The following is a 72,089-nucleotide window of genomic DNA, read 5'->3' on the forward strand; positions in this document are numbered from 1 at the left end:
CCTCAAGAAGTTAGTCTCTCTGTCCCCTTTGTCTTGGAAGGAGCATCCATGAGGCTCCAACCCCAAGCATGGAATACTAGCTTATGCCATACATGAGAGCCAGCTTTTAAGAGCGCTTCTAACCAAGTGTAGGTCACCTTCTTATAGCTATCTTATTTTCTATCCTAAGATGGATTTCTTGAGAAAATATCTATAGGTTTTTCATTTTTATCTTACAAGAGCATCCAGAGTAATTTTTCCTGTTTCTACTACAAGTTCACGTTGCACTAGCTCTACTGCATTCAGCTTAATATAAATACTAAATATTCCTATACACTTCTTGAATTTTCTTGATTTTTCTCTGAAAGAAAATAATTGCTTCAGATAATTAGTAGCAAGAATTCAATTTTGGGGGATTTTTTTCCCCCTACAGGATCATTGCCAGATCAAACAGTTGAAATTGCAGAGTGGAGTGATCATGTCTTAAAGAAGGCGTAGCCCTAATATACCAAGGAGATTTTCAGCCCTGCATGGACTAATGCACAGTTTCCTGCTTGATGAATGACTGCTGAGTTGGAAAATTTATCATCATCTGAGTTGGTCACTACAATGATCAAACTGGGCAAGTCTTGCAAACATTTTGGTGTTCAGTGGGATTGTCTTGAGCCATGCTTTGACATTGCACTGAGGGTGGCTGGTTAACTTGAGGTTCATCCAATTTAAACAAACAATTTGCAAACTTTTGCTGTAGATTAAAGGCAAATCCCCCCTGGAAATTCATCCTTTGCAAAGTCAAACATTAAACAACAATTGTGCAACTAACAGAAACTGATGCTATTACTCAACTGTCATCCATTCAAGCAGGATTGATCCTTGAGGGGGTATAGTTTTGCTGTGGACTGTGCCAGGAATCTTCGATGTGAAATAGAAAGCATAATTTAAAATAATAATAATATATTTTCATGCTGAGAAAGAACATAGTGTTGATTTGGAGGGATATGCAGTGCCAGTTGTGGAGTAATGGTACTGAACAGTGTTAGAGTTCCCACCATAGCCAGAGTTTAGAAATGAACTAGCAGCTACTTTAGACATATGGACAATAATCTTAAACCCCATAACCTTCCCTCTATTTCTCTCTAAAGTTTAGGGGTTACAGCCAATGTCACATGTGTAGACTCTATTTGATTGATGAGATTTCCCCCTTCCTTTCCTACCACCATTCAGAATAACTTGAGTGGCCACATGGCAGCCACAGAGGAAATCCCATCTGTAGACATTCTGGCAATAGTGTCCATTCTCCTAGCAGACAAGCATCAATGGATACAACCCTCATGAACAGAAGATGTGGAAGAGATGTCACGTGGTATCACTGTGCTTTGACTTATTCGGTTCTTGTAAGGAGCCTTCAATAACATATTTTGGGGGGAATTAAGTTGGTGTTCTCAAGTATCTTTGTTGCAGTTCCAGCTGTACTAAAAGATATTATGTACTCTATGTGTGTTTGACAGTATTCCATTCCCTAGTATTAGTTCGCTGATTCCTGAGCTCAGCCCTGACATTAAACCCACATACACACACGAGAGAGAGAGAGAGAGAGAGAGAGAGAGAGAGAGAGAGAGGACAAAAGGGGGGGGGGGGAATAAATGTTGTTGTTTTTAAAAAACCTGCTGCTAACTCAGAAATATTTGCAAAAGAGGTGTGAAAACTCTCCAAATTCAAATGATCTCTGGAACTCTGTATCAGGAGATATACATAAAGCACGTAACTACATCTCCATAGTGATATCTTGCAATGTTACCCCCTCAGAGCCCACATTTTAAGCCTCACAGCCTCCACAATGCAGCTATAATTCACTACAACTGAACATACTGTGACAGGTCCTCAGAAGGATGTCTTTGCAGTCAGATTACCTCCTTGCAGCAGATCAAGCTACAGAAATATAGCTAGACGCATTTCCACTGATCACTCTACAACATTTGTACAATTTCTTTTTTCACTGAGTCAGTCAGCCCTGGTATTGTATTGAAATGGGTGCAGATTCGTACCAGTGGGAAGACATCACACATATAAAAATGAAAAGGAGGAAGGGATGGGGAGAGGAGAAATAAGGAATGTAACAGCACATTTAAGACTAGCTGTTTATTTATTTTATTTTAACATGAGCATTCATGGATGTAAACCCACTGAATTCTATAACATTCTATCCCACTCCAACAATTGTGTAAATATGCTTTATATCCTGGGACCTGGATATCACTCTGCATTGCATCTGAAGAAGTGGATGTATATCCACAAAACCCATGCCAAAATAAAAACCACTGAGACTGCATCCACACTGCAGAAATAATCCAAGCTGACACCACTTTAACTGCCATGGCTCAATGCTATGAAATTTTGGGAATTGTATTCTCTGTCAGAGAGCTCTGGTACCACAATGAACAACAATTCCCAGAATTCCTTAGCACTGGGCCATGGTAGTTAAAGTGGTGTCAACCTTGATTATTTCTTCAGTGAAGATGCACAGAGACGTAGCTAGGATTTTAGGAAGGGAGGGGTCCAGACTAAGTGCCACCATTATAATGGGGCTTGAGTGTGGTGGCGCAGCAGCACACACCATTCATTTTTCTAATGGAAGGGGGGGTCCGGACCCCAAGACCCCCCCCCCCTTGGCTACGTCCCTGAGATACAGCCTTAGCTTTAAAAGTTCTGCCACATTCCTTATTTTTCCTCTTTCTCTTTATTTGCTCCTTTTTATTCTGTAAGAGACTAACATGGCTGCTTTGAAAACTGTAAAAATGAAACACTTCCTTGCTCTAGCACTGCTCATCCTGAGATTTGCTCTCTGTCTGAAAACCCAGGGAAGCACTGCAATTTCTGGAGACAGATGGCACCCTGAAACCTGGCAACCCACTGGCTAAACTAGGTAGGGCTAATGAGAGTTGTAGTCCAATGGCTTCTGGAGTGCTGGAAATTGCCTTCAGTGCTTTATAGACTGTCAATGAGTAGGTCATCTAAATTGCACCAATAATCCAAAAGAGCTAGTAAAGGAACACATTTTTCTGCTATCAGCATTCCCCTTTGTAAAGATTATTTGCTTTAAAATGAAAATTCTAGGCTTGGAAGTGATAGGTATACTCTGGAGGTTTGCATCTTCCATGCAATAAAGATCTAAATATAACACTGTTTCATTTAGGCTGTTCATTAATGAATTAGCTTCAGAGATTCCAGTATAATTGTGCATGGCCAATATGCGGTACACAATCCAATGAATATGAAAGAGGCACATTTTATCTAACATAAAATTTATGAGGATGTAATTGTTTCTGATAAGAGACTAGAAAAAAGAAAAGGGGGAAAGGGCATAAAGAAAGTGGTAAACAATTTATGGGATTTCATTAAAAACATGTCCTTCACTCTTCTGTTCCTGGAAATATAAAAGGTTAGCCTTCCCAGTAATGCCACCTGTGACATAGTGGGATGACTAGCTCCTTCTTCCTCCTGGGAACCCAAAACATTCATTCTTGCCATAATGAACAAGATGACTGATGGATGTCATCTTTCATCCGCCTGACATCTTTATCTCACTCTGTATTTCAGTCATAGGCCAGACCTCCCTCTTACCAAGTGGTGTGTGAGTGATCCATCCATCATTTCATTCTACAACTCTCCTCCCTACCTCCATTCAGTACATAATGCCTATTGGCAGCAACCAATATGTCTGTCTGTCAGTGGCTCTGTAATGAGCCCAGTTTACCAAATTACATTATTCTGTCTCTGAGAAGATGGAGGAGCATGAGAGGGGGCTGGATTTGGAGGCCCCCAGAATCTACACAATGAATTCAGATTTCATCAAGTTTGTAAATGACTCTGGGAGGTCATACTTTTCCCAAGACATGTGTTAATTTAAGAACTTATATCTGGAGGAAGTCTTCAATAGCAGAGCCATTTAAGGTTAAACTTAAAACTTACTTAGCATAGGTTTTCTTTTAATAGAAGGACAAATAAAGATGGAATCACTGACTTGTAAGGACTTCATCCTGTTCTGCATTTGTGACCTCATACTTAAAGCTACAGTTGGTGGGATTAAATTAGGCATCCTTATAAAAGAAACTTCTGTTTTTGATAATTTACCTATTATAATTTATATACAGTTTTTATAACATGATAGATTGACCAAAGTAATTATCAATAAAACAAAAGACATAGCAGTGTTAGTATGGCTCAGTACCCAGAGTAACTGAGAGAAAAAAGGTGGTAGCATAAGCTTCTGCAGACTTAAGTCTACTACATCAGATGCATTCAATGAAGCGCCTAGGAATAAACTTTTATAGCTATGAATGAGGTGGTTATATGTGTGAATATATGTAAAAACGCAACACATGTGCGTATGGTGATGAGTTGACAAGATCAGTTTTAACTATGATTGTTGGGGGGCAAAGACAGAAGGAAAGCTGTTGCCTAAAGCAACATGGTTTCTTGGCACACTACACATATAACACTGGTGAACACCCCAGCCTCATGAGAGCTCTCTTGGCCAGTTAACATATCTCCTTTCTTGTTTTAGCCATCATCACACTAGATTCCAATAACTTCCTCCATCATTCATAAGGTTGTCTGTTAACCTTGGCTTTAAGCAACATCTTTCCTCTTGCCTTTGTCTCCCAACAACCATCCTTAAAACTGATCTTGTCACCTCATCACCATACCCACAAATATGATATGACTTAACTGAGGTCATTGTACTTCAGATGCAACATGGCTCATTGTAAAAGACTATGCTGAGGAAAGTGGAAGGCAGTAGGAAAAGAGAGAGACCACATTACAAATGAATTAATTCAATAAAAGAAAGGGTCATTTTGCAAAACCTATGCAGGGCTCTTCATGACTGGTGCTCTTGGGGGTCTTATTGATAGGGTCACAACAGGTTGAAGTGAACTTGGTAACAAATAACGAGAAAAACAATGAAGTTCGGCAATCAGAAGTAAATGCAAAAGAATTGTAGGTGTTCCTGGAGCCATGGAACTTAAAATACAAGGCAGTCCACATTGATGGGTTTAAATGGACATCCACATTCCAAACCTTTAACCACTTTGGTTGTAATGATCCCTATTTTGCTCCTGGTTTAGGGAATCCCAGTCTCCAGTAACCAGACAGCAGCCACTGCAATCATCTGTTCCCCTGTCATTAGGGAAATTGTTGGATGATGATGTTCAGCACAAAAGGGCACAGAAATCATTCACAGGAAGGACTGGGAACATCAGCTAGCTGCTTCCTGAGTAACAGGGGAATGGACCCACACAGATTCTGATGGCTGCTGCCCAGTAACTGGGCACTGTGAGGGCTGTTTGACAGTGGAACAAACTCCCTCGGAGTGTAGTGGAGTCTCCCTCCTTGGAGGTCTTTAAGCAGAGGCTGAATGGCCATCTGTCAGGGATGCTTTGATTGAGAGTTCTTGCATGGCAGGGGGTTGGACTGGAGTGTCTAATGCTTTGGTATATTATGCCAGTTTTTTATTTATTAATTGAGCAGTTTGAAAGTCTTGGAAAATATGCACATTTTCTGCTACAGATGGTGGCAGTAAAATTGTCAGCTCTACCCAACTCCCAGCTAATATTTGGCAGAAAATAACACACACACACACACACACACACACACAGAGAGAGAGAGAGAGAGAGAGAGAGAGAGAGAGAGAGAGAGAGAGAGAGAGCAGGGCAATTCAGAAGGCAAGCCAGAAAAGAAAGATTGGCAGCAGCTAATTTAAATTTTTATGGTCAAGTACATCAATTTACTCAGTTAATGACCATAATTTTGTTCACCTAATAAACCCTGAGTGAACATGGAAAATACTATAAAAGACCATTTCTCTTTTAAAGTTGTGATAGTTCTGCTATAAAACAACAAATTCCCTTCCTAGTCTGTTACACTCAGATTTTTGTTGCTTTAGCCAAATACTTTCTTTTTATGCTCAATGTTCTTTTTCATCAAAACAGCAATCACTAAAATTGATATATATGTGTATTCTCAGTTCTGTAGACATGAGGCAGAGTGAATCTGATTGTTCCATGCCTGGGGCTGATATGTATCATTCATAGCAGAGACAGTCTCTCTCTCTCTCTCTCTCTCTCTCTCTCTCTCTCTCTCTCTCTCTATCTCTATCTTTTTTTTTTTTTTTTTTGCACTATAGCTTCCAGAATCCTCCAACCAGGGACCAGGGAGTTGTAGTTTCTTTTAAAAAAAGGAGCTCTTCAAGCTCAGCCACTTTATGGCTTATCATAAGGCCAAAAATGACATTTTTGTCACTGCTTCCTCTTTTTCATTTCTGGTGGCTTCTACCTACATCAAAGATGGGCAACTGTGGAAGGCTAGGGGGTCATATTAGCTCCCCAAGGTAAACTTGGAGAGCTGAAGCTCCACTTTCACATCATCATCATCATCATCATCATCATCATCATCATCATCATCATCATCATCATCATCCTACTTCAAAGGCCCTCTAGGAAATGGGGGAGGGGGCATTTTTACCATTTTAGGCCCAGGTGAGACCTTTAGCATTAGGAATCCTGGGTCTAAGTTGGTCCAATGGAGTGTAAAATGGGTGGAAATGACCCCCACATCCATACAAGATATTCTGAGTTTCTTAAAAAAAGAATTTTGGAAAAAAATTAATTTCTTCTACCTGTGTTGGGCCCAGGGGGCCTTGAAACATGAGAGAAATGCCCTGCACACACCTTACAATGCATTTTGTTGAGAAAACAAAAGTTTTGCAATAAAATAAAATAAAAATAAAAATGCTCAGGGGCACATGTGGTCTGTGGGCTGCCCTTTGCCCACTCCTGCCTTACAGCCCAAAATGTTCCCTTTGTAACGTAGGACCCTGCACAAGCAGGCCTGGGAAAAGTCAAACCATCACTGATTTCCTTGTTACACTATACCCCTCTTTTTGCAGATATAATATTACACATTGCCAGGGAAGAGACCAGATTGTGGCTGTGCATTCAGTTCTGATTCCTCCACCACACCCCAGCTCCTCCCATTTTTGTCACTTACACATGCAATGGACAACAGCTGTTGTGGTTCCACCAATGCTAAGATATGCCAGTGCCACTCTGGTGTAACACCTACATAGCTTTCCTGTACTATCTCTCTGCTGGAATAAAAGGACTTAGAGGTGATCCAATTGATTTCCAGGAGGGTTATCTCAGGAATAGGTTCGTGTTGCAATAGCCTTTTCAAATGGTGTGAATTATTTATGGACTTACCTTTCTCACTGAAATCAAATGGTGCTCTCAGCTTTGGATGGGTTGCAGCCAACAGCATTAGAAGTTGGGTGAGCCAGCAGTTATAGTACAGATCTGTATTTGGGTAATAAAATAGCAGTTGCATGCAATAAAAAATTGATGGCATTTAGGAAGGCAAATAAGAAAGATATGGATGAAGTTACAAGATATGTTTCTCATTATGTCATACACAAATTAAGGTTGCCACTAATCCAAAACCAACCCATTTTACAGATTATAGAAGATTTTACATGGTTATGTCTATATCTCCCTATATTATAAAGAAGTCTGGATTCCTAATCTTTGCATTTCAGTATTACATTAGCCTGCATAATAACTACAGAATTAGTCATGTCTGATGGGGCACCCAGTACCAGATGTCTTCCCCTCCTCCCTGCATCGACAGCCCTTCCTGCTTTTTGGCACCTAAAAGTTTTCATCTGTGTGCAATTTGCATGATAACAACAGCAAATCAGTGTGTATTAACTATATTTTGCTTTTCTCTTGCTCGCTCGCCTTTCTTTCTTTCTTTCTTTCTTTCTTTCTTTCTTTCTTTCTTTCCATCCATCCTTTGGTGAGGCAGTGTTACATCTAAGGGTGTGAAGTCGAAGGCTTTCATGGCCAGTATCTATAGATTTTTGTGGGTTTTTTCGGGCTATGTGGCCATGTTCTAGAAGATTTTCTTCCTGACGTTTTGCCAGCATCTGTGGCTGGCATCTTCTAGAACATGGCCACACACAAAACTTTACATCTAAGGCTTTTTAAAGCTGATTAACTGAAAAAAGTCCTTCATCAGGCTATTCTTCTTGTTAGGAGATGACAAATGCCATTGCTATTTTTCTGGTGTTTAAAGGGCAGCATAAAATGGTGACGTAGGGGCTGTGTACACTGGCCATGCGTCATGGTGCACAGCAGGAAAAGGACCAGTGCCTCTGTCCCTTCCCTGCCAGGCTTGACTGTCAAGCCTGGAAGGAAGGGAGGGAAAAGAGCCAGTGTTCCATTCCTACTCTGCGAGGCTTGACTGTCAAGCCTGGCAGGGAAGGGAGTGAAAAGGGCCAGCATCCCCATCCCTGCCTAGCATGGCTTTACTTTAGAGTAAAGCAACAAGGATCAGGGATGGAGGTGTTGGGCCCTCTCCCTCTTTGCCCTGAACAGCTTTACTCTAAAGTCAAGCCATGCACAATAATGCATAAATGCATAATAAAGCTCTGCCCCCCCCCCCCAACTGGGTGACACCTTGGTGTGGGACACTACTGCTTTTGTTGTGTGTGCATTCCTGAATGACAGGGGGTTGGCCTGGATGGCCCTTGTGGTCTTTTACATATCCATGATTCTATTATTCTAACTACCCAACAGAATTACTGCCTATGATGGCTAAAAAATATTTACTTTGTAGTTCAATATTCAGTTATGAAACACATTAAACTCAATGGGTGTTTACTTTTATATTGAAACCAAATCACATTCATATCAGTGAGTTTTAGTTCTGAACAGACATGTGCCTAGGATTGTACTGGGATGTAAGATGGTCTTATCATAGTAAACCATCTGAATATACTTTGAATGGAATTACAAATCCATTGTACCAAGATGAGAGTGTTTAGGGCACTTTCCTGTAATCCGTGTCAACAGTAGTAATCCATGGAGTTTACTTCTGAATAGACATGGGTAGTACTTCAGCAAAAATCTCATTGAATGAATTGAGCACAGCTTTAATTACCTGCCACTAAAATCAAGGGGATTTAAATTAAAGGTTGAATTTTGAATCCTAGTTGAATTTTGTCAGATTCTCTGCTTTCTTTTTTTCTCAAAAGAAAAATCTGATGAAAATAGGACTGTACATAGACAGTTAAAGAAAAACAAAACCTGCGGATACCATTGCTGTTTTACTTTGGGTTATTTTTTCCCTTTTAGTTCTGTATAAATGAACATTAATTATCTCATTTAAATTTCCACAGAGAAGAATAAATGTGCATAAGGAAGTAGTTGTTTTTTGTGTTTGTGTCCTGCTGCAGAAGTGGCATCTAAATGTTATTCATTTGCTTCTGACTTCCTTATCTGATCCCTATAAAATGACCAAGAGAAAAAATTCACAATACTAGTTGAAGCATCCACCACTGTTTGAGCTGAGGTGATGACATTCAAAGTCCTAAATGGCTTGAGAACTTGATATCTGAAGGAGTGCTTTTCTCTATATATAAAAAGGTAAAGGTAAAAGTTTTCTCTTGAAAAGACTGTCTAGTCATGTCCAACTCTAGGGAGTCATCTCCATTACAGCTCTGTGATCTTGTGGCCAGCATAATTGCACAGAGTGCTGTTACTGCTAGGTCGGCAGAAGCTGGGACTAGTGATGGGAGCTCACTCCATCATGTGGCACTTGGGCCTCAAACTGTCAGTCTTGTGTCCCTTCTTTACTTTTCTCTATATACGTATACTTGCTATATATTCCTGCCCACTAACTGAGATATACTGGTGGGGTCCTTTTCCATGTCCCACTAGTGGGAGCGATTTAACATATGGAGACATAGGAGAGGGCCTTCTCAGCTGTGGTACTTTGTGTATGTAATGTCCACCCCTCTGAGGTCTGGTTGGCATCAGTATTGGTTTATTTTAGGTAACAAGTTAAAATATGTCTATTTATTAAAGCTTTTAAGACTAGATCTTTTTTTTTAAAGTGCACATGTACAAAATTTTAACTGTGTTCATCATTTCTGGTATATAACATGCTTTTAACCTATTTAAATTATTTTGTTGTTTTATCCATAATTGTTTTAAATTGTTTATATTGTTTTAATTGTAAGGTGCTCAGGACAGAAATAGTTAGTTAGTTAGTTAAATAAATAAATAAATAAATAAATAAGATGAAGCTCATAATGAACCCATGTCTACTACAGTTGTCCCTCTGTATCCATGCATTCTGCATTCATGGATTCAACCATCTACAGCTTGACAATGGTATTTTTTTAATCCCAAAAGCAAATCCTGATTTTGCCATTTTATATAAGGTAAACAATTTTACTACCTTACTGTATATAATGGGGCTTGAGCACTCACAGATTTTGGTATCCACGCCAGGTGTGTGTGTGTGTCCTGAAACCAAACTTCAGCAAAAGCCAAGGACCCACTGGATAAGAATACAGGTTAAGATCCTGTTCAGTCTTGGGAGATGCAGACAGCTATGCTGTGTGTGTGTGTGCGTGCGTGTGTGTACATACTATGGGTGGTATGCATATTGTAATGCACAGCACTAGTTGCACTGAAATATTATTTGGAGGTCATTGAAATCACAGTCCTGCAAAACAAATCATCTTCAACCTTATTATGGATATCTAAGTTAAAAGCAGAAAGGCAACCATGCAAATAAGGATTTATTCATAGCTTCAATGTGGTTTGGTAAAAATTCAGCAGTTAAGTTATTATTCTAACATCATTCAAGCATTTTTGAGGCAGAAAATCAGACTGAAGAACTGACAGTGTGAAATTCCAGGGTCTTAAGAGACAGCATTTTTTCCTTATCTTTCTGGTCAATTCCCGTTCCAAACACAATTCTCTGATTGCGACAGCCAAATCCTGGATTCAGGAGATTCTGTCTCTTCAGGAGCTCCAAGAGTTTATCAGCATTACACAGTTACAGCAGTTCAACAGTACTTTATGGTTCTGTCTTACAAAAATCCTAGGATATGTAGTTTGATGAGGATTTTGTACTTCATTGTAGAAGTCTGCTTCACTGTAAATAAACTAGATCACTCTATAGTAGAAAATTCTAAGCACCCTAACTTAACTACAGATCCAGGTTCTGTAGGATGGAGCCAAGACAGTTAAGGTGATATGAAACTGACATTATCATCTAAAGAAGTTCTCCAAGACAAGATAAATTACAGCAAACTCACACCTCTGATGTCACAATAGTTCTTCCTATAATGGAACTATCATGGATCTAATTAATAATATCTGTATGTGCCTTTAAATCACCTATCGACATATGGTGACCCCACGAATTTCATAGGATTTTCTTAGGCAATGAATACTCAGAGATGGTTTTGCCAGCTCCTTTCTCTGAAATCTAGCCTACAGCACCAGGTCTTCATTGGTGGTCTCCCATCCAAGTACTAACCAGGGTAGATTCTGCTTTGCTTCCAAGATCACACAGGATCTGGTGCCTTTAATATTTTTTTTTCAAAAAAGCTGGCATCCTGTTCAGTATTTACAAGGTCATAAGCTGGACCTATGATCTTGTAACTGCTGGGGATTCATGTTTATGTTTGGTAATCACCAAAGGTGACACCCCCCCAACCTACCTTTTCAGCCTGACAGAGACCCATCTGAAGGGTTACTGGGGCACTGAAGATTGAGGTGTTGGGAAATGACATCTGCAGTACTCTCCTGGGTCATGGGGTTCATTGAGACAAGGACGTGCAGCAGGATATGTCTCTCCAGCTGCCTGTTCTTGGAAACCCTTCTGTTGGGGCACTACCAGGCTGCAAAAGTAGTTTTTTGGGAGGTGGCATTGTCAGATGTAGAACTCCATCACTGTAGTTATACCTGATCTTTGAGGATCTCAGCTCACTATTTCAATTAGCACAGGAGGTTGTAGGGTTGATGCCAATGCTCCTTGACATAAAAAGGGGCTTCAGAGGACTAGATTCCTCTATGAAAGCCTTCCCATACTCCTTCACTTTCTTTATATTTCTTTGCATTGCTAATTGGCTTTTGCCCTTGTAACAGTGATGTCATCATGTAGCCCTTCAGCTCTGGCTCCTTCACAATGGTATAGAGGACAAGCAAAATGAATTCACAGTCAATGGGAAGTCAGTCCGAGCACAATCATGAGGTTTAACGTTATTGCGTGATAGACTACCACACGCAATTTCGGGCAATAGGAAGTCAGTCCAAATGCAATCATGGGGTTTCACGTTATTGCGTGAGAGGTGATCACACGCAATTTCAGGCAATGGGAAGCTATTTTTGGACAATGGGAAGTCAGTTCGAACACAATCTGAATTCACCTAAATTCGCTGAACTAGCGAATTCACGTGAATGTGTTCTGGCCCCACTTTCTTTTCATTTGAAATTAAGAGAAATTCCTCCAGTGTGATAACGTCCTGGGACATTTTCCCCTGAAAATACATTTATACAAAATGTACTGTTATATGAAGGGGGGAAATTGTGCAGACATCAAGTTTTTGTGCAGATAGATTGCTTCAATAAAGTGTCAAATTACAAGAGATAGAGAGATGTGCAAAAACTCTGAGAGACAACATGCAAAAATGAAATAAGCAAATATTTACATCTATTATTCATAGCAAGTGGAAGAATAAAAAATAATTTTGCCATCATTCACAATATCATGTAGCCATATTTTCACACAGCACCATGTCACTACCCCATAGGGGGAACTGATATGAAAGAAGAAATAGAATCAAAATGTTGGCTGTTGGTGAGTGCAATGAAGATCCACAGAGGAACATCTACCACTGTGGCTTTTTGGATTCCAGAGACTGTGAAGGAGAGTGTTGCTTAAATGTCTGTAAAGGCAAGGGATAAAAATACGAAGGCTTTCATTCAAGTGAAAAGGGGAAACAATTTCTTCTGGGAAGTGACAATATTTCTGGAAAACCTCAGTTTCAACACCACCCTGATGAATTAGAAGCAACAGTAAACTTCAGAATATGTATTACATTTTTCCTGTGTTGTAGAATTGATTGTTTCCTTTTTCTGGCCAAAACAGGGTTTTGTATATCACAGAATTTAGATGGATGGCAAAAGGGCTGGGGTGGGAATCAAGATATATACATTCCCAGAGATCCTTTCAACTGCTAAGTTATTTAGGCAGTAGGTGAACAATACTAACTTGCTCATTTTCAACACAAAATAAAATGTGTGTGTGAAAGAAGATGAGAGGAGAAGAGAGGGGGTACTCAATGCCCTCAAAGACTTTGTCCCTAATTCTTTAGGTGGATAGGATGTGGCCATTCATGAGGTGAAATTTGCTTGGCATGTGCAAAGACATCTTGATTATTAACATGACCATGAGGGCCTTTTCACACTACATAGTTATAATACTATAATTCCACTTTAACCGTTAGGGCTCCATCCTGCGGGATGCTGGAATTTACAGAGGAATATTTAGAATTCTCAGTCTACTCTACTGTCTCAGCAAACTACAAATCCCAGGATTCTGTAGGTGCTATCACAGCAATTAAAGTGGAAGTGGAATCAATTAAAGTGGAAGCTATCACACTGCTATATAGTGTTGCCCATAGTGGAATCAGAATGTGATAATTGTGTCGTGTGAAATGCCCCCTGGTAATGACATCAGGTTCAGATTGCACTCTAACATTTTAAAGACCTGTGTAGTTTTGCCATTTGGATTACCTATTGACAAAACCTGGCCACCATGTCAACCAGAATTGAAACCCCAGGAGGGATGAGTGATTCTCTTATGAGCTAAGCTGCATCTACACTGCAGAATTAATGCAGTTTGACACCACTTAAATTGCCATGGCTCAATGCTATGGAATTCTGAAAACTGCAGGTTTGTGAGATAATTAACCTTCTGTGTCAGAGAACTCTGGTGCCACAACAAACTACACATCTCAGGTATTCCATAAGATGGAGGTGTAACAGTTAAAAAAACTGTGTGAAACTGCATTAATTCTGTAGTATGGTTGCTTTCAGCAGGCTGGTAGGTGCATTTTCCCAGAATCACCTGTATACTGCATAGCCAGTAAGCCCCTCCATCTCTTGCCAGGGCTGGAACTCTGGGAAGAAAAGATGGACAGGCTGCTACTGTGAATCTGTGCCTGATGAAGTTTATAGCAGGGGAGATCTTTGCAACTTGAGTGTTGAATGCAACACAACATCCCTTTGCATGTTAAGCAAAGATTTAAATTTACAGCAACGGTGATGGAATTTAGTTTGGAAAGGGTGACATTCTGTGTACCATCCCAGACAGGAAAACATTTCTGTAAGAGTAAAGTGGCCTGCTGTAGTTCAGTTACTCAAACTGGAATAGATTTCATTTGGAATATTAAGCAAAACATTGGCTAATGATACCAGGCAAGCATATGAAGTTGGGCATTCCCTGCCATTTTATTTACCTTTGCTCCTGGCATGGATCTGGAAAGTTAGGAAGCGTAGAAAGATAACTGGCTAGTGGCTTTTGGAAAGAGGAGTTTTGGTGAATTCTGTTTGTGTCCTGCCTCCTACTGTATCGAGAATACAAGCTGTGCACCTGTTTCTCAGTTATGTGAAAGGAGACATTCCAGACATGAGGGGGAGAGCGCCTTGTTTCATGAAGTGAATTATTCTTTTGCAGTATTTTTTCTCCCAGGAATGACAACTTTTGTGGAGATCTTTGGAATTGTGGTTCAAGGTCCACCAGGATAGTTATTGGAGGAACTTGGAATACCCTTCCTCCCATTGGTTTGTATTTGTGTATTTGATTTTGAAACTATTTTGAAACTGTATTCATATTTAAACTCTTTGTTTCAAGAGAAAGGCATATTCTCCATGTTTCATGGATGGCAATTAGGGTACTGCTGAACTTTTAGCACCTCTTCATATGTGAATGTTCATTTCAGGGCATTAAAATGTTACTGTTTTGTACTACAGCTACCAAAATCTCCCATCCAGGCTGGATTCAATGTCTGCAGCTCTGATAATAATATCCATTTCCCTGCTCCTGGATGTTGTATTGCTTTTATCTGAAATGGTCTGCCCTAGGTGTCGTTCACCAAACACAAGCATAGTACTTGGATCACACACATGACACAAATGTCATGACACTATTCTATGGAATCTTGGGATTTGCAGTTTAGGGAGGAGTATCTAGATTTCTTAGCCAGAGAGCTCTAGTGACTCATTAAATTACAATCCCCAGGATCCCACAGGTTGCAGCCATGGGCGTTAAAGTTATATAATGGTACCGTGTGAAAAACATCCTGCTCTGCTAAGCAGGATATATTAGTGGGATGGGTTGCAAGGAGTAAGAGACACCTTTCACAAAAAGTGTGTGTGAGAGAGAGAGAGAAGGGGGGGGGGGGGGAGAGAGAGAGAGAGAGAGAGAGAGAAGCAGCATCCCTGTTTGGTGCCCTTTCCAGCAAACTTCCATGTGCAGAGGTAATACTCTTAACTCTTAACTACAGCCAGAAATCATGCCAGTGCCTTGTGCTGGCATAAAACACCCTTATACAAGTGCTTCTGTTTTGTGAGATGTTGCAGAAGGGCAACAAATAGTTATGCCAGTCAAGGTCACCTGAGTGCTGTTACAATGAGATCACTGTTAGCTGCACTGTGGGATCCCTCAAGTAGGAAGCAGTAGTCCTGTATTTTTTGTATGGCATCCAAACAGCTGCTAGTTAAGCAGTAAACAGGCAGCAATGAGCAGTGAAAAATGTAAGCAAGGTACTGGTAGTGGGGGGAAATCTGAAAATAAACATTTTTGTTCTGAAAATTTTCTCATGAGAAGATTTGCCACAGCCCTAAAAGGTTTTACTTTCTTAAAGAAAATGAGCATGTTTAAACAGACAAAGTTTAATTTCAGGGTGGTTTTGTTACACTTATGGTGGAAAAGCTACAGCTCAAACACGCTCAGTAGCATTTGCTAGCTAGATAGATGGGAAGGAAAGTGGAGTTAATGAAAGGGAAGCAGCATTTGGATTTTTTAATATGTACAGGCACATTTATATACATTAGTGTTATATGCATCCCTGTCTCTCCACCACCACACACTACCACACACACTTCAGGCATTTAACTTCTAGTGGTAAGATGCACCATCATGTCTGTGGACTTATCTCATATTTTGGGACTTTTTCTCCATGTCTACAATCCCTCTTTCCATCTTCTTTGTAGAGTCCCCCACAAAACTCTTCATAAAAGATTTGGGGATTGTGTAAGGAGGTCTTTAAATGGTTTGAATGGGCATCTTTCAGAAATATGTTATTTCTGTTTTACAGGGCAAGTGGTTGGACTAGAGGCGAGCCTGTGATGGTGTCAGGACCTAATCTAAGTCTGGACCTAAGCTATAGAGGGTTTTATAGGTCATGACGACTAGCACTTTTAATTGTGCACAGACATGAACCTGTAGATAGTAAAGTCATTTTAACAAGAGATTTATGTGCTCCCTATAACTTAATTCTAATTTTAATTTTAATTCTAGAAAAAATGTTTGGTTATGGGCCTGCCCATCAGCCTGTCCATTGCCAATCTAAATACACCTGACACTGTGTCAGTTTGACCCTCAGCAGACAAAAGGCAGCCCATCTATGCTTTAGAAAATAGGACAAATGGGGCATATGGGGAAGGAGGGGACATTTTTCCTGTACCCATTTTCTTTTGCCAGTATAAGTTGGCTGGTGACTGGTGTGGGCTTGTTCTTTGCAGCTCTACTTGATTATATAATAAGGAACATATGAGGCAATTCTAGTTTATTAGTTCTCCAGTTGCCAATGTAGCTTTCTTGCAGCTAATAAAATAAAATAAAAAATCCTCACATGTCCTTTATTGTGGAATAAAAATTTAAAATGCCCTTGGTATCTTAAAAACAAAAAGTTGAGCTCACACCACTTGCCAGCCAAAACAGCATACACTGAGATATCTTGATGCTTCTGATTTCAATAGAAAGCAAGAAACACATTTGTTTCATGACAACTTAGTGGCATTAGAGGCTGAGATAAGTAAGTCATGGTGCAAGGGCTAACCTTCAGTACTTGTTTCAATAGTATTTTTGGTATGGGTTGTGTATTTTAAGTGTTATAATTCTTAATGCCTTAAACGTTTTAACTGGATGTTTAATTGGATGTATAATTCAAGGCTTATTAAAAAATCATTTATACTCCATAATGTTTTAGATATTCTGTTTCAATATATATTGCAAGCCACCTTGAAGGAAAAAAGAGGGATACAAGTACATTTATTTATTTTTATTTATTTATTTCCCGCTTTTCCCTCAAAAAATGGAAGTCAAAGGAGCTCACAATTTAATAGAACAATACAATTAAAAACATACAAAACGAGAACATTAAAACTGACTGAACATAGTACAGTATTAAAACAAATCACACAGTGAAATAATGAAATACAATTTTAAAAGATTAAAGCTCTTAAAAACAGTTCAGTTAAAACAATAAAGCACCCCCAGCCCATTCTTTAAAAACATTCTGTATTAAAAGCCTGTTGAAATAAAAAGGGGTTTTGATGGAAGGACACCAAGGAAGGGGAAGTGATTAACTTGGAAGGCTTGAGTCCTACAGCAGTATCACAGCTAGGGATGCTGCAAATAAGTTGGAGAGGAATGGATGCAATGAAAACAGGATTTTTCTTTAAAAAAAACAAGAACAGGAGACTTGTAACAGTTAAACTTATCAGCTCTAACCTTATTTTCTGTGCACTGGCTATTATGTTGGAGGCAGGTAGGTCTAATGACTGGATTTTTCACAGAGAATAGAATTTCTCTAAGGGCAAAAGAACCAGTGCTTGGAAAATTTGTGGGTTTTGATGACAATTTTCAGAATTCCCTAACAAGCTTGACAGGGGCCATACTGACCACAGGATTTGGGAGAGCTGTAGAAGATAGTTTATTGTTGTTGTGTGCCTTCAAGTAATTTCCAACATGTGACCCTAAGGCAAACTTATGGGGTTTTCTTAGCAAGATTTGTTTAGAGGGAAGTTGCCATTGCCTTTTTCTGAAGCTGAGAGAGTGTGACTCAACACCAAGGTAGATAGAAAAGGTCACTAAAAGAACCCCCCAAGCCCTTCATTTTCAGCCCAGCTGATTCATTATTTATCTCCCATCAGCTCATTCTTTGGTGGGTTAACTTGAATGATTGTTTATATGGGAAAATTCCCTCTTTATTGGGACATTTTATCATAAGTAAAATGAAACGAATGCCTCAGGGGGCAGATCTTGTAGACTAAGAATAGGTAGCATGATGAAGTAAAACTAGTATGTAGAAATAAGAATCAACTGCCTTACTGGTCAGCTTCTGCACACGAATGAAAAAACATGAAAAGCACCATCTCATCGTGTTTCAGGCCTTTGGGCTGGCTCTGCTTCTTTGTAAATATTTTGGTAAAACCCATTCAACTTTAAACACACATATCTCTCTAGCATTCATTGCCAACAGGCATGAACAACAGGCATGAACAGTACCAGCTAGAGTAAATCAATTTAATTAATTGTTGAATGGTGAGTTAATGCATGATATATGACAGCAAGTATTGTGTAGTAGTTTGAAAGTTTCACTAGGGCTCTCAGAAATCCCCATCCAGTCATGGAAAAACCACTGGGTGAACTTAACCAAGTCATTCTTTCTCAGCCTTAGAAGAAGGCATTGACAGACCTCCTCTGAATAAATCTTGTCACAAAACCCGTATGGGAGGGATAGAACTGACTTGATGGCACATGTTGAGCTAACACGTAGGTTGTGGTTGTTGTGTGCCTTCAAGTCATATTCGACTTATAGCAACTAAAACAAACCTATCATGGGTTTTTCTTGGCCAAATTTGTTCAGAGAGGGTTTGTATTTGCCTTCCTCTGAGGCTCGGAGAGTGTGACTTGCTCAAGGTCACCCAGCAGGTTTTCATAGGTGAACAAGGATTTAAACCCTGATCTCCAGTTGTAGTCCAGTGCTTGAATTGCTACATCACATTGTCTCACTAACATATAGGTAAACCCTGTATATTCAGTGGGTTTGCTCTAGTTGGCACTAACACTGGGATTTAGACGTGAGACCAAAAAAAGGCAGAGCTCAGTAAAATTACTTTTGGGGCTAGAATCCCTCGAATCACCCTGTCAAAAGTAACTTTCCAACCTCTGCCAAAAGAATTATGTGGTCTCCCTGTTCATTAATAACAAACTGCTTGATCCCATCAGTCTGGATTGCCTGCTCCATGGGTGAATGCCAGTGCTGAACATAGCCTTCAAAAGATTAATATTGAATAGACAGGTCATCAAAGTTGCACTTTGGTGAAGTCCTATAATTACAAATGTTTCCATTCCCCATAAACTGTTGAACCCCACAGGTGCCCGCCACAGTGGCTCCTTCCCATTGGGAGGGGGATAATTTTTGTCTTCTCTGTTCTGGTTTGTGGCAATAATCAAATATCAAATGGCAACAGACTTGGTGACACTGGTGAGGTCTAAAATGAAAGGAAATTCCATGGACAATAACAGTACGTTTTCTACAGCTAGCATGGGCACCATCTCTTTGTCTCAGATTTCCATAAAAGCTCGAGTTTGGCGGGAAAGAACATTATATACCAATGTGAGTTCAACTCACTACTAAAAAGTATTTAGATTAGCCTACCCCAACATGTTACCTTCCAAGTATGTGCAACAGAGCTTGGGAAAGTTACTTTTTTGTAACTTTTCAGCACCCAGAAGCTCTTGGCCACCATGGTCATTGAGGTTATAGGAGCTGCGGTCCAAACCACCCCCACCCCCCCAGCTCCCCTCATACTCAGCCCCTCTGACACAAAAATAAGGAGCATAGTGCTTACTATTTGCTTGTCTTGAATGCTTAAAGGGAGATTATGCATGTTTACTTCATCTATTTACTACATTCTGGTCTGAGCTTTTGAAGATGTTGCTGGCAAGGGGGGGGGGGGAATGTGGCAATGAAGATATAGTACAGGAAGAGCCAGCAAGCCAGGGGTGGGATTCTGGAAATCAGTAGAAGTGGGACCAAGATCAAGAGCCAGAAGCCAAGGAGAGGAAATAGTGGAGTGCCTAAATCTTCAAACTGGTTTAGCAGAAATGAAACACCTCAAACCATTTATTTTAAAAAGTGTTTGTTGCAATCATACGATGATATAATATGTGAAAAACTCTGTTTTGTATATAAAGACATCTGTCAGAAGATGCTTGAAGCAAAGAAAGTGACTGATGATGATGCACCTATCCAGGCTCCCAGGTGAATAATCGCTGAAAACTGGCACAATGTGTGAGACCACAGATCATCAAATCTGCAGCAAAGCCACAGTTAACTTCCTGTTTCAAAGAACAACCTACACAATTCTTTGGATGAATGTGAATATTGCCATCTTGGCTTAAAACCAAGAACATGGGACATATAAGTGCCCTTTCACACTGCATAATTATAGCATTATGATTCCACTTCAATTGCCATGGCTCCATCCTATTTAATCCTGGAATTTGTAATTTAGGGAGGGATTCCTAGATATCCTAAAGGCACCAGATCCCATCTGATTTTGGAGCATCAGCCCTGGTCAGTACTTGGATGAGGATTGCCAATGAATTCCAGGTGCTGTAGGCTGTATTTCAGAAAAAGGAACTGGCAAAACCACCACCAAGACTGATACAACCATTAGACAGAGTAACGGCAACAAATGGCAAAATAAACATTACATGATATTGCTTACAGGCAGGCAATATCATTTAATGCCTGTTTTGCCATTTGTTGCTGTTATTTGCTGTCTAGTTAGCCATGGCTACCCTATGAATGAGAGGCCTCCAAAATACTCTGTCATTAACAGCCCTGCTAATGTCCTGCAAACTCAGAGCCTTGTTGCATTGCAAAAGGAAGCCAAGATGAAGCGACAGGGAAGCAGCTTTCTGTTTACCTCTCCATATGCCCTCAAAACATTTCCATTCTATTCCTGAGGGAAATGGTCATAAAAGTGTGCCTTTTGTCATATTGGAAAAGCCCATTTGGCAAAAGGTAGGCTTTTATGACTGCCTCCTACTGGAGAGAGAATGGAAGTGCCATGACATCATGTAGGGGAAAGTAAGCAGAAAACTGCTTCTATCTCACTGCCTCTCATTTAACTTTTGTAATGTTATAAGGCTCTCAGAGCTGTGGCTTCCTTGATGGAGTCTATCTTATTATTATTATTATTATTATTATTTATATTCCGTCTTTTTTCGAAGGAATCAAGGCAGATTACAATAAGACAATATCTACCTTTAGTGTCACTGTTCTCTTTTCCAACTGCCTTCCACTTTGTCTTACATTATCTTCTTTTCTAATGAGCCATGTCATCCTATGATATATCTAGTGGTGTCCCACACCAAGGTGTCACCCAGTGCAGGGGATGGGGCTTGGGGGCAGAGCCAAAAGAGCCTGCTCATAACTCCCTGCCCCGCATGGCTTTACTTCAGAGTAAAACCATGCAGGGCAGGAACAAAGGGGGAGCTGGCCCCCCTTCCTCCCTGTTCTCCATGGCTTTATTCTGAGGTAAAATTGTGCAGGACAAGGGCTGGGGGGAGCCAGGCCCTCTTCCTCCCTGCTGAGTGCTGTGGCATGTGGCAGGGAGGTGGGTGCACTTACTGGGTGTCACCCCTATTCTGTGGTGTCACTCCCTTCAATGGTTTCATCCAGTGCGGTCAGCACCCCCCCACACACACTCCCCTAGTGATGCTACTGGATATATCCACAGTACAAAATAAATAAATAATAAAAATAAAATTTTTATTTATATACCGCTTTTCTAAAAATCAAAGCGGTTAACAACATGTGCAAATACAATCTAAAACCATCAAAATACAAAACATCATATAAAACATCAGAACACCAACTACAGCAATAAAACCACATCTCGTGCCAGCTCAACAGTGCTGACGAGGGGGGGGGAGCACATCGAGAGTCAGGAGTCAGGGGTATGCCTGCTCGAACAGGTGTGTTTTTAACCCCTTCTTAAATTGGTTCAGTGAGGTGGCAGAGCGGAGCTCATCGGGAAGCGAGTTTCAGAGATTGGGGGCCGAGATAGAGAAGGCCCTTCTGGTGGTAGTAACTAATCTGACCTCCAGAACTCTTAATAATTGCTTCCCGGTTGATCTGAGTGTGCGGGGCGGATTGTACGGAGAGAGGCGGTCCTCCAAGTACCCTGGGCCCAAGCCATTTAGGGCTTTATAGGTAATAACCAACACCTTGTATTGCGCCCAGAAGCGAATAGGCAGCCAGTGAAGGTCTTTAAGGACCGGTGTTATGTGGCTGGTCCTAGGTGTATTAGTGACCAGTCTTGCTGCCATATTCTGCACCAGTTGCAGCTTCTGGGTATGGTACAAAGGTTGCCCCATGTAGAGTGCATTGCAGAAATCCAATCGAGAGGTTACCAGAGCATGTACTACCGTTTCAAGGTCCCCCCGGCCCAGGTAGGGTCGCAGCTGGCGTATCAGCCTAAGCTGATAACAGGTGCTCCTGACCGTTGCATCCACCTGAGATGTAAGGTGGAGCGACGAATCAAGGAGCACCCCCAGACTGTGTACTGAGTCCTTCACGGGAAGCGTGATCCCGTTCAGAACAGGTGGAACTACCACCATCCCCGGGCCAGGGGAACCTATCACGAGTACTTCCGTTTTCTCTGGACTCAGGCTGAGTCTGTTTTCCCTCATCCAGCCCATTACTGACTCCAGACAGGCAACGAGAGGAGAGATGCCATCCTTGGTCACTGAATCAGTCGGAGACATAGAGAAGACTATTTGGGTGTCATCAGCGTACTGATAACCCCGCGCCCCATGCCTCCGGATGATCTCATCCAGCGGTTTCATGTAAATGTTAAAAAGCATGGGGGACAGAATGGCTCCTTGAGGGACCCCAGATGTAAGAGCCCTCTTGTCGGAGCACACGTCCCACAGCTGCACCATCTGGAACCTCCCAGAGAGATAGGATCGGAACCACTGGAGCGATTCCCAGCTCCACTAGGCGCTCCAGAAGGATACCATGGTCAGTGGTATCGAAAGCCGCTGAGATGTCCAAGAGCACTAACAGGGACACGCTACCCCTGTCCATGCCCAGACGGAGATCATCGACCAGGGAGACCATAGCAGTCTCACCCCCGTAACCCACCCGAAAGCCGGTTTGAAATGGGTCTAGATAATCCATTCGAGGGTGGACCATTCTAATGGGTCCGCCACCCCCGGGAGGGATCTGGGTAAATGCCTTGATTTTTGCCTCCACCAGGAAATGATCCGTCCATGACAGGGCGGAAATATTGATTATTTCCGCCCACAGAATTTCCATGTCCGTACAAAAAAACCATATCAAGTGTATTACCCACCGAATGCGTAGGCCCCAAGACCAGTTGTGACAGGCCCATGGCTGTCATGGTATCCATGAATTCCCGAGCCGCACCAGATGGAATCCAGCACTAGCTCCAAGACCAACTGTGTCAGCTTGTTAAGGGAGTCTGTTAGCGCACGGGGTGGCCGATAGACCAACATAATCCCTAGACTGTCACTGGCCTTCAGGGTCAGGTAAATACACTTAATATAGGAAGTTTGACGGACATGGTTCCTGGATAGGGACAAGGTGTTTTTATGAATCAAACCAACACCCCCGCCGCCGCCCACCTAACCTGGTCTGGTCCTTCACTGAGTACCCGGCAGGTAGGGCCTGAGCCCACACAGCTTCCCCTTCAGGCCCAAGCCAGGTCTCAGTAATGCAAGCCAGGTCACAGTTGTTATCTTCAAGCAGGTCATGAATAATGTGGGTCTTGTTCTTAATAGACCTGGCATTGCACAGGAGCAGAGACAGGGTTTGTGGAATGGTTGGGATGACCCTCAGATCTCTTTGGTTAGAAGAGGGATAGGAAGGGGAGATAGGTATTAAGCATCGATCTCGCCTTCCCCTGTAACGCTGATCCACTCTCCTACCGCCATACCTCCCCCTGCCCCACACTACTCCAATAGGTGCCCCGCTCATGCCGAGGGAATTACCCTCTGCCTCCCCAACCAAAACACTCTCCACGTCCATACCCTCCCCCTCCCCCCACAAGCCTCAGTTTAGTCATTAATTTGCTATTAAATTGATTAAATTTGTTCTTATTGTATAGCTTTTGTTAGATACAGACTGCTTGGAGCTTGTCTGCACTACACATATATCCCCCTGGCTGACTGTGTGCTATTTTCACAATGTAGTCCCTAAACCCTGAATCAGGTCCAGACTGTTTACCCAGTGCCTGGACCTGATTTGCCTACCCATTCTCCCACATCAAAAAGGCTTAACTTTTGTTCTGGGTTTTCCAGAAAACCTGGTGCAAAACACAGTGTTGATGGGTGCTGCTTTCCCACGCAGACCTTGTGAGCATCTCTGCTGAGTTGCTTTGCAAGTGCACTTGTAGGGACCCCATGAAACGGCAGTCACATGTTGTTGCCACATTTGGCTAATGCAAGTAAGGGGGGATTCGGGGCCCGAATACTCTGGGTGTAATCTGGAGCATCGTGGCAAATGTAGACAAGCTCTTGGTTTTCTTTTTTCTGGGTTAAAATAGTATGGTTAGTTCTGGGTACTATACATTATGCCTTTTGCCTCTAGAGTTCCATTTGATATTCTGTTTCAGGCAGCAAAATATCTTGAGACAGGCATTTTCTTTGCATATTTGTGTGTATTTGTGACTGTATTATATTTCCTACCTTGGAAATAGAAGATATATGAAGAGATATTGTGAAGACACACCCAACTAAAGGTGGTGGCAGGTTTGGGTGTGCAACGCCGGTACCCTGGTGAGATCAAACTCTTCTACCCAAAAAAGGCTCTGAAGCTGAATGTAAAGTTCAAAGGGGGGGAAATTTAATTTAAAGGACAAAATAAAGAGTTTTTTCCTCCCCAGCTCTAAACAAAAGGTACTTTACAGTTTCAGCAATCTTCCAGATGTCATCTTTCTGGGTCTGATGTTAGTTTGCTCTCCTCACTCAATGGAGCTGGTGCAGGGTCTTTCAGCTCCTGAACTCCTTTATTTTCTTGCTGATGGTAACTAATTTGGCTGAGGCCTGGTAACTGAAATGGCTAACGTTGGTAACTAAAATGGCTAACTTGTAAGAAATGCCCTTTCCGGCTGTCTGGGCCTGTTTGCCACCAAAAGACAGCTCTCTGCTTGCTCACAGCAAAGACTGCTCCAAACTAAAGGCTTCCAGCTACAACAGAGCATGCTGGGAAAGGGCAAACCAAACCTGGAAATAATGCAGGGGAATCCTACAGCTCCTCCCACAACTAATACAAAGAACTTTTCTATACTAAACATACTATGGCCTGAACCAATGTGAAAGAAAATGCAGGGGGAAATTCAATCAGTCCTGGCAGGACATCACAGATATATTAGAGCTTGGCAGTGGTAGCTTTTTATGCCAATATACTGAAGTTAATGGTGATTATTATTAATTTTGCTTTAGTCAAAATTATAAAATCAGTTCATTACATTAATAACATGTTATTACTTTTAACAAAGGCCTTCCTTCATCAATTAACCCTCAGAGAAAAAATCAAAATAATACAAAATATTAATATTGTCATTATATTATTTACACAATTACTTTTAGAATCACTGCTGAAAATTGTAACAACTTATATAGCAAAAGATTAATTTCTAACCAATTATGCCCAAACTCTGAGATGAATGCACTCATATCTCAATAATGCTTACTTTCTTGAATACAGTCATATTCCAGCAATTCTGTCACCCTTTAAAAGCTTGTTTCATTTGTTGTTGTTTTTCTTCTCACCTGGAAAAATAAAATAAAAGTACCTGTTATCAACTATACAGCTTCTTCAGTTGTCAGAAGATTATGCTGAAGTATATAATGTATCACTCTGACTGAAATACAAACAGTGTATTCTTTTCAACAAGGCTCTCTTGTGGTATTTAACTTATGTGGTTGATTTTAAATAGCTTCTGTGAAGCAACATTTAACTTGACAGAAATGTAAACAAGCAATCTGGAAGAAGGAAAGGTGAATATATTGAGTCTGTAGTTGTACTGAGCGATGTCTAGCACTGCCAATATGATTGCAATTAGAGCATGTAACTCAGGTTTCATTTGTCCACGGAGGCACTTGAGGACTTGTCAGCTAGACACATACTAGAAATTGGCTTGCATAGATTTTTTTTTTTTTACTGTGTTAAGGTTGTTGCAAGTGTCAGATGAAATAAAAATAGAAAATAATTCAGGCACATTGATTAAAATTGTTTTCAAGATGTGCCTTGGGGTTTATGTTTTGTCTTTCAGAGTGGCTAGAGCATATATAAAGAAAGAAGTAAATATTTTTCTTGTTGGGCTCCAAAATGAACTAAATAATCTTTTGCCTGTCTTCATACTTTTCAGAGCTATGGTTTGCTTTTAAACCAGAACTGTATGCAGTATCCCAAAGGTAGCCAAAATGTGCCCCCCACCCCCCGTAAAGATTCAGTTTTATTTTCTTTGATGATCTATCTTTGATGAGCCCTGGGACTGCATGTGATATTTCTGTGAATCATAGAGTTGGAAGAGATCACAAGGGCCATCCAGTCTAACCCCCCTGCCATGCAGGAACTCTCAATCAAAGCATCCCGACATATGGCCATCTAAGGAAGGAGACTCCACCACTCTCCAAGGCAGCATATTCCACCTTAGAACAGCTCTTACAATCAGAAAGTTCTTCTTAATGTTTAATGGGGATCTCTTTCCCTGTAGTTTGAATCCATTCCTCCATAGCCTACTTTCTGGAGCTTCAGAAATCAAATTTGCTCCATCTTCAGTATGACACACTTTCAAACATGGCCCTCACCTCCAGGTACTATAGCTATGATGGTGAACCTATGGCACATGTGCCAGAGATGAAATGTGATGCCTGTTCCTCCTCCTCCCAGACCTTTCCTAGCCTCCGGGAAGGTGTGCAGGAGGGGGGAGTATCACTCTGGAAGTTCTGCCCCAGAGGGCTGGATTGGATGGCCCATGATGCCCCTTCTATGATTTTATTATTTCTTGACAATGGAGCTTGCCAGATCTGAAAAGAAGATGGATGGAGCATTGTGGCTGCTGGCATTGCAGGAGCAGATTAAAATGCCACAAGTTTTCACACAGGCATATCCTGTGCTTCCCCCGGAGGATGGAAGTCCCACTCCTGGAGGACAAAAGTCCCGCCCCCAGCACCTCACTCCCAGATTCTATAGCTATGATGGTGAACCTATGGCACATGTGCCAGAGATGCCACATGATGCCATTTGGCCCAGCACCTGGCAGAGAGAAGGTATAGCAAACGTGTGTGCCTGTTTCTCCTCCTCCTAGACCTTTCCCAGCCTCCAGCTGCCGCTCTAAAGACAGCTGGAGGCCGGGGACGGCAGGGGGAGAAGTCCCACCCTGGAAGTCTTGCCCCCGGAAGGTGGAAGCCCCATCCCTGGAGGGTGGAAGCCTCACACCAGAAAAACGTTTAGTTGCGGCACTTAGCCCTGAAAGGTTTTGTGATCACTGTTCTATAGCATTGAATTTGCCTTCTTCCTTCCCATAGCATCATCTTTATAGTATTGTTTCCATTAGGAATGTAAAACTTTGAATATTAAGTCCTTACATGTGAGAATGAATAATTTTCATAGCATTCTACCTTCTTCAAGGTACTTTCTTCCCTGCAGTTTTCACAAAAAATCCTCTGCACAAAAATGCATGTGGATTTTTTTAAAAGCACAAAAACACTAAACAGTGTGGACCAAGATCCTAGATCAGTTTCTCTGGTCCTAAATCAGCCTTTCTGCTCTGACTCCTCCCAACCCCACATCTTGCTTTACTAGGCTACAGCTGCTCTGAGCAATAGAGATCTGTTCTCCTGTCACATGAAGTACAGTTGTCCCTCCATATTCGCTAGAGTTAGGGGAACAAGACCCCCGTGAATATGGAAAAACGGCAAATAACAAAAACACTGTTTTTACCTGAGAGGACACCTCTCTAGGAATCTCTAGGTCCTCCAGTGCAACTCTGTGGTCAATGTCCAACATACACTGACCATAGAATGGCACTGGAGTAGCTACAAATGGTCTTTCAGTGCAACTTTTAGTTAAAGTTGACCACAGAGTTGCACTGGAGGACCTAGATAGTCCTAGAGAGAACATACTAATGAAATCTATGAATAATCAAATCCGCAAATATCAAAGCCGCAAATATGGAGGAATGACTGTATAGCATACTGATTCTACTACCGCTTTCTAGTGAGTTCTAGTGTGACGAACAGAAGCAGGAGCCCTGTTACATTTCACATCAGAGATTGTTAGCAGGAAGAAGTTGGGAAAGTCACTATGTTGTACATCATTTGATAGGTGAACAAACCTCAGTTGTTCGCAGTGGCTGCTGGCTGGAAGTGGCTACTACCTGGATTGCAGGACTTTGATGATCATGATAATAGAGCCATGACTGTAAACACATAGGGACTATTAATATGAATTATTTATGGAGGCATAACTCTAGTTTACTGCATCCATAACTTTTACAGTGAATTCCACCCATGTTTTTGGAAACAGTGTGCAGTTTTTTGAAGAAAACTCCACCATTTTGCAGGAAACCTGTTTCTAGAAACACATAAGGGGGCTACACAACAAACACCACCTTTACACACACACACACACACACACACACACACACACACACACGTATTTTGGAAGCAGTTTGGGTTTTTATATTTTATTTAGTAAAACCATTCTTTTAGCAACAACAAACAAATCAAAAGTGCCACATGTATTTCTATGCATAATAATTTTCAAAAACTTGTTCTGGCTTTAGCATTGGGCCAGGGCTACCAAAGGAAAAAAAAAAGGGGGTGGGTGGGTTTGCTGATATACTACATTGGCTATATGGGGTCAAGTAGATGGGGCAGAAAAGCAGCCAGAGGTTCAGAATGTTTGAATACTGGGCAAAAACTGCAAATATTTCATTCATTCCCAACCAGATTTTCAGACTTGATTAAGAAATCAAGGTGAGGAACTCAGCCGGCATTCGCTGTTGCAGTTAGAGATCCATAACATAGTGTTATAGATCCATAACTGCTCTCTGCTGCCCCAGCCCACTTTTAGAGCCAGCCGCTGGGTTGGACAAAGGAGGTCCATTTAGCTTTGGATCAGAGTACAAGGAGGAGAATGTGTAGATCATCTCCCATCAGTGAAGGAACTGTGACAATTAGAAGCAGAACTGCTATCTCAAGTCCATGTCACAGCCTTGGACACTGGCAGGAGTATGATGAAAATGTTATCATTCTTGTACCCTTAGTGGCAGCTGAATGGAGTCCTTTTCCCATACTGCTGCCAGCTCTGCTGGCCTGGGAGGGTCAGAGCAGGAGACATTACTTAGTTACACGTGCATAAATAATAATAATAATAATAATAATAATAATAATAATAATTTGTTTTATTTATATACCGCTATTCCAAAGATCATAGTGGTGAACAGCAAGTAAGCTAATTAGCAAGTAAGCTAATTTGCCCCCAACAGTCTGGGTACTCATTTTAGCGACCTCGGAAGGATGCAAGCCTGAATCGAGCTTGGGCCCTTTTGCTAGTCTTGAACTCGCAACCTTGTGGTTTCGAGTGAATGGCTGCAGTACAGGCATTTAACCACTGCACCACCAGGGCTCCATAAGGCCTCAGAAGGCACAAAAGGGGCAGGACGTGTGCATGACACACAACCATAGATCATGGAGAGAACGTGCCAGGGCTGGCCACCTAATATGACCCAATACTGGCCACAAAAGGAGCAATTTCTTACTGCTCCTTTTCACGGCCCATTCAGGACTGTGGCAGCAAGTGCCCTCAGGACATCATGGTCCCATCAGGTTGCCATGGTCTCACAGCAGTCCTGCCACAGTCCCACAGCAATGGAAGCAGGAGAGGCCTCTGGCTGCTTTTCTGCCCCATCTACTCGACCCCATATAGCTAATGTAGTATACCAGCACACACACATCCCTTTTTTGGGGGGTAGCTCTGGCCCCAATGCTAAAGCCAGAACAAGTTTTACTAAGTTCAAAGACAATTGCCTGGAAGTCATGACTGGAATAGATGGTTTCCATATGAATCTGCTCTTGGTTTTGCTCTTTTCCCCAAAATACCTTAAACATTCAGGGGGAAATGATTTTTAGAAAGCATAATGAAAGCCAAGCCATTTTGCCACATTTTACAGGTTTTTTTTACATCTATCAAATCCATCTTTCAACCAGGAAGCAAACCAAATCCAACCTGATTGAAATGTCAACTTGATTGAGAAGTCAGCTTGATTGGAAAATAAACAACAACAACCAAAAACATCCTTTACACCTAAATTAACCGAAGTCCCATGAAAACATGCACAAAAATAGGAGGGAAGAAAATCTGATTGTAGTTGTATGTTTGATTTTATAATTTTATAGTGTATGTTTTAAATTAATAAACTTTATAATAAAAAAATAGAAGGGAATAAAATACAAATTAAAGAACAATCTATATTTGAATTCTTTTTATCAAAGAAACAGAAGGAAACACTATGGTGACATTCTCCAATAGAAGATAATGTGCTGGTGAAAAAAACATTAGCTAATAGTGAATTTTTTATTTTCTGTTCATGTTCCAAATAACTGAAGGATATATTTTCTGAGTTAGGGTTGTAAATCTTCATAGATTTCATTCTTGTAGACAAATCTTATAATAATCCATCCATTGCAAGAAAGTTTTTGAAGACTAATTGCAGTTCGGGATTTAGATTATCACATTAGGGCTTACCATCTGTCAATCGTCCCTGGATCGTTGGGAAAGCGCACGTGTATGAACGCCTGGTGCACTTCCTCAGCATCATGGAATCATCAGCTCACTCTAGCATCCTGGAATCTTTAAGGGAGAGTGAATTTCCGCTTAACAGAAACTTTGTATTAAGGGAAAATTCACTCTCCCTGAATGATTCCATGATGCTAGAGGGAGCTGATGATTCCATCATGCTGAGGAAGCGTGCCAGGTGTTCATATATGCGCACTTCCCCAATGATCCAGGGACAATTGATGGTAAGCCCTAGTGTGATAATCTTCATGTTCTGAAAACATATATTTGTGCAGAAATTTGACTTTTCTGTGTTGAAACATGATTTTCTCCATAGAAAATTTGTTATGTGCAATTTTTTTGTAGAATAAGGGGATATACAGACCGCAGCTGCCCCTTTACAACAACAACAGCATCCAGCGTGCTGACACTGCGTCTTAACTCTGCCCACAGGCCAGCACAAAGGGTTGGTCTGTATAGGGCCTAAGTCCTGACCTGTGAAGATTTCCTGATACTCTGGAATCCCATTTTTCATCTATTATTCAAATATTTTGAACGTTTTTTCCATCCCTGTTGTTCTGCATTGAAAAGAAACAGGAAAGATACCCATGCTGAATGATTATTTAATGCAAACCTGTTTGCTTCTCAAAATTATATACTCCACAATCTTTAGGATGACATTTTAAAAAATATTCAAGGATTCTGGCCCTTTTTTATTTATTTATGGAACGTGGATGCCAGTGCCAAAGTTTAGAGAATTTACTTTTCAACCCTGTCGATCAATGGGGTGACAGATGTCACAGCCAGATTGCCCTCACATCCTTGTAAAACACATAAAATTTATATTTTTATTTCAAACTATTTCAATCATTGTAAATGGAATTCCTTTCGAACAGTGAGACAAAGCCTTGTCTAAGTATATTTGGGATGGGAAGTACAGTATGTAATAAAGAATATAATTTGGAAAGAACAAATTGTATCTGTTTATAGTATATAGAAGTTATTAGCTGGTTTGTAATTGTGGCTGGGTTGTTGATGTATTTTTGTAAATGTTATTGTGTTGTTGATGTATTTTTGTTGTAAAGATTACTTTTTAAAAAACTAATTTTATATATATATATATATATATATATATATATATATATATATAAAAACTTTTCCAGACATGCTTGTTGGGGGATTCTAGGAATTGCAGTCCAAAACCTAACAACTGTCTCAAATACTATCCAATGTCACCTGATGAGTTTCTGGAGCTAGATTTTAAGCATTGTCCATTAGAGTCATACCATTTTGTGAAAGTGTTAATGGCAGCTGAAGCAGTTCTGATTTTAAAATAATTGACTTGCTTGAAACCAAATCTGCCTGGAGATCAGGGTCACTGAAATGTCTGTCTTTGAGCACAGGATTCACCTTTGAAGCTCAGGAACTTTCACTGACCATGACGCGGATGTGTGTTCTGGCTGAAATACACTTAGATTGATCTGCCAATACTCTTGTATTGGAAGGCCTCTGGTTTCCCTTTGTTTACAACATGGACTGAAAGGCCTTTTCCAGTTCACAGAACCTGTGCCTGATTAATATAATGTGAATTCTGAAGAACTATAGACCGATGTCACAACTTTCCTGTGTTATTTTCCAGACCTCTTTTCTCAATTATTTACTAAAAATGCCATACAAAAAACAAAACAAACAAAAAAAAAACCCAGCCTTCTGGAAGTACTATTTCCACTGAAAACAATGGTGAGCATGGAATGTGCACCTTGTTTACAAATCTTTTACCGTTTCTGAGAGGCTTTCTAGAATACAATATCAGGGAAGGTATGAGTGCATAGCTTGCTTTCAGTTAACAAAGGAGAAGTAAAGGTTAGTTTTTATCACCATATCATTATATTTGAGAAGAAAGCCACATCCCACTAAGTTCTTGGGAAAAATTATAGTGACAAGTTCTTGTTGTTTTTAAAAAGTAACAATGCAAAAAGCAATTTATCAAAGTGTGAATTCTTAAACTTATATTTGGTTGTGGGGGGGACTTCATGGCAAAAGGACTGATAGTTATGCTTTCATTATTTTTCAAATGTTTATCCTTTCTCTGCCATCTCCAGCTGATATGAATTCTTTCTTCTTTGCTTTGTGCAAATGTTTTACAGAGCAGGAGAGAGCATGGGCTGTGCAATCGCCTTCAGTTTCATTCTCTCAGCACAGCCTTCCGCTATGTGGACAGTATTACCAAGGATTGGCCCAGGGGAAACTAGCCTTCATGTCTCCTCCTTATATTATTCATCGTGGACTCCTGTGCCAGTTTTGGGCCCCACGGTCTTTTCAGTTTACATTCCTTGTCCACAGAAGTGCCAAGAACCAGAAGAAGGCATTTATTAAATCAGACAGGGAGACATTACAAAAGAAGAAGGGAGCTGGAGGAGTGACCATTTATCTTCAAGGCAACCCACCCACCCTGAAGGAACAGAAGAACAGCCTGCAAGTCTACTGGAGGGTGTCAGATTTTCTTGTACATTTAAGGTTCTTGTTTCATTTCTCCCATCTGAAAACTTTGTATGACAAAATGTGTGAGAGCTCATGTTGACGTACACACAAAGGAAAGTTTTGTTTTCTTAGTAAATCCAGAAACAGACTAACTAACAAGTGTAATGGCTCCACACTTACAACCATGCTCACATAAGACAAAGTGAGGCAGGTTCCTCAGGAATCCAGTGAAAAAGGTTGGCAATGGCAAGTGAGTAGCACTAGAGTGTTAGAAGAAAGAGTTAAAAGACAAGTTAGCCCAGGGGTGGGAAAATATATAAAATATTCCTAAAATGATCAAAAAGCATTATTCTTAAGTGCCAGGAAACCCTGAAAAGGACAATCATGGACTGGCAAGAATCTTTGCATCTGAAAAATTCACACATGGGAGATTTGCACAGAAAATACTTCTGCCCATATATGTAATTTTCTGAGCTGATGTTTCCTGTATAGAAAATTTTGTTTTCTGTTCAAAGAAAAAAAAATTACTTGCATTTTTATGTCCAGGAAACAGCATTTTCTGTACAAAAATATTATTTGATGAGCATAAAATGTGTTTCTTGCATTTAAAACATGCCAATTTTGCACAAAGTACTGAACTATGAATGTGCAAAGGGATCTTATACTACCTTTGAGACTAACAGAAAGACAGATTTTGCAACATAAGCTTTCACAGTCTTTGTCTACTTCCTCAGATCCAATAAATTATAAACAGTCTTCAAAAATTGCACAGTTTTCAAATAGACTTTCAAGCAGTGGAAAGAAAATGGCCAAAACTGTTGTTTCTATCCCACTTTCCTCCTAAAAATGGAACTCAAGGCAGCCTACAGTTATAAAAAACAACACTGCACACCTAAAAACATACCAAAGGTATACATCAAAATTCGGTTAAACTATTGACAATGTTAAAATGGTTTAAAACCATTCTTAAAATAAAATACAATTAAAGATAAAAACAAGAAAAACAGTTCAGCCTTTTAAAAGTACAGGATCCTCAGCCCATTCTTTCATATTTTTCTGCTTTAAATGCCTGTCAGAATAAAAAGATCTTTGTTTGCCAATGGAAGGACAGCATGGAAGGGCCATTTTGACTTCCTGGGAAGGAAGTACCAGAATTGAGAGGCAGCCACTGAGAAAACCTTTGTCACATCCCCACCAACTGTGCTTGTGATGCTGGTGGGCCTGAAAGAAAGGCCTCTCCTGATGATTTCAGGGCCCAGGCAAGCTCATATAGGGAAATACAGTGGACCCTTTTTATATGCTGGGGTTTGATTCCAATATTCCCTGTGTATAACAAAATCAGTGGATGCTCAAGTCCCATTAAATATAATGACACAGCAAAATGGTGTCCCTTATAAAAATTGGAAAATCAAGGTTTGATATTTGAAATTTACACTTTTTTTGAACATTTTTAAACCATGGATGCTTGAATTAGGGTTGCCATATCCCTCCGGGGGGCGGGACAATCCCGGTTTGGGCGGTGCCGTCCCGGTCCCGGTCCGGTTTGGCGCCCAAACCGGGATGGCCCCGCCCACCGTAGCCACCTCAGCCCCCACGGCAGCTCCAAGGCCTTGCTGAGGCCTGGGAGGGCTCTCTGTGGTCAGAGCTCCAGCCGCGGAGACGCTCCCTCCCGGGCCCCAGCAAGGCCTTGGAGGTGGCTCCACGGTCGGAGTTCTGGCCGCGGGGTCCTCCAAGGCCTCCGCGAGGCCAGGGAGGAGGAGAAGGCTGCTTCCCACCGCGGCGATCGCCGCGTTGAGGAGCAGCCTCCACCTTCTTCCCGGCCTGGGAGCCAGGCCCAGGCTTGCTCCTAAGCCGGGGAGGAAGCGGAGACTGCTCCCATCGCGGCGATCGCTGCGATGGGAGCCGGCCTCCATCTCCTTCCCGGCCTGGGAGGAAGCCTGGGCCGGCGATCGCGGAGCCCTGGAAGGCCTTGCCGGGGGCTTATGAGACACTGTCTCCCAAGGCCCCGGCGAAGCCTTCAAGCGGCTCCGCGATTGCGGAGTCCTCCAAGGCCTTGCTGGGGCCTGCGAGACGCAGTCTCCCAGGCCCCAGCGAGGCATTGGACAATGTTTTAAAATGTAGGACTTTTTTTTTTAATTTCCTGGCCAGGGATTTTTTTTTTAAAAAAGGTCCTACATTTTAAAACATTGTCCTACATTTGTCCCGGTTTGGAGGTCCTCGGGGATGGCAACCCTAGCTTGAATCCACGTATATAAAAAATCAGTGTATAAGAAGAGCTGACTGGTTCTTCTTACAGGGATTTATAGGTTACAAGCAGCACTTTGAATTATTCGTGGAAACAAACTGGCAGTGAGTGGATCTGTTGTAATAATGGAGTAGTATGGACCCTTTAACCTGCCCCAGTTAACATTGTGGCTGCAGGTTAAAGTTTCTGAACACTCTTCAAAGATAACCCCACATAGCACACATTACAGTAGTCCAACCATATGTAACTAACGTATGTAGCACCGTGGCCAGATCTGGTGTCTCAAGGAACAGACACAGATGGCACACAAGGTTTAAATGTGCAAATCCACTCCGGGCCAAAATTACTCATTGCTTCCTTCAAGAATAAAAAGGCATGCCTCTGTAAGGTCGCTGCTACACTGCAGAATTAATGCAGTTTGACATAAGATTAACTGCCATGGCTCAGTGCCATGGAATTCTGGAATCTGTAGTTTTGCAAGATATTTAGCCTTCTCTGTCAGAGAGCTCTGGTGCCACGATAAAATACAAATCCCAGGATTCCATAGGACGGAGTCACGACAGATAAAATGGTATCAAACTGCATTAAGTCTGCAGTGTGACAGAGGTCAATGACTCCTGCCTTCAAGCATAGTAGAAGGGCATTGTCCAACCACCATTGGTGAAGTAAACCAATGGCTTGTGTATATAGAATGGGGTGGGTAGATTGGTCATCTTTGCCTCCGGCAGCCAAATGTACAGCATTGCCCTGTACTTCACACAAATAATTGTTTGCATAAATTGAGAAAAACTTTATTAAAAGCGAATTAAACACATTGTATATGCTGTGCTTGGGCTGAATGAAATACTTGCTGTGCTCAGGGACATCTAATGAAGCTCTGCTTTCTCTTCAGCTATTTTGTGGGTTGGTAATAGTTCCACTGTGGGCTCCATATTTTTAACTTCCACTGAGCCTAAGTGTTAATCAAGAGCCAAGCATTTGCACACCACACCCTTGAGGCTCTAAATATCTGGCAACAATTCTTTACTAGCTGGGGGGTGGAGGAGTCAGGAGTCAGATGATCCAAACAGATTTGTTTAAAAGTTACAGTATATTCATGATGCCATACAAAAACGCTATTGAAAAAGGGATTCAGTCAGAGGATATAATGACAAATTAAATTATTATAAATACATTCCCAGAATGTAAATGAATATTCAAATTGTCCTTGGAAGGTTTAATTGAGTATAATAGTGCATGAAGGCATGCAAATTTACATTAAAGCACTCAGAGACATTTAACCCTTTCTTGTACATGTCCAGTTCTACCATACAAGGTATGGAGATCGGTTTATATATGAGGTGGTACATTGCTACAGTTTGGGTTGGATATTTTCCTTCCTCCTAAGGCAGATAAGAAGCATTCTCACACTCACAGTGGGGACCACCATCACCACACCCTATCCATCTTGTTGCCATGGACACCATATGAATTAGACAGTTTATCTATCTAGGGCCCTTTCATTTCCCCCCATCATTCTCATCTCCTTTTGTTTTGTGTTTTTTAGATTGTAAGCCTGAGGGCAGGAAACTGTCTGATTAATAATAATAATTGTAAGCCACCCTGAGAGCCATTAGGGCTGAAGGGCGGGGTATAAATACCTAAATAAATAATAAAAATATTATACAATGATAATGCTGATTCAGTTTAACTGACATCCTATGGAATCTTGGGATTATTATTATAGTTTATTTCTATAGAGCTGTAAATGTACACAGCGCTGTACATACAGATAATCAATCAATAAAATATAAAACCTGCCAATAGTGTATAATCTACAAAATACATATAAACAGTAGGTAGTAATATAAAATAGAATTAGTTAAAAAACAGGCAACAATTAAAACATCAACACCCACTATCTAATCAAATATCAGATAAATATTCACACAGTGCCTGGGAATGCTTCCCTGAACAGGGTGATCTTTGCAATTTAGGGGTGCTATTTAGGATTCTCAGCCAGAGAGAATTGGTCCAAACCAAACCACAAAGCCCAGGATTCCATAGAATGCAGCCATGATCATTTGAAGTGGAATCCTAGAACTATATTTTTTTAGTGTGAAAGGCTTCCTAGAGCCAGAGCATACAAGCAGGAAAAAGTGTCTTGATCCTGCTTTTTCTAAAAGTTGGTCAAAACCCCACTGTCTGCACAGCCCACTCCCAACACAGGCTGAATATGCATGGCCCAACCACATGATGCAGCATCAAGCCACTCCACTGGGTAATTTTTTGTTGCCTCCCCAGCATATGTGTGCACCATCGCACAAACAGACCTCATGCAACCTCCAAGTACCTCCCATGTCTTCCTATCTTGATTGGTCACACAGTTGCATGTGCGATACTCCACTGGTACAGGGCCTCAGGGCATCAGTGTGTGAGTGATACATCAGTAAAGTACAATTATGGAGGCCCCCCACACACACACCCTCTTCACCCCCTCCACCCCATGCTCCCCTGTTGGACTGTATGGTTTGTATATGTTGTGACTGCATCCATTGGAGTTGCTACTCTTTCATTTCTTTGGTTTGTCGCAGTCACTTACTCGCATTGGTGTGTTTATATGCAGCCATGAAGATATGCATTTTACACCTTGAATCAGAGTATCCCAGCTTCCTTTTTGCTTTGGTGTTTAGCTCCAGAGTGTGGCTTCAGTCTGGTTTCCAGCCACTTTTGAGGCATCCATTGTCTAAATGCCCCACCTTCAAAGTGGCTGGAAACTGTTTTATTTTGGCCATCTGCTTCACCCCTTAGTTTACTGTTGCCCACATTGCCTGGTACAAGTTCCTAGTGGTTTCAGGCTAGGTTTAAGGGGGGAATCACCTTTCTTCTGCTGTTGTTTCTGTTCTGTCCAGAATCTAGTGGCATCCTTCTTCACCATAGAGCTATAGAGAGTGTTGGAGGCATGGCAGCAGCAGAGGCTGAAAACAAGAAAGGACACCCTCCCCAAAGTATGGATAGCTAATATTGCCCTCTCACTCAACGAAGTTGCTAGATATAAATTAACTCTGAGAGAAATTGATATCTCCAATGAATGCCAGCAGGAGCTCTAATAGAGGCTACTGCTATACTGCAGACATAAGGTAGTTTGACATCACTTTAACTTCCATGGGTCGGTGCTATGGAATTCTGGGATTTGTAGTTTGGTGGAGCACCAGAGCTTTCTGGCAGAAAAGGTAAAAGCCTCACAAAACTACAGATCCCAAAATTCCATAGCACTGGTCCATAGAAGTTAAAGTGGTGTTAATCTGCTTTATGTCTGCAGTGTTTCAGTAGCCTTACGCTATCTTCTGTATCCATTTCTTTAGAGTGAGTACTACTGAAATCAAGAAGACTTCTTTCTGCGATAACAAATATATCATTTACTGTTAATATATTGTGTATACTCATGTATAAGTCTAGAAATTTAGGTAAAAAAATTGACCCCAAAAACCTTGGTCATCTTATCCATGGGTCAATGTAAGTATTGTATCTTAACTCTTATTTAAAAGAAGGAACCATCGCCTTGTGAAAGGCAAAAGTATAATCTGTCCTGGAAGCACTGACCCCCTCTTCTCTCTCATCCATCCAGCTTTAAGAGTGAGCACAAAGAGTTATGGCTGCTGGAATTTTGTACATTCTTTGACATTGTTTTCCTTTGCTTCATTCTTTAGATTCTTTGCTATATGTCCCTAAATTTGACCCTCGACTTATGCACAGGTCTTATCAGAATCCATAATTTTGGCCCAAAAACTTGCCCTCGATTTATACATGAGGTCAACTTATATATAGTAGTACTTAATGGTTGCCCTACAAGCAGAATGAATGTGTTAAACCCTAGTTTTATTTAATATATGAAAAGAGTTTTAGCATGGGACCATTGTTAGTGCATTAATGTATTTTTTTTTTATAAACCTAGGCAGGTACCTGGGCACTTTTAATCTATTGTCTCACTTGCTGTGAAATGGGCTCTGTAACACCTACTTAGTGATGTAGGTTCTACTCCTATTTACTTTTGAAGGACAGATAAAGGTTTACCCAATGTTAAAGAGTTCCCCTGAGAACTTACCCATCACAGCATTCTTCCCTGCTCTTTTGAGTTTACTTTATAAGTCTCATTAAAAGGTCATTACTTCTCATAGCATAAAAATATTTCCCATTAAAACAGTGGCCTGCTTTTAATAAATCCCAACATTATTGTTGGCACCAAATTGCCTGTGTCTAACCAAATGGATATTTTTGTGCATTCAACTTGTGTAACTTAATACACTCTGTAAAACTGTTCAAATCCTTCAGCAACTCATTTAGTCCAGGCAGATGTCAGGAGACCAGTTGTATTTGAAACCACAATATTGTCACTTCTGACCTTTCTTTTGTTACTGTTATCTTAATAAATAGAAGTGCCGGCACTGGCAGCATTACCCTGTCAGTTGTTGGGGGAAAGGAAATTTACTTTCTGTTCTGCAGAGGACAGGTCCTGTTTCTGAGCTTTTACTGCAAACTGCAAGCATACCACACCTTCTGCTGTTAGAAAGCTCATAGGAAAAACACATTCACATTTAGCCTCAGGAAATGCTCCATCATTCTGTGGAGTCTGGTAACTCTCAGGCACCTCCTAAAGGAAAGTAAGCAGAGGGATTGTTCTATTGTATTTTATTAAAGCATTTGGCATCTAATCTCATTACTCCTTAAAATGTGCATGTACTGTATGTGGTTTTAAAGGTCTAAATAACCTAAAGACACCAGATCCTGTCCAATCTTGGAAGCTAAGCAGGATCAGCCCTGGTCAGTTCTTGGATGCCAGACTGCAATGAATGTCTGATGCTGTAGGCTATATTTCAGAAGAAGGAACTGGCAAAACTATCTTTGAGTATTCCTTGCCTAAGAAAACCCTATGAAATCTCTGGAATCAATATAAGTCAATAAGGCAACTTAAAGACACACAGAGAGAGTGAGACATGTAGTTTTAACTGCTTTAGCCTTATTGATATTGTTATTGTGTACTTTCAAGTCATTAATGACTTATGGAGACTCTAGAGCGACCATCTTGGAAAGATTTGTTCAGATAAGTCTTTGTTCAGAGAGTCTGCCTTCCTCTGAGGCTGAGAGAGTATGATTTGATCAAGATCATTCAGTGTATTTCCATGACCAAGTGGGGATTCAGACTCTGGTTTCCAAAGTCATAGGAGATTATCACACGAGAGGCATAGTTTCCTTCTCCCATCCTTAACTCTGCTCATCACACAGTCAGGGACCAAAGATTATCACACCCCTGTGTGCTTCCCCTGTCCTTCTCTTGTGTATAAAGTGTAATGGAGCCAACATTTGGTACTAATGGTAGTTCCTGTTAATACCAAATGACTGCTCCATTACACTTTACCAATGGGAGAAGCACATGGGGACAGCTCCATTACACTTTTACACATGGGAGAAGGACAAGAGAAGAGAGTGGAGATATTATAATCTTCAACCCCCGATCATGTGATTAACAGAGTTTAAGGACGGGAGAAGGATGGGAGAAGAACACTGTGCCTCCCATGTCATAATCTCCATAGTCCAATACTCAAGCCACTACACCATGGTTGCTCTCATGTAATATAATAAACCGAATAATCCAAGTGACAAGCATAATGAAAAACCTGGAATATGAAGAAAAGGTGGACCCTATAAGACAGTAAATTGACATCCTGATCCTAAACACATGGTTGTCTATAGAAATTGCTTCCAAGTTACTTGTTGCCTCCAGTATGCTTAGAACTATAGCCAAAACTAGAGATTTATTAAAAAGGGAAATGTTGATCCACATCATCTGCATTCCAATCACAAAGACAGTGGATGGTTTTTATTTATCATAGAAATAATAGTGAATACTGTAATTAAATAGTGCCAGGTATTGAAGTTTTGGGGGCTTAGTAACTAGTTTAGAGCCAGCATTAATATGCTTCTGAAATTCGGAAAGGCTGATAATTTAATATGCTCAGACCTGTTTTCAAATTCAATCCAGAACTGACAAAATAAATCACTTGATGTTTGTGAAAGGAACACAACCAGCTGTAACCCAGCTTTTGCCTCCGGAGTGGGTGTCATTTTGGATGACTCATTCAAAGTACTGGTATATGCTCAGTGAAACAGTTCAGTCACATAACAATAGTTTAGTAAATGTAAAAAGCATAATGTAAATACTGAGGCCTAAATCAGATTGTTAATCCCAATTAAACTTCCATTCAATCAGTGGAATCTGGTAATTGAAAATTTAGCTAAATTCCTTGAATTCAAAGGGTCTATTTTAAAGACACTATATGAATATATTTGAATAGCCTCCAAATTTAGGTTGAAATATACAACCTCTTTTTATCAGAACTTAAGTAGAGGCAAGCATTCACAATCATGATCATTTTTAAAGTTGTAATATCCAACTTCACCCCAAATATCTCAGGTCACCCAAGGGGTTTCCATTGTCAAGTAGGGATTCGAACCCTGGACTTGCTTGCTGCTATGACACAGTGTTGTATCTGAGGTGTGCAGGGAAAGAGACAGATTCTCACATTTCTCTCTGCTATGGTGCTAGATCTTCGATAGCTCAATCTGCAGAGGCAAAATTATCAGTTCCCATAGCAGGCATTAGGGAGAGGCATGTGTGTTGCCAAAGCAAGATGTTATTTGGGAGATTATCGTATTGCCTTTTTCCTGATTTGGGCATGGGCTGAGACTGGACTGGGAAGATGTGCTGCCACACAGCTCTGTGCCCAGATCATTACCATCCCGTCCTTCTCCCATCCCTGGTTAAAAACGCTTCTTTTCCATCATGGGAGCCATTTTGATTGGGGACAGTCTGGTAACAATCTGGACATAGAACTGTCCAGTAGCACATCTTCCCAGCCTGGTCTCAGCCCATGCCCAGATTGGGGAAAAAGGCAATGCGATAATTCCCTACTGTTAGGGGTCCCAGGAAGTAACAGTGAAGAAACTCCCAGTCCAGCAATGTAAAGTACCACACCAGTTCTCAAAGGGTGTATCCAGGCTGCATAATCAAAGCAGTTGACACTACATTAACTGCCATGACTGTATCCTAGAGAACCCTGCAATTTGTAGTTTGGTGAGGCACCAGAACTCTCCAAAAGACCAGACCGATAAACCTCACCAAACCTCAGATCCCAAGATTCTGTAAGACAGAGGACCCTATTCATGATTTTAAAAGAGCAGCTTACCTTTCCCGAATTCAGTGCTAATTTGGAAAGCAGGTGGTTCCTATCACACATAAATCACCACCAAATTGCAGCCTGGGTCTGTCCCAGATGCAGCCCAGCTTGTCTAAGCCACTTCTGTGGCTTCCAAAAATCGAAGTTTCTAACTTCTAAAAATGGCCGCCAAAGCGGTTTATATGACCTGGACTGCATCCAGGACAGATCCGGGCAGCAATTCAATGTGATTTATGTGTAATAGGAACTGGATGCCTCCCAAATTAGCACTGAATTCATGAAAGGTAAGCCACTCTTTTAACCAAATGCAATAGGGTCCTCTGTCATAGCTGTTAAAGTGATGTCAAACTGCTTTATTTCTGCAGTGTGGACACACCCATAGTCTGCCCTGAGCTTGCAGTTACTGGAAAATAAAGTAACAGGGCCAGGAAACAAATAAGAACAAAAGTGTGTGTGTGTGTGTGTGTGTGTGTGTGTGTGTGTGTGTTAATTATTTTTGCCTACTTAGTTATGAATGTATAAGTAACTAACGTTTCCTAATCCGACCCCCTCAAACCTACCTACATCCAACAGCCACACCAAGCAATGGAGGTGCAGTCACTCGCTAGCAGATGAGGGCTGAAGACACAGTTCTGCTGGGTTCTGATCATCAGCAAAGCAGACCTACATAACGTGGGGCAACCACTGACTTAAGATAAGTTTGGAGTGGGCATTTACATTTGTGGCAATAGTTCAACATTTGTACATGTGTATTATTAGTAAATACAGAGCATTTATGATCTGTAACTCTAGGTTACAAGTAGGTAACTGCAATTCAGTATGCCAACCATAACAGAAAAATCAAATAATCAATTGCTGCTATGTAAAATATGCACAGACCAAGCTAAAAAATATCAGTAAGAATGAAGGGACATAACCTGTAGCTGAAGGAAAGTAGATATTTCTTGACAGGTTTTCAATAAAACAGAGGCCAGTCATAATTTAACCAACTGTCTTCCTCAGTGGCCAATTTTAAAAAATGCATCCCATTTGGATTGCTGTAATACACTCTGCATGTGGCTACCTTTGTAAATTGTTTGGAAATTTCAGTGCTGCAGTCAGAGTGCTAACGGAGGCTAGTTACAGGAAACATACAACTACCATGTTGAAAGAGCTTCACTCACTACCCATTCATTTCTGGGCACAAATCAAAGTGCTGGTTATGACCTATAAAACCCTATATGGCCTAGGCCCAGGTTAGCTGCAAGATTGATCTCCCTGTATAAACCTACTTAAGTCCTACGGTCCTTGGGAAAGGGCTTTCTCTCTGTCCCAACACTGTCTCAGACCTATCAGATGAGGACACAGGAGAGAATTCTCAAGGTGTATCCACACTGCAAAGGTAAAGCAGTTTAGTATCACTTTAATTGCTATGATTCTATCCTACAGAACCCTGGGGTAAACTGCTTTATTTCTACAGTGTGGAATAGATGTCAGAGACTGTTCCCAGACTGTGAAGGCTGAACCCCATGTGTTGACCTTTAGCCATGAAGCAAACTAGAGTGATTTTTATTTACATAGGTACTTTGTGAGTAAGCGTCTGGGAAGGGGTAGTGTATATGAGTATGCTGTATATATATGAATTGATTTTACATCTTTTAAAATTAATGCCATTTTAATATGATATCTTGGTTGAGGTCCTACACTGGGAGACATAGCACCTCTCAGTGCTAGCTTGCTCCCCAAACTAACTCTTAAGCAGTATTGCTCTCACCCCCGACATGGCAATTTCTGTCTTGTTGAGAGTGGGTGGTTAAACAAGATTGTGTCCAGATATTTACTCCATATCTGCAATGTCATTTGTGGAAACACCTCAGTGATCCCTGCAGGTCTTGGCAGATGGCTGTCAAAGCACATCCAGCTAAGAGAAAGAAGCTGGACATATCATTACTCATCCCCTCCCTGCCCCCAGTCTCTAGCAACATGGGAATGGTTGTGCTGGAGGGTTTACACTACTTAAAAGGTAGGTGTTGAGCAGACTTTTGGTCACTGCAAAAGACAACCCTCTTGGCAAGATTTGTTCATAAAGGGTTTGTCTTTGCCTTCCTCTGAGGCTGAGAGAATGTGACTTGCTCAAGGTCATCCAGTGGGTTTCTATGGACAAATGGGGAACTGAACCCTGATCTCCAGAACCATAGTCTAGCACTCAAACCACTACGTCGCACTGGGACTTCTGACAGTAAGGTGGAATTCAGTTATTATGTTTTAATCATAATCTTCCAACTGCATCTTTCAAAGGCACATTAAAATAGTTCTTTGAAGAAATATTTGCAGTCACCACCACTCATCTGGCTAGTTTCCTGTGGCAGCTTTTACCAGCCAAGATGGGAACGGGCCCCAAAAGTACATGGCTGATCTCATCTCTCTAAGTTATTCTCTTATGTCCTCTGGCTGACCAAGCCAAATGACATCCATCAAACTTAAGACAAGTAAATACCATAGTCATCCCAACAAAGCATTCTCTTAATACAGAGCCCAAATCAAAGATAATGGAAGTGATTTCCTTTGCAAAGTATTTTGCAAATTCATCACAATGAACATATGAATTGCTGAATAGCACTGGTACAGTATGAGGGATAAACAGATCTCCTAGTGCCAGTTGTAGAACCTAAACAAATCACAGTAGCAGCTACTGGTCCAAATAGCCCAGTCTCACAAGACAATCTAGCCTAGCTTCTACCATGAGCAAGAATATGCTTGTGATTACAAGTCACCCAATCGACTGTCAGGTAGAACTGAGAAGGACGTCCTGGAGAACTGCTGCTAATTGTTGTAAACAATACTGATCTAGCTGAACCAATGGTGCCACTTGATATAACACAGCTTTCTATGTGGAAAAACTCATTCACTGATGGGCTTATGTTTTTATGTAGGAGCAACATGGCCACTTGAGCAAACTGCTGGCAGGCTGACTCAAAAGGACTTCAATTTTTGTCTTGTACCCATTAGCAGATGTACTTCTTCACTGGCACTGCTTTTCCCACTGCTTTATTAAAGCCCTGTTTCAAAGTAACAGGAAGAGCTTGTCAGATTCAACAGGGATCCTACAACTTTTAATAGTTTCAGAGCATATAGAATGTGTATATGCTCACTTTCCTCCCTCATTCAGTGTTGTGGAAAAATGCACTTTTCTTTTATTAAAATGAAAGGTGTCTTCTTTTGCACCAGTCTGGAGGAACTGGTCTGGCTTGACCAGTTTGTTCCATTGCCTGACATGCATGTTGTTGTTATCCAAGTTTCATATTGGGAAAGGAAGGCCTGGCTAGCCAAAGCGAGTGATAATAGAATACAGATTTTTCCCAAGCTTACATCTGAAGAAATGCATCTCAGAAATAGTCCTACACTAACATAATGAGTCAAGAGCACTACAACATTTGTTTTTAATCATTACTAGCATTGCAGTAGCATCTATGCTGTGTCGGAGGCTTTTCAGCTTCCAAAAGAAAGAGGCCAATATTTCCCAAACTGAAACTTCCAGCTACACTACTAGAGCGATTTATTTTTTATTAAAAATAGGAAGAATACCAGTAATAACACAATAGTTCAGTGAAGTGTTTTACCTCAACCATAGGCTCATAAATAGCAAAGTTGCCAATAGGAGGCCTGTCCTTTGACCATGTAGCCCCAATGTTATCACCTGTGCTCATTACCTATTGGCGTTCTGATGTATGGTTGAGATGGACTGCTTCCCACCCACCTCAAAATATGACTTAATTCAAAAACAGTAAAAGGGGGAGCATTTAATTAATTGTCAAAAAAGTTTTTAAAAATCAAAATGATTTGAGAGACTTATGATTGGCAGCTACCAGTTTTTATATCTCTTCATCTTTAAAACTTATTTTTTTGCACTAAATGACTGCTATTTCCTGCAATCACCAAATATCCTTGAAATAACATCATGACAACAGCTGCTGCCATACTGCAGAACTAATGCAGTTTGACGCTGCTTTATCTGTCATGGCTCCATCCTATGGAATCCAGTTACAGTCCTCCTTCCATTCTCGCGGACTTGGGATCTGCATCCCTTGACTATCTGCAGGAGGTGAACAGAAGGGATAAAATGGAGCATGCACCTGCACACCCCCTCGAGGGCGTTTTTTACTATATCATTTTACTATATCATTGTATTTAATGCAACTTGATCATCCACATATTTGGTTATCCTGGAACCCAACCACAGCAGATACCAAAGGCCCACTGTAGTGCCAAATTAATTCTGCTGTAAACCTCATCCAAGCATATTTTAAAAATAAAAATCCACTAAATGCCTTAATTAGGGAGATTTCCTTCACTCAGTGCGCATTCCAATGTATTGTAGAAAATAATAATGCTGCGTGCTGCAACAGAATCTATGCTTGTGTATTTCAAAAACTCTCTGACAAAAGGGTAACCAAGGAAGTAGTGAAATTCTTTGTACTAGCTGCTAACACCCACAAAGCTATTGTACAATTTTTGTAGTAATTCAGACTCCTTTTTACATGAAGTATTAGAAATGTAACTATAGGCGAATGAGTATGATGACAAACAGTTGATGAACTAGTAGTTCTACAATTTTAATGGTTTTAAAGGAACTTAGGGTCCTGTTAGATGATAAGTACATTATAAATATGTAATAGATATGCATTAATAAAATTAATGTAAGTTATTCACAATATAATAATGTTTTTACACTGTATTTTAATGATTTTGGCTTGCCTGATGGGTGTTAAGTTCAATAAAGGCTGAGGATGGTGATGAATACACCTAAAACCTGAGGATACATGTTCACATAAGGTGAGACATTTGTTTTAAGTAGGTATCAGCCTTCCTTTTAGATCAAAAATGCTATCAATCAAAATGTATAGAGAGATGGCAGTTTTTGTCCAAGCCATTACTTGTGTGTTAAAAAAATGTACATGGCAGGTGACCAACATTCAGGGACATTGTTTAAAAGTCTTCAGGTGCCAATATCATAAAATGACTACCTTAACAAAATATGACTGGAACAGCAAACTATCCCATCTCACTGAATGATGGTTAAAGATGTTACAACATATGATGTAGAGATTGTTGTTATTATTGGTACGTGCATTCAAGCTGACTCCCTCTTTTGGCAATCTAGTACAGGGTTTTCTTCATAAGATTTGTTTAAAACAGGGATAGAATTCTTCACTAAGCTTCTACTCAAAAGAAGCAACAAACAATTTTAACCATTTTCTTCCCATTGCAAGAAAGTCTTTGAAAACCACATACATTTCAAAGGCTATTGATGATATTTCCTGTGCAGAAAAAGCTGTTTCTTATGCAGAAAATGCAGATTTTTCCTTAAAACAACCACATGCAAATTTTGCACAGAATAAGCCCCAAATTGAAGATTATCACAAGTCTGGGATTCCTTTCATCAGGTTTCTCAACACTCAAAAAACATGGTTTTCTATTATATTTTGAATATTTTCTAATATTATTTTCAGCCTTAGTCTAGAACAGTTTTACTTTTGCCTTACTCTTAAGGTGACAAAGTGTAACTTGCATAAGGCCATCCAGCAGATTTCCATAACTGAGGGGGGATTTGAACTTTGGTCTTCCGGATTCTGAATCTAACAATCTAACCACTATACCACATCAGGCTACCTCTGCAGTTCAATTCTAATTTGATTGTAATTGCATATGACTATTCAATTTCTGCTTATGCACCAAGATCATCTCTGTGGCCCATTTCAATTCTATGAATTTATGGCTTATTTTTGCCAGCTTTACTATGGAACATCAGGAGGGCAGCTTGTAAGAAAAATTAGAGGCTTCATTTTGTGCTTGCCTTTTCTCTTTAAACTACAACTGTTAAATCTCCCAAACACTGTATATAGTTGGAGAATTCTGCTAAAAGATAAATATTTCACTTGGATTAAAAGAGAGCATAAAGCTCACATGAAATATCTGTATTCAGGCTTCAGTTAACATGTCAATTGTTTTTTGTGGGTTTTTTGGGCTATGAGGCCATGTTCTAGAAGAGTTTATTCCCGACATTTCCCCAGCCACAGATGCTGATGAAACGTCAGGAATAAACTCTTCTAGAACATGGCCACATAGTCCGAATAACCCACAAAAAACTATGGATGCCAGTCATAAAACCCTTCAACTTAACATATCAATTGTATTGGGATATTTTTTCTGACAACTTTGATGTGGAAAAACAGATACATGTGTCCAAAGAGCCAATTACACAAGATATGGTTTTCTAAAAGTGACATTTAATGTAATTCACAGATGCAGAATAATCCCAGTGCTGGAATTTCTTTTGTTTTTGAATGAAATTAAAAAATATAAAACATATAATTTTGAAATCAGTCTTCAGAGTTTAGATTCACTACAAAATACTAATGTTAAATATAATTTGGGCATTAACCTATATCGTACTACCACCATATTAGCAGATTCAGTATCTGCATTCACTTATCCAAGGCTGAAAAACTATGTTCTCATTAGCCATTCTATGTCCTCCAGTATGATTCTGTGGTCAATGCCTGGCCCAAGAATACCCTAGAATCGTGCTGGAGGACCTTGAAATGTCAAGAGAAGTGCTCTGTCTAGGCATTTCTAGGTCTCCTGGTGGGATTCTAGGGTATGCTTGGGCTGGAAATCATTTGTCTCATTGAAAAGAATAGATTTCCCTATTATCCACAGTCTGTCTTGTAACATAATCCTCACTGATACAAAAGTCATACTTTAACTGCTTTTTCAGAAAACAATTGTCTAGCATCCTATTCAGTAGTTACAATATTGTAAGCTTGATTTTGATTTTGTAACTGCTGAGAATTCATGTTTATGGCTGTTAATGACTGGATGTGCCCCCCGCCTCCACGCCTCAAAACCTACCTTTTTAGCCCGGCAGCACCCTATCCAAAGAGTTTCCAAGGTGCTGCAGATTAGGGCACTGGGGAATGATATCTGCAGTGCTTTCCTAGTCTCAGGGCACATTGAGACAAATAGTTGCAGCAGTACCCCAAGGGGCCTCCCCAGCAGTCTGTTCTTGAAGTGTGCCTTGTGATCAGGGGAGTATGACAGACATCATTCACCAGTGCTCCCCTTACATCTCAAGCCCTCATATTTGTTCATATTCAGCCACAACCCAGAATCAGAAGTGATGAAACATTGCTTCTGGGAGTGGCAATATTGACCACAGAGGACAAGGAGGAGAGGGAATGTGCAGTTGCCCAGCCCTGACATAACAGATCATAGGCGTTTATCACACTAGCAAGATCCTGCAAGAAAACAGGAGGTAAAGTAAAGTTAAATTCAAATTCAAACACAACTTGCACATTCGGAAAGTTTATCACACTGATTGCTGCTAAAATGAAATAACATGAAGTTAATCTGCAGTTTAGGTGGAGGAAACCAGCAGCTTTTTAAATTTGGTTTGTTCTGAATTTAAAAAGCTGCTGGTTATGTCCATTTTGCATTCGGATTAACTTTGTGTTATTTCATGTTAACTATGACATTGTGTGATAAACTTTGGGCATTTCCAAGTTATCTTCATGTTATATCACATCTCACTCCCGTTTTCCCACGGGATCTCGCTAGTGTGGTAAACTCCATAGAACCATATCCATATAGCCATGTGGGTCATTTATCAAAATACAGTAACAAAATCCACAAAACAGTGGTAACTTTATTGGGCCAACCAAAATACATAAAATATATGTTGCAAGCTTTTAAAGCTCCACTGGCTTCTTCATCAGGCAAAGGTGGTAAAAATAATACATGATAAAAAAAAGTTGCCAGTGTTAGTCATAGGCCTGCATTTTTTCAAGAGGTTGTTGGTGTTGTTGTATGGTGGACAGATCACTCCTCCTTCTGGTACAGGGAGACAACTTCATTTTAAAGTCCAGGAAATTTAACTCCCATTAGCAAAACAGAAAGGTACTTTATATGTGATCTAGGCTATCTCAGTCCTTTGTCACACCCTTTTATTAGACAGAGAACACTGAATCTCTCAAAAAAATCTCCATGGTTTTCAATAGGAAAATTTTAGGTGTCATTTGGTAAAACAGAATTAATTTACAGTCCCAGTTTTTTTAAAAAACAATATTTTACAGATCATCATGCAACTGCATTCTTTGTTTCTGATGCGAGCTATTGCTTCTCCTTCTCTGTTCCTTTGCAGGCAGAATAAAAGTATTTAAATGGAAACAGCAAAATTCTGTGTATTCAAATTGGAAGTAACTTCCATTGTATTAGTTGGACTCTTACCCTAGTAAGCAGGTTTAGGACTTCAGCCTAATATTTTTATATAATGCTCAAAGGTCCTCCTTTGCAAGTCACCTTTTATCAGTAAAGTAGCAAAGTGAATGAATATTGAGCACCATTCCCTCTATTATCTCTTCTTCTCTGTGTGAGAGAATCCATGATGTCCAGTTCTCTCATATTTGCTTATAGAAATGATGGGTAGCCATGTGCAGAGTATTGCCATTCATAGAATAGAGCACCTACCCCTCTGCATACAGCTCTTGGAGATATGTGCTTACAGTCAAGGTGTGGACTGTATATGTTTCAGCTGATTTCAGTATTTTGGCCTAAATCCAGTTGGCAGTTCCAGCTAGAGGAGACCCATTGAATCAACTGAGTTTGCATATACATTCCCTTTCTTGTTGTTATATGCTTTCAAGCCGATACCAATTGTGATGACCCTCTCATAGGGTTTTCTTGGCAAGATTTATTCAGAAGAAGTTTGCCACTCCCATTCTCTAAGGCTGAGAGAGTGTGACTTGCCCAAGGTCACCTGCTGGATTTCCATGGCTGAGCACAGATTCTTAAATGTCTCCGTTTCAACTCTCTGATTCAACTAAAATCCTGGAAAAGCTCTTTTTTTAAAAAAAGCGGAAGGACAAATGAGTCTTGAAGATTTCAATCTAAACTTTACAATAGCTTTCATTCTTGCAGTAAAACAAAGGACTGTCCCTAATGAAAAGCACGTAAAAATCACATCCACCCAATTGTAATTCTGGATTAAGAGTAATGTGCATATAGGCATGTTTGGTTGAAAAACTATATTGATAAATTGCCAGAATAAGAGGATGGGTTTTAAAACATCTGCTATAATAACCAGCTCTGTTACTAAGCCAGTTCTTTCCATTTTCCTTCCTTTCCCTGCCCAGAGCAATAAATTTAATATCATAATGATGTTCAGGATTCTGAAGGTATATTAGATATTTCTGATTGCCACATTGTATCAATCAATCTTTGATGGGCACATTAAAGATACACTACTTTCTGGAGGGACTTTCCCCAAATAATATTTAAAAAAAACAGAGGCCCGTTACAAACGGGCCTTTAAGTACGGACTCAGTCCATACTAGGGTTAGGAAGGGGCGATGCTTCTGCACCCCCCTAACCCTAGTACGGACTGAGTCCGTACAAAATGGCGGTGCCCTTTCCACATGGGGGCCGCCATGATGACGTCACGACTGCGCCGCCTCTATACGGGGTGGCGTGGACGTGACGTCGGTGCTGCACGAGGGCGCTTAATGCGCCTTTTGCGTGGAGCAGGAAGGAGCTCCGTTTCGGAGCTCCTTCCTGGCTTGCGTCACTGGTTTGCATTGCTAGGCGCAGCCTTCAGATGGCTGCGCCCAGCAACGCAAGGGAGAAAGGGGCCAAGCGGCCCCCTTCTCCTCCTCCCTGCTGCCGTGGGGTGTCCTTGGGGCTTGAAGCCCCAAGGACACCCCTTTCCAGGCTGCGGGGAAGCGGCCTTTTGCCGCTTCCCCGCGGCCCGGAAAGTGGCAGATCGGGGCCTCATCGGCTGCCGTTCTAGCCGCTGAGGCCCCGATACACCAGGGAAAGGCGTGCCTACAGGCCGCCCCAAAGGGGCGGTCTGTAATGCGCCAGAATAAGTTTTTAAAATTAAGCATTATGGATTGTTAAACTGAACAATTAATTAATACTGATCCTTTTTAAAATCACTGTTAATTTCTTGAGCAATGTAGTACTAATGCTTAACATCAGGAAAATCCAAACAAGGCAACCTATAAAACAGAATTGGTTCTTGAACTGAGAAAGGAACATCTAACTATAGCTTTTTGTGGGTTTTTCAAGCTATGTGGCCATGTTCTAGAAGAGTTTGTTTCTGACATTTCACCAGCATCTGTGGCTGGCATCTTCAGAGAAACATCTAACTTTTCCTAATAATCACAGTTGCATCTTTTTTTAGTGTAAGATAAGTACATAGGACCCATAAACGGAAACGGACTACCAATCATTCTTCTTTAAATATGACCACTTTAATCACAGAGCCTAAATATGCCACTGAACATAAAGCGTTACAACATAAAATAATGATTCATTTGTATCTTAACTGGAGGATAAAACTCTAGTTTGAGTTGTTAACAGTGTGACCCTTAACAATTGCAATCCACCAACATTTTGAAACTTGAGGAACACAGAAAGTCCTTCACATAATATCCTAAATTCAAAGATTGTTTGTTAATCAAAGTGGAAGTCAAAGAATCCAAATATCATTGATAAGAGTGTGCTGCAGGACATTTTGATGATTTCCATTCATAGGAGGAAGGTTGTAAGAACATAAAAACTACGTTGGATCAGACCAAAGACTTTTCTGCTCCAACATTCTCTTCCCACATTGGCAACCAGATTCCTGTGGGAAGACCACAATAAGAACATGAGTACAATATTGTCCCCATGCTATCAACAAATAGTATAAACAAACAAATAAAATATTCTCCTGAGGTTATCCTATATACTGTTATTTTCTTTTTCTTAATTTTGAGTCTTTTTGAGCTACACCTCACATGCATTCAGAGCAAATAATTATGTGGATCTTCTTACTAGTTCTGATGGAGTTTTATAATAATCAGAGGATAACCACAGTTAGTTTTGAGGTTGCGAGAAATTTCTGCTCCTGGCATTGTTTTGTCAGCTTTGTTCAACCAACTGCCACAGTTTTACCACAAGTAGTTAGTATGTGCCAAGCTCTAGGATCTGTATACTTTTCCATTGGCTTACTAAAGCAATCAATAGAGTTAACAATAGCTTCAACACATTGCTTGAACAATGATTGTGATCTCAAACAATCTGTTTAAAAATTAAAAAGAGGGTTTTTTTAAAATGAAAAAAAGTCAAGTAATCTCTCAAGCCACTTCAATTTATCTTCTTATTCCTTCTAATTTCTTTATTAAAGCCTCCCACTACCCCAATTTTTATGTTTCATTTCCAGATGCTGGTATAGCTCATAATTCAGATATAGACTGATAAAGACATTTTTATTTAAAAAAATGCAATACATGCAGTGGGGGAAAAATCAATGAAAACCCGACGGCCACAGCAGGCTTGAATTCAGGATCCGGGATGCCCCGGATGTTATCATACCTAAATCACCACCTATCTAGCCAGAATACCACTGCCCAGATGCATCCAGGGTCGAAGCCTCACTCAGCCAGCCAATTTTCAAAGTCAGAAGCTCCCCGACTTCGAAAAAGTGCTGGCTGAGTGAGGCTTCGACCCGGGATGCATCTGAGTGATAGCATCCCAGCTGGATAGGCGGCTATTTAGATATCATCCAGGGGCATCCCAGATCCTGAATTCAAGCCAGAAGAGGAAAGCCATCTTATTTGTTAATGGGATAATCTCTGTAGTAAACTAATCTCTCACTAGGCCCTGTCATGAAGCAAGCTGCTTCACGCAGTGCCATGTGTGGATGGTAAGAACTGGTGTCTAAATGGGGCAGCAATTTTTTTAGAGTGTTGGCCCAACAAAGCTGTGGTGTAGTTTGCACTGTGTTTTGGACCACAAAAGTATTTTAGTTCAGTATTTTGTGAGTGAGAGCCAGCATGGTATAGTAGTTTGAGTATTGGACTAAGGCTCTGGGAAATCGGGATTCAAATCCCTGCTTGAACATGGAGACACAGTGAATGACCTTAGGTAAATCATGCTCTCTCTCCCTCAGATGAAGGCAATGGCAAACTCCTCTGAAGAAATCTTGCCAAGAAATCCCTGTGACAGAATTGCTTTATGGTCAATATGAGTTGGAAACAACTTTAAGGCACATAACAACAACTTTATAAGTGGCTTGTCAAGTACAGATGCACAGGTAATGAGTTTAATGAATAGCAGCCAGCTTTCTCTAGGAGTTTCTCTTTCTTAGTACCAAACCTTTAATTAATTTGAATCATGTCAAACAATCAAAATGTATTTCATTTTGTTCAAATCCTCCATGTTCTTAAATTAATCTAAGTGGTCAGATACACTTCACATAATTCTGCTGGCTTGCCGTGTGGTTGCTGGGTAATGAAAACAAAGTAACGATCCCTCAAAAGCACCATGGTTGCTCAGCACTTAAGGGAGAAAAATCCATATGAACAGAAACATTCGTGCACAGAGTATTATGACTCACACTCAACAAGAGGCCATGCTTGGCATATGGAAAATCTTATCCTGGTCATAGTGAAATACATCTCTTAAGCCTTTCCTCCTAATTCCCCTCCTCCCCTCATATAATTATTCTCAGTGAACCATATTTTCTAGGAGACCTGCCCATTTGAAAAGTTATATGGTCAAAGAAGCCATTTCATAATCATGAATCTATAGTTCACTTTGCTTGCAAAATTAGGCAATGCTGTGAGGAACAGCTGGGGCCTACAACTACCAAAACACTTTTATGGTTTCTCTTAAGAGTCATTAAATCAACCTGATGAGAGCACAGCTGGACCAGGTCCACTAATAATTTATCAGATCCCACTGAATACATAAAGGGACCCCTTGGCGCTTTTTCTTCCCCACTTCAGGCTGCAGGTGGAATCAAAGTTTTACCAGCAACAACAAAACGAAGATTAGATTTTTTTAAAGAACAAAAAGTCTGACCTCTTGCTCCTCCCTAGGTTTCTGCGTGTGGACGTCATTAATTTATGGAATTGTTAAGAGTCTTGTTTGAAACAAGAGGATGAAATACTGGGCTGCAGAAATAGTTTGTTGGTGGTTGTACTACCACATAAGACTTTCAGCAGGCCATTGATTAATGGGCTGTGCATGACAAATGGACCAAGAGTCTCCAGAGATACTCTGGGTGCAAAATTGTAACATTGACAAGGGCCAGAAAAACATAATTCTTACCTACTTCTGGCTGCAGACAAAACTCAAATTGAATGCTGAAAACATCTGCCAATTAGGGCAGAGCTGAAGGTGAACATCTAAAAATCAGTAGTTGTGAGGGGAAAACATGGAAGACATTGTGTGACACATTAAAAGCAAAAGCCTCTTCAAACTCCTTCTCTTTCCTCTCTTCGAAAATTTTCATACCTGGCATAAAGGTGGCTCAAACGTCCATGAAAGGTCCTGAAAGGTGGAGGAAGGGCACATGTCTGAACGCCAGGCACGCTTCCTTAATGTGGAAATGTGGCTCCTTCTAGCATCCTTGAATCATCGCAAGGGGAGCAGATTTCCTATGAATGCAAATTTTGCATTCATAGAAAATCCGCTCCCAAGAACAGTTCAGGGACTCAAAAGAGGGTGCCATGTTTCCATGACATAAGGAAGCGCAGGAAACAAACAAAACAGGAGGCTTACACCGTAAGTAGGAGGAAAAAACCCAAATGGTAGGTGTACTATAACTCACTAAGTACCACTGTAAATAAGTCCAGCAATGCTATAACATTTCCAAATCAATATATGTGTCTAATTATTTGATTATAAATCAAGTTAAATTGATAATACAATTATTATATGAGAACAAAAATTATAATTGAAAAGTCCAACCAAAAACACCTTTCAAGGATATAAGATGCTGCAAAGACAAATCCCTCTGTTTATCCCATGACTGATAATATAAGATGAGTATCCCAATGATGCAAGCTCAATAAACAGCCTGGCAATAATGGCAGTGTACTGGTGAAACACAATAAGTCGCCTTGCGAAGATTTTGCTGGGTTGGTATATCAAAACTGTAGACAATGAGGGTGGTAGTATATACAAATAATTGAAGCAATGGTAGCATTTATATCAGTAGCATTACTATCTCTGGTAGCAAAGATGGCTACCTTCCCCTTCCCCCTCCCCCTTTTTCTTTTCTTTTTCTATGGCACTTCCAGTTTTGGAAAGGTGTTTATCTCAGTCATGCTCTTATCAATACTAAAACTGATTATTATGTAATTGCTAAAGATAAGAAATACGAACTCACCCAGGAGCAAGCTCTTATAGTCCACCTAGAAATTGCTAAAGGGAACCATCAGGCACACTGCATGACAATGAAACAGGGAGTACAGTTTGAATCCTTACCTAGGGACAGAAGAAATGTGGCCTCCATGTCACATGCAGCCCTCCAGCTGTCAGGACATACCCAAAGTCTCTGCTTCCCTCCCTCAAACTGCCCATGCCACTGCAAAACCATTAAAATGCAGCATTTGAGGTTAGTTTTCTCTCATATGAGTTCCTCAATCTATGGGAAGAAAACTCCAGGCATTTGGGGACCAAAACCAATACCAGAAGGAACATCATGTCACTTCTGGGTCACCCAGTGTGTATTGGTGAAGTTTGTTTTGTGAGAATGAGGGTAAAAAAAATCCCCCAAGGATAGACTAACCCCCAACACATTTGCCCAACCATGTTGTAGATACTGGGAGAAAGCAGGGGACACATGGGTATGAATGGAATTGATAATGCATTATCATATCTGGGCACTGTTAGCCAGCCAGAAGTTGTATGTCTACAACCTGACTTGTACATAAAAATGGGAAGTATCTTCCTGCCTTTTTCATCTTCATCTTCAGGTATTGTTATAAAAATGTCTAAAATGGTAAAAAGTCCCTTCCTGCAGGCTCATCAGTGAAAGAAAGAATCATAGAATCATAAGAGCTGGAAGAGACCACAAGTGCCATCCAGTCCAACCCCCTGCTGTGCAGGAACTCTCAATCAAAGAAAGAAATAAAGAAAGATTCTAAAAGAGAGGGAAGTTGGAAATAAATGTTGTAGAAGGCAGGACAGAAGGAATGGAAGAGAGAAAAGGATTTATAGAAAGAGGAATATGGTTTTTTACAAATTTGGTTCTTGAAGTAAGCAATGAATAATTTTAGCAATTTTCTCTTTGCTGTGAGAAAGTCTCTGAAATGATGCTGTTTTCAAACACTATTTGAAGTTTGGCATAAACTCTGAGGCAAATATGGACTACATTTTTTGCTCAAAACCAGTATTTCCTGTGCAGAAACAACATTGTCTGTGCAAAAAAATGTGCAGAAATATTGTTTTTTGCAAAAAATGCTTTTATTATTTTCTGCAAAAATTGCTGTTTCATGTACAGAAAATGATGTACTTGGGGACTTTCTCGATTAAAAATCTACATTTTTTTAAATGTGAAGAAAATAATGTTTAAATAGAATATTACTGTGCATAAATAGTGGTATTTTCTCCATATAAATTACTGTTTCCTACACTGTTTCCCTGTCTACAATTTTTGCACAAAATATGTCCCAAACTCTGAAAATTCTCCTCTTTCCTTGTCAGGATTTCCCAACACTCAAGATACACAATTTTCTACTTTTGGTTGTTGTTTTAATATTTGTGATTGTTTTTTCCATCCCTTGTTTTTATATTTGAGTTTTATAGGTACAGTAATCTTTTCTATAAGTCACTGAAATGAAAATCTCAGCATCAGTATGTATGCCTTTGAAAGTACAGACTAGTCTACCATGTGTTTTACTCTCTCTCTTTCTACTTTTTATTCTTCCTTCTCTGCTAACATTCTTTCTCTTAATATCTTTTAGCATCAATACCAATAAAAAAGCCCATGGAGTAAGCAGAGCTGCATGTTTCCCTCTGTGTAGACATTTGTGCTATGTTCCAAGAATGGGAGATGCTTCTTCAGTCCTGTGGGTAAAATAATTTTCCAGTTAGGAAATTAAGTATCTACAGAACAAGGGGCATGGGGAGTGAGAAATTAAAAGAATACACATGCATACATGTCTCTTGAAGAAAGGTTTCCATCCTGCAGGTTATGTTTTTGATAAAGTTCTATCCATGAATTTAGGAATCATGTTTAACAAGAGTGGTTTGGTTTGTTAACAAAATGGAAGAGACAAAGGCTTCACCACCACTTCAGCAGTGAATGTTTAATATAAAATATAAAATACTGAAGCTTGAGCCAACTTCCCACTTGTTCTGAGGCCTTTAATATACAGATCTGGTCATCATGAACTAGACTAACTAGGATGAAAGAGAAGAATTGTTTTTTAAAAAGAAGTGGATTTAGATGATGAAGACCTAATGTGATAGAAAGGTACTCTTGAACCCATAGGCTGAATCCTCAGAGTGCTTTAACACTGTAGGATTAATTAAAACAACAATTTTAAGAATGCAGGACTGGTTCTAGAAGGCTAACCCATCTAGTTTTCAATAGAATCTACATGGAGAAGTAAATAAGGTCTAAATCTGGCTTAGTGAAATCACATTCTTCAGAAGTTCAACATAGGTGAAGTTAGAACTTTACAGTTACATGAATGTAGAATGCATTCTACATGTATAACATGTAGAACATGTATATGTATAATCTCTATCTACATGTATAACATTTTCAACAATGTGAGATAAGCAAGTCTATTTTTTACAAAAAAAACACAGCTGGCATCTTCTTCAGTAATTCTATGCAAGTCACATGCTGTCTGTCAGCTTCAAGGGAGGGCAATGGCAAACCTTCTCTAAACCCCATGATAGGGTCACCTTAGAGTTGCCATGAGTCTGAAATGCCTTGAAGGCATGCAACAACAACAGCCTTACTTAGGACATCATAATTATTCAAATTTATGTTTATAGTATTGCATGCATCCCCAAAAGGCTACCTTTGAAGCCTCAGAGCCCCCCCACCCCCAATACAACCATATCTGAGTTACTGGAGAGTGAGGTGGCGAGCCATCACATGTTTAGTCCTCTCCTGTTCATAAGGCATACAACAGACAGCTGCAATAGAATCCTACAGGGGTCTCTGTACCTGCTTTTCTCAGTGCATTGCATGATCAGGAGAGGGCTGAACACATCATTATTCATTCAGCACCTTGGAAATGGCAGTGGTTGGGAGAGAGGCTTAGTGGCTTCAGAAGGAGGATTTGGGACAGTAACCTCAAAATATGTAGCTATGTCTTCACAGCTGCATCTCCCAATACAGGATCTCAGATCACATTTTGAACATAATTTTTTCCTACATTTGCTGTCCACTCTGCAGTGAGACTCAGAGTACCCCTGAAACTGCTCTGGGGCTTTATCCAACACTATCACTTTAACACTAAAGCATAAGAAGTCCTGCTTGATTATATGAAAGGTCTACCTAGTCTAACATCCTGTTTCCCACAATGACTAATAAAATATCTCTGGAAAGTCCAAAAGACAGGCTCATAGGGATTTGCTGCTTTCTCATTATTGTTCCAACAAGAAATTGAAGAGGAAGTACCTCAAAGGATCCTTTGAAAGAGTTCTTCTCTTCTTTTGGATTGAGAGTCCTTCCTCACCGGGGAGAAAAGTGGGAAGCCATCTGTGCCCCTCTCTGCACCAGTGAAGAAGCCACAGGATACTAGCCACAGGATGGTTTGTGCCACTATCATTGTATTTAATGTCATAAATTCTGGAGCATTTTAAAGATGGCTGATCCTAGAGATCTTAACTATGCTGGCTATGTTGGATTGCGGCCTCTGTACCTCTCAGCTGACCCTGATAATCCATGACAGCTAGCAGGGATATTTCCCTATTTTTTATGTGACTGGCATGTGTGATCACTCAGCATGTCATGTATTTCTCACACACCCCAGTGATTTAATTAGTGGCATGCCCTAGTACATCATAGGCCAAGCTTCCCTAACCAGAGACTCCCTCACAATGTTTTAGAACTATAGCTTCTATTACTCCCTGATCTTTGGTCATCTGGCTGATATCAATGGGAACTACAGTGCAAAAAAAAAAAAAAAAAAAAAAAAAAATCTGGAGGGCATCAAAGTTGAGAAGGCTATCATAAACTATGAATCTTTTTTCACTGATTAAAGCTTATTTGGCCAGAAGACCCAGAGATGTTATATTTCATATTATGACTTTGGAATCTCTCACTATGTTTATCTGACTGTTTGCCCCAAAAATCCCACTGGACCCATAAGATATTCTCTGCATCATTTAAAGGTTAGATTGAGAATTTTATTTAAATGTCCTAAACGGCTTATCCAGAAAGATGTATGGTGATTTAAAGGACACAGTGGTATGAACTACACAGTGAATAATGGGAGAGACTGACTACACTGTCTGCTTGGCTTGAGTTGCTCAACAGTTCATATGTTTTGCATGTGTCTCCTGTCTAGCTCCAGCTGAAGTTAAGAATTAAGCCTTTAATGAGTTGCAACCCATACTCCTTCCACCGAAGGACTCATATATCACACTATGCAAATCACTAACAATAAATAAACACTTTTCACTTAGGGATAAATTTGCTACCTTGTTCTCATCTTATGAAAATACCCTTTTCTTAAACATAGTGTCATATTGTTAGTCTCTGCTGGCACATGGAGCATACAGTCCATTCCCCCTTAAAAGAAATAAACAGTGAAGTGTTATCTGAGCCTTGTGTAGTTAAAAATGTCTGCTGCTTGGCAGCAAAATTTGTTACCTTCAGACAGTCTATCTTTGTACTAAGCAGCTTTAACTTATTACTGCTTTCTGAGGAAGCCCCAATGCACTCTAATGATCTAACTTAGCTGAGGGTTTTAAGAGAAAAGTCCTAAGCTAAATATACCAAACTCATATATTATTTGGACCCTTCCTTGTTGTGTTTGAAGATACAGTCACACAACACTTAAGCTCCATGTGTGTTTTTCCTTTAATAGAAAGAAAGGGGCCATCCAGATTGGGACCACTATACACTAGGCAGAACTCTTTTCAGTCCAGCCCTGGCAAAGCAATTAGAAATTAGATCAGGAGCAAAATAATAGGGAACCCCTTTTCTCATTAGTGCCAATGGGTTTTTTAAAAAACACAACTGATCTCTACATGTTGTGCAAGGTGAGCATTTGGTGTTGGGGAGGAAGAATTATGACTGGAGAGGGAAAGATTAAACCTCACTCTGAAAGAAATGCTTTCAGGCCCCAGAAACAAAACTTTAGAATTGATGAAATGCACTATGCACTCAGAAATACTTTTGATAAGTAAATAAAAGGAGCCATGTGCAATGGATTCCATGTAACATGTTGTTTGACCCCCGAAACAGTAATGCTAGCTGTTGAAACACTGCATGACCAAGGCTTGAAAAAGTCATGTTTTCTCAATTTGGCCCTAAACAGACAGGCAGATGGGGGTGACTTCTAGCCATGGACATGGTGTTTAGGTGATGCACGACCTCAGGAAACTCCTATGAATAAATAGATACCGCCGCTCCCATTGATTATTATTATATTGATTATTGTTATGTTGTTTGACCTTTGGGTCAGTTTTAACTTGTATGGTTTTAATTCTCTATTAGATTTAATACCTTTTTAAGGGGGGGAGGGTATTAGGGATTTGATATGTTTTGTATTTTTAACTTGTTAGCCACCCCAATTGTTCTCAGAGGGGTGGGATACAAATAAATTATTATTATTATTATTATTATTATTATTATTATGCACGCCCCTGGAATGCCTGGAAGCCACCCCGGGGCTATGCCAAGGCCACCCAAGGCAGGCCAAAACTAGCCCTAAAAGGAGCAGATCTTTTCTGGTTCTTGCTGCAATCCATTTGGAACCTTGGCAGGAAGTGCCCTTAGGGTGTTCACCATGGCCAAGGGGGGATTGTGCTGGGAGTAGTTTCTGGCCATTCCTGGATGCCCATCTGTTTCTCCCTAAGTCTCTTATCCACTTCTATACCCTCTTAGTACTTGCAGACATTAAATGTATCTAAAGTCTATATGATGGTATGAAAATTTAAGAGTTCCATACCATCCTATTTCCCATTTCAATGTACGCTTGTGAAAGCTGGACAGTGAAGAAAGCTGATAGAAAGAAAATCAACTCAGCTAAAATATGGTGCTGGAGAAGAGTTCTGTGGACTGCTAAAAAAAAGACACACAAATGGTTCCTACAGCAAATCAAGTCTGAATTTTCCCTAGAAACCAATACTTTGGTCATATCATGAGAAGACATAACTCATTGGAAAAGACAATAATGCTTGGCAAGTTAGAAGGCAGTAGGAAAAGAGGATGGCTGCATTCCAGATGGATACACTAGATTAAGGAATCTACAGCCCTGTGTTTGCAAGACCTGAATGGGACTGTTGATGACAGGATGACTTGGAGGTCTCTCATTCATGGGATCACCATAAATCGAAGTCAACAGCAGTTAGCAGCAAAATGTCACCAACAGAATTCCAGTCTAAAGGTTCTTCCAGGAACAACCAGTTGAAGCATAGTAACAATCAAACCTGATCAGTTGCTAACCAACAGACAAAAATAATGTTTAAACAACTTTGTTGGATCAGAACAAGGCCTAACTGTCCAACTTCCTGTTTTCCAGTAGCCAACCAAATAATTCTTGGGAAGCCTACATGTAGAACACGAGGGCAAAAGCACCCTTCTCCAGCTGTCGTTCTCCTTGAACTAGTATTTAGAAACATAGTAGGAGACACCTGGGTTTGATATGTGTGCCGGTACACTGATATTGCAGATCACTGTCTAAAAGTAGCCACAGATTAGCTTGTCAGCAGATTTTTAAAAATCTTATTATTGTTATTTATCAAAGGCATTAGCAAACTGTTTTCCAGGGAAGGATATATATCTTTTCATCAGCAGTGAAGAATCCTGTCTGGATTACTAGCAAATGGTTATGATACAAAGCATAATAGATGAATGGTAAAAATTGACAGCACTGCAATAAATCAAAGAATATAAACCAAAAACTACAGACAGGGTTTGTCTGGCAAATATCAAATAGGCAAGCCTGAAGACATTGCAATCTGTAACTGCAAGCCTGAAGACAGTGCAGCAGAATATAACAAAAGGGGAATTTAAACACACACACAGTCACACAGTTGTAGTTCAAACATATCTTAAAACAGCCTTCCAAACCTCATAGAAAAAAAAATTCAAGTCATTGAAGGCCCTGAGAAATACTTCCTAGGTAAGGACAGAAAATTCAAAAATATTCAAAATATGGTTGAAAAAGCCTGGGGTTTTGTTTGTTTGTTTGTTTGTTTTACTGTTGAAAACCCTGATGAGTGTCCTGATGATAATCTTTGCAGTCTGGGACTTATTCTGCACAAATTCAGATATGGTTGTTTTGTGCAGGAAACAGCTTTTTCTGTGCAGGAAGCAGCTTTTTCTTCAACAATATTTCAACACAGAAATACCAATTCCTGCACAGAAAATGTAGATTTCAGCCCATATTTATAACTGGAGATTTACTCTGCATAAAACTCATGTTTGATTTCATTGAAAACAGCATTTACTGCATGTAAAACTACATTTTCTTTGCAGAAATTGATATTTCTATGCTGAAATATTAATTCCTGCACAGAATGTTTCTGTTTTAAAATCCCCGCCAAAAAAGTTTGTCTACAAGTAGTAATTCATATCTAATTCACAAAATCTGTTGTCTTTCTGTCCAGAAAATACTGTTACCTGCATAAAACCAGTATGTGCAAATTTTGCACAGAATAAGTCTTGAACTGGAAATAGTCTCCCAAAAATGCATGGTTTTCAAAGACATTCTCACAGGAGGAAGAAAATTACTGAAAATACTCATTGCTACCTTCAAGAAGAAACCTAGTGAAGAATTATATTGCTAATACTTTCATATGGACATTTTTTTTCTAGAGAAAGGACTTTGTGAATTAGATATGAACTGGCAAGTGGGCCCAACATTCAATTATATGCAATAGTTACTGAAAGCAGCATCAGAAGGCGTATCCAGTGCTGCCTATGGCATTTCCTATAAGGTACATTCTAAATACAAAACTCAGCTCCAACACTGGGAAAGTCCAACCCCCTAGTTGTAATTTAGTCTGCTTTAAATAAGTGAGACAAGTTTGGGTGCATATCTGCAGTATCTGAAAGTCTAGAGAATATACTGTGGCAGATCAGATGCATAGCATGTTACCTTGAATTTCAGATGGATATAATTTTAGTTGGTGGTGCAGGGAGATAAGGTGTAAATGGTGAGGTCAAATAGCTACTCTGCAAAGGGAAGGACCAAAAGCAAAGTACTGTGGGCCCTTGTTATATGCTGGAGTTTGGTTTCAAGATCCTCCGTGGATAACAAAATCCGTGGATGTTCAAGTCCTATTAAATATAATGACATAGCATAATTGTGTCCCTTATAAAAAATGGAAAATCAAGATTTGATATTTGAAATTTATACTTTTTTGAACAATTTTCAAACCGTGGATGTTTGAATCCGTGTATAAAAATCTGTGTATAAGAAGGGCTGACTGTATTTGGAAAACTTCCTGAAGTTAAGAGCAGTTAAACAGTGGACCCAACAAACCTTAGAAGGCAATGGACTTTCCTTTGTAAGCGGTTTATAAACAGTCTGGATGACTATTGGTCAGAGATGTTTCAGCCATGGATTCTTGCATGAAGTTGAATGGATCACCCTTGCTATGCCTTCCAACACTACAGTGCTATAATTCAAAGGGAAGTAAGACAGTAAGGATTACATTATTGACAGCGGCTACTTAGTTGTTAATAACACAGGCATTGACAGAATTGGTTAAGTTAATGAACACAAGTAGCTACTCTGATTTTTTTAAAAACCCAACATTGTCCCAATTGAAGCTACAGAGGATAGAACTGAACTCTTTGATGAACTGTAAATTAACCTTTTTCTCATTATATTCTGCCTCTGTAGTCTTGTTCAAGAATGTCCTGAGAAGTTATGCCAGTAACTGGGAGTGTGGATTTTATACATGTGGCTTTCACATGGTAGTGAATTTAATGCAGACACCATGTTCTTTCTCCTTGCCCCGACCACATCATCATTGTCAGATTCCTTTCCTCTCCTTTCCTTCTCTGCTTCTGTTGTAGAGCAAGTAAGTTTACTTGAAGGAAATGTATATGTTCTACTTCCATTTCCATAATATGCCACTTCCATTTCAGAAACTCACTTGTTGGGGCACCTGTTGAGTTCTCTTTCCCCCCTGCACTGCTGCTATTCTGGTGAAGGAAGGGCCTTCCATGAACTCTAAAACTTCCATTTCATGACTCCCCCAATTTTTAGTCAAGTCATACTTTCCATGGTGCAGAGGTAGACATCCTGTTCAGATGGGACATTCCACATCAAAACACTTCAAAACACTTCAATATTGTACCCAATCAGTAGAGGAGTACAAGGGGTATTTAGACCTTCAAAGATGCAGGCTGGGTAGTAGTTCTACTTGGCACCACCTCTAATAACCTCTTGATTTTGCCTCTGATTTTCTCTACCCTCCATCCCATCATCCTCACTGGAAATCAGCCACCACTGTTGAAGCATTCAAAAAACTATAGTTACTGAAGTTCTCCCCCCCCCCCCAAAAAAAATAATAATAATAATAAGAGGGCTGAGCCCCATTGATTTGCCTCTGTGCTTTTGATACCCAATGGGATATGGAAGAGTGAGTTGCAACAATGAGGCAATCAGCCCATAATGAGAAATACTGTATAACTCATATAAAAGTCTTAGTCAAAAAATTGACCCCAGAAACCTGAGTTGAACAGGTCAATGTAGGTACTGTGCTTTAACAAAGGAAATGTCTTTTGGTGAAAGACAAATACTGATCTCCCTCTGCTCTCTCATCTATTCAGTCTTTAGTGTGATTGCATACAGTTATGTCTGCTGGAATTTTGTAAGTTCTTTGACATTTCTTTCCTTTGCTTTATCCTTTGATAAACGAGAGGGAGCCCTGGTGGCGCAGTGGTTAAATGCCTGTACTGCAGCCATTCACTCAAGACCACAAGATTGTGAGTTCAAGACCAGCAAAGGGCCCAAGCTCGACTCAGGCTTGCATCCTTCCGAGGTCGCTAAAATGAGTACCCAGACTGTTGGGGGCTAATTAGCTTACTTGTAAATTAGCTTACTGTTCACCACTATGATCTCTGGAATAGCGGTATATAAATAAAATTTTTTAAAAATGCCCCTAAGTCTTACCCTCAGCTTATCCACGGGTCATATCAAAATTCATAATTTTGGCCTCAAAACCTGCTCCCAACTTATACATGAGGTCAACCTATAGTCATGCATATACGGTAAGATGAACCTATCCACAGTTTAATGACTAGTAATGCCAGAACCACATTAGTTTCAATGGGACTTGAGCATTACTAGTTTTCATACAATCCAGTACAGGGACAACATAGCATACCCACAGTGTGGCTGTACTGGTATAACTTTGTGCTATCAAATCCTTCTTGGATCTTGGCCATTTCTCCCTCAATATAAGCAGAGCTTAGAAAAGTTACTTTTTTTGGACAACAACATCGAGACCACACACCCCAGTGTGTTCACTGGTCACCCGGCTGCTAGATTTTGAGAGCTGTCCAAATAAAAGTGCGTCTAAGGTCTGAGTAAAAGACAGCCTTGTCATTGTCCTATTTATTTAACTGATTCAGTACATTTACTTGGTCATCTAAGGAAAGATGTACCATACTGTGTTGTACAACATTTTTGGCCAAACCCATGGGGGGGGGGGGAATTGAGACACCATGGTGTAGCCCTCCTAAGAGCCTTCCACTTCCTGATTCATATGGAGATTATATATATATGAATGCTACTCCATATTAAAAACAAACAACTCCACACAAGTAGTAGACTAGTAAATGCTAACTTTTCATAGACAGAGAATTACTGATGTAAAGGAACACTCATCCATAACATGCCTTCATCTACAATTTGAAATATTATTGTACTCCCAGGACTCCTAGTCTAACACCTTGATTTCTGTTGTTTTCTCAGTAGATTGGTCCTAGAATATAGCAAAGTGAACGTTTTCTAAAACAGATTCAGTTTGGCTGCCTACTTGTCACTCTTTATTTTCCCAAGCAATTGCTGATGGAACAGCTGCAGTCAATCTTGTGCATTTATTTGGAAGGAAAGAATCCTTGTTTGCCTGTAAAGCCTTGGGTAAATAATTTGTTTAGACAGGGTTAAGAGGTGTTAAACAGGAAAACAGGCAATCATCTAATATTCTGGTGTCAGTTTCATGGAGCTGTATATCTACCATGAAGAAGCATGAAAAATCTAGACCCACATAGCATGCTAGCAGAGCTCTTACTTCTGACATGTGAGACTGACAAATGTTTTTGCTGAGGACATAAACAGGGGGGAAAAAGGGTTCGGACAATTTGAATAAGAAATGTTTATAACAACTGCTTCAGAAAACATGCTAGCACCAACATGCTAGCATCTGAACACAGATGTCCTAAAACCTTCAACAGTTAAAAGAAAGTTAACTGTAATAATAATGTAACAATTATAGGTATATGCCTAGGTCCCACCATATATCTCAGCAAGATTTCAAACATGCCTCACCAAACAAAGAGATTAGAAAATTTAAATACTGTGTTTTAAACATTCTTACAAGTGTACATTTGTTCTTAAGACATTTGCAGAGTAAGATACACTACTACAACAGATCTGATGCCAACAGTAAACAAGGATAAAAATTAAACAAATTAAATATAGCAGACAAGCTTCTATAAAAGAGAGGTTGTGGAAGCAGAAGTCATCATCACAAAAGTTGGCCGGGACAAAGTTTAAGCCCAAGAGTAGTATACCAGTTAAGATACAGGGCTATGAACCAGGCAATGCTTGATTCTAAAAGGCAGGGCAGGCCTGATTAGTTAAACGCTCAGGCTTAACAGCCATGCCAGTGCTACTTTACAAACCATGATATTGTACAGCCTTTCTAGCCCTTTATAACACTGGCACAATTGTTTAGAATAAGGCTGACAGTGATCCAGACAAAGATTTTGTTTAAAACAAGTTGGCAGTGTTCCACACATCAGTTAAACTCAAGTACTTGGATGTGAGCCAGTCATGACCCATTGAGGAGCCATTAACAGGGATGTTACATTAAACATGTGATTGAAAGAAGAAGCTGACAAAACAGGCCTACCTCTTGGGAAAGGAAATTTCCTGAAATTACAACAGCCCTGGACATGACACAAATTCTCCTCCTTTCTTGTTAGCTTTTTTTTTTTAAAGTCTGTTTGTACTTCTTTTCAAAGCTGTACTTGAGTCTTCTGTAAAAGATAACACTGCTATAAAGACTGGTTTTTAAAGAGGGAGAGGTATAGAAAAGCAAATCCAATGCTTGGCTGTTGGTTGTTTCTCTTTATACCAACATCCCTTTGAAAGATTAGTCCAAACCTATGATTGTTCAATGCTACCCCACCTCCCAAAAAACCAAGTAGTTTTAATTACTATGACAGAGAGCATTGCAACAATGCAACTACTGAGCATTGTTCTGTTTATGCTATGGTATCATGCAACTACTTCAGGATGATTGGCATTTCTTTTTCATTACTGGTTTAGTCCATTATTCCAAGAATTTCTAATACAAAATACAGTGGACCCTTGTTATACGCTGGGGTTTGGTTCCAAGATCCCCCGTGGAAACCAAAATCCATGTATGCTCAAGTCCCATTAAATATGATGACATAGCAAAATAGTGTCCCTTATAAAAAATGGAAAATCAAGGTTTGATATTTGAAATGTATACTTTTTTGAATATTTTCAAACCATGGATGCTTGAATCCATGTATAAAAAATCCATGTATAAGAAGGGCCGACTGTAAATTCCTACCTGCCAATTTTGGGGAACTAGCATCATTTATAGAGGTTTTAAATAAGTAAACAATTGGATAAAGATATAAAATTTTAAAATGCTCAGCAGTCAACATTTCCCCCACATGTTCCAATATGCACTGTTTACCAAGGGACAGTGCAAATCCCTGGTCCATACAAATAAAATTTTATTATTATTTATTATTTTAAATTAAAAAATGTTGCCCCAGATCTGGACATAGCTATAAGGATGAGAAAATGGTTGTCTATAAATTCTGCTTTGTCAAAGAAAAATCCCTATGTATAAAATATTGGAACTTTTAAAAGTTACCTGTCTAGACTACATCTCCCAGAATTCACTCAACTATGCTGGTTAGGGGATCCAGGGAGTTGTACTCCAAACAATAATTCTACCATGTTCTGTAAAATATAAAGTTCAACACTTCAAACAGGGGCATAACAAAATGGTTCTTCAATTTCATTTTTCCAGTCATGATCTGAGAATTTCAGAGATATTTCTCCCATTTGGGGGAGGGATAATTTATCAGACTTCATTCCATCTCTGTTGCATGGGTGGGCACATTGGTGTAATTTGTACTACAACAACTCTTAACAACTCAATTTGTGATCCACCTTGAGGCTAGCACTGGAGAAAAGGTAAGATAGAAATAAACAACATTTTCTGTAAAAGGGAGGGAAAATTCTAAAAATTGTCCAAAAGGTTGTAATGAGGACAAACTTATCTTTCCAACAGGGATCCCACTATGCAGTGCATAAGGTAAAAACCATAATGGCACAGAGGAAATACACTTAAATAAACTTAGAAACAGTAAAATTGTAAAATTACTCTATGGGTGTGTTGCATGCTTTCACAAGTCATTTCTGACTTATGACAAGCCTAAGGTGAGCCTATCATGGAGTTTTCTTGGCAAGATTTGTTCAGAGGAAGTTTGCCATTACCTTCCCCTGAGTCTGAGAACAGGTGCCTTCCCAAGGTTACCCAGTGGGTTTCATGGCCAAGCTGGGAATCGAACCCTGGTCCCAAGCTAGCATAAATGAAAAATGTCTGGAGTAACAATTTGCTAATTTTTAGCTATTTCTGATGTTAGAGGGTCATCTAACAATATGTGGAATAGTTGACTACCAAATGCTACCAAATGCTTGCTTTTGCTGTTGTTGTGAACATGTGACACCCAAGATCACCCAGTGGGTTTCATGGTTGAGGCAGGAATTGAACCCTGGTTACCAAAGTTGCAGTTCAACTTAAGCCACTACATCATGCTACCAAACATCTGTCTTCACTTAATGCTTACCTTCCTGATTCCAATGTTTAAGGATATCAGTAAACTGGAATATGTCCAAAGGAGAATAAGAAAGACAGTAAAGTCTAGAAACCAAGCCTATGAGAAATGGCTGAAGGAGTTTGGTATGTTTAGCCAGGAAAATAGAAGATTATGACGTCATATGATCACTGTTTTCAGATATCTGAAGTATCGTCATGTGGAAGATGGATGAGCTTGTCTTGCTGCTGCAAGGACAGGATCCAAATCATGGGTTCAAATGATAAGAAAAAAGGTTCTGGCTAGACAATGCAAGGATTCACTGAAGGCAAGAGCTGTTTGACAGTGTAATAGACTAACTTTGAAGGTGGCAAATTCACTTTCATTGAAGGTTTTTGAGCAGAGGTTGGATGGCCTCCTGTCAGGGAAACTTTTAGGTGAGGATTCCTGCATAGAGCCTCTTCTAATGCTTCTGTTCTGCGGTTCTAAGTTCCATTAATTCCAGCAATTCACATCATGAAATGAAATATACCTTTACATATATCTGTCCTGTGGAAACTTCAGCAGGTTCAAAATGTGATGTCCAGAATGCTGATCCAGGTTATTATAGGGAGGATATAACTCCCTTGTTGAAATAGCTTCACTATAATAATAATAATAATAATAATAATAATAATAATAATAATAATAATGATGATGATTTATTTATAGCCCGCCCAATCACAAGGAATCCAGGCGGGTTACAACAGTAAAAATAAAGATAATAAAATAAAATACAATAAATAAATAAAATACAATAAAATTACAGAGAGCGAAGTGAGTACATTCACTAGCTACCAATTAGTTTCCAAGCATGATTCAAAGTGCTGGTCATGACCTGTAAAGCCCTATATGGCTGAAGTCCAGTCTATCTGAAAGACCATATCTCCCCATACAAACCTGCAAGGGTCCTAGGATGTACAAGGGAAGGCTTTCTCTGAGTCCCACCACCATCACAGGCTCTCTTGTTAGGTTCTCCCACCCTCTGGAATGCCCTTCCCTGGGATTCTAGCCTGGCCTCCTCCCTGCTTTCCTTTGACAGGCGAAGATGTTTTTATTCAAGCAAGCTTTTAATATATAATCATTGTCAGGGAGGCTTTTATACGGGGTGTGTGTTTAACTTTGGTATGTTTCTTTTAATTTTATATTGTTTTAGCAAGATGATTTTACTTGTTTTAAACTTTTTTATTGTAAAGTTTTAAAATGATTTTATTTTTAAGTCATCTTAAGTCTCTTTCTGGGAGAAAGGTGGCATGTAAATGAAATAAATAAATAAATTTTGATGAATCCACTTGGGCACTTACAGATGAGTAACCATTGCAGTCA

Source organism: Sceloporus occidentalis, unplaced genomic scaffold (genome assembly GCF_023333645.1).
Source record: "Sceloporus occidentalis isolate IW3139 unplaced genomic scaffold, rSceOcc1.0.p SCAF_6, whole genome shotgun sequence".
Classification (NCBI taxonomy): domain Eukaryota; kingdom Metazoa; phylum Chordata; class Lepidosauria; order Squamata; family Phrynosomatidae; genus Sceloporus; species Sceloporus occidentalis.